The 72089-nt window shown below is 35.6% G+C and overlaps 2 protein-coding genes and 3 pseudogenes across 2 annotated transcripts; all 5 read right to left on the bottom strand.

The window, feature by feature from the left end:
- Positions 1 to 1770: 1770 nt before the first annotated feature.
- Positions 1771 to 2724, bottom strand: LOC100450875 (olfactory receptor 5B12-like). Its single transcript, XM_024255878.2, has one exon. It carries the CDS (start codon positions 2722 to 2724, stop codon positions 1771 to 1773), a length of 954 nt encoding a protein of 317 aa, XP_024111646.2.
- Positions 2725 to 34760: 32036 nt separating this feature from the next.
- Positions 34761 to 35495, bottom strand: LOC100450513 (olfactory receptor 5B3-like; annotated as a pseudogene).
- Positions 35496 to 39856: 4361 nt separating this feature from the next.
- Positions 39857 to 45461, bottom strand: LOC100449431 (olfactory receptor 5B2-like; annotated as a pseudogene).
- A 3631-nt stretch (positions 45462 to 49092) lies between these two features.
- On the bottom strand, positions 49093 to 50041 carry LOC100448344 (olfactory receptor 5B17). Its single transcript, XM_002821764.3, has one exon. It carries the CDS (start codon positions 50036 to 50038, stop codon positions 49094 to 49096), a length of 945 nt encoding a protein of 314 aa, XP_002821810.3. The 5' UTR covers positions 50039 to 50041; the 3' UTR covers position 49093.
- Positions 50042 to 60904: 10863 nt separating this feature from the next.
- Positions 60905 to 61987, bottom strand: LOC100448705 (olfactory receptor 5B3-like; annotated as a pseudogene).
- Positions 61988 to 72089: the final 10102 nt, after the last annotated feature.

Genomic DNA, 72089 nt, shown 5'->3' with positions numbered 1-72089 from the left:
ACTGATCAGATTAAACAAAGCCAGACAGGGCAATCTGTCCTTGTTGTGGTTTATCTGTAACGTCCTTGGCTTCAGAAAAATGTCTCTAGGTGGAGGTTGAATATGAGCACAGGTTAAGAATCCAAAGAAATAGAGAAAAAAGTGAGGCAGTTCTGTAATGGGAGAGGAACAGAGAGGTGGGATGGTCCAGTTCTCTATTGCTTTTGCTAAAAGTATAATACAAATATGTTGCATTTATTTATTTGCAATAAAGTGACTAAAATGTACTATCTCATTAAATATCACCCCAATCCTATGAAGTAGGTACTATTGCTATGCACATTTTACTGACACGGTAACTGAAGCACAGAAAGATTCCTATAATTTGAACATATTTGTGATCTGAGAGGTGTCTTCTCTCTGGCTACATAGAACGAGTAGCTCTTGAATCCTGTGATTAGCTATTAGGGATCCAGTTTGTTGCTGACTCTTTCTTTTCTATCTCAGTTCCACTTCCTCTCACTCACATACTCATTCGTTTATTCACCCATATTATCATCCACTCATATATTCCCTCATTCATTTATATAATTATTTAATAATTTTGATTTATTTCATTTTTTCATTGAATGGGCATTTAATGACTTCGATAGTATAAAAAACCAAGCTTGGTGAAGAATGAGAGGGCTGATATATGAGTTGATGCCAGTTCTCAAGAGTGCAAAACTCCCTCTAGTTACCAGTTCTAGAGATCATTTTTTGACTTACAGATGACTCCATCTTGGCTGGGAGTTTGACTGTGCCTGATTGAACCCCTCTTGGTGACCAATGATATTATTTCATTTCCCTGTATCCCACCTGAAAAGATGTCCCCTCACTGTTGATCTTGACTTCAGTGTCTTGTTAGATGTCAAAGTCACAGTTAATAGTTTGGGGAATAACTTGAGTTCATTTTTCTCTTCTCAGTGCTTCCATTCACAGAAATAATCCACACACAAATTTCCAGTTTTAGAAATTCATTTTTTATTTTTATTAAAAATCTACAGAAGCATATATGACAGGAAATGTTGCTGTCCAAGTGTTAGACATCACTAAACTTCTGTCTAGAATTCAGATAAAAAAGAGATACAGATATGTTTTTGGACTGATTCTTGCCCTCTGAACTCTGTTTTTGATCTTTGAAATTCAGGAACTAAATACATTTAGATTATACAGTATTCCTAATTATCTAAATTCACCACTGGAACCCTTGCAATTTTTAAACTCAGGATCCAGATAGATGTGGATAGTGAAAGATACTGCTACGGACTTCTGGATTCACCACAGATGTACTAAATGAGATTACCTTGGATTAGATCCTAGGATTCTGCCTTTTGAGAATCTCTCAGGGTGATTCACAGCTGCACTAATTTCTAAGAACGATGGCTCCTTGCTGTGTAAAAGAACCATGGATTTGTTTTGAATTCTAGGAATTGAGAATATCACTCTGGTGTTATACACCTATGGGGTTTACCTGCAAAGCACTTTACACTAATAGTATGATGTAGCGTGAAATTCTATACTATCTAGGATAATAATTTTGATAGTAAAATAGAAGTGGCATTTTATTTCTGGTAAAAGACATCCAAAATTTTCTCTAACCTAAACATATTCCCAAAATATGAATAGAACAGATCTCATGTGTGAAAGAAGTGCTCAGAGAAATTAAAGACAATAAATAATTAAAATAAAACAAATTATTGGACACTGGAGATCCAGTGAAATTTCAACATGTTTGCAACAAATTTATAATTAATAGGCTAAGCCCAATGAAGACTTTGCTTTTCCAATAAGCACCTTGAATGCACCCTTGACTTCTTTGTTCCTCAGGCTATAGACTAGAGGGTTAAGCATGGGGATGACCATGGTGTAGAATACAGATGAGATTTTGTCTGTGTCCATGGAATGACCAGAACTTGGCTGTAAGTACATAAAGGTGATAGTCCCATAAAAGATGGAAACAGTAGTGAGGTGATAGGCACAGGTAGAAAAGGCCTTCTTTTGTCCCTCAGCTGAATGCATCCTCAGGATAGCAATAAAAATAAAAACATAAGAGTTCAAGATAATCAAGAGAGTGAAAAAGATATTAAATGCTGCCAATATGAAAAGCACAATCTCATTTGCATAAATATCAGAGCAAGAAAGAGCTAAGAGTGGTGGAATGTCACAGAAAAAGTGATTAACCACATTAGAATGACAGAAGGAGAGATGGAAAGTAAAAGCAACATGAATGGAGGACTGAAAGAGTCCACAAATGTAGGAGCCAGTGACTAGCAGGACACACATAGTACTTGTCATGGTTGTGGGGTAATGCAGGGGTTTACACACTGCGGCATGACGGTCCAAAGCCATTGAGGCCAGGAGGAAACTTTCAATAGTGGCAAAGGCTGCAAAGAAGAACATCTGGGTGGCACATGCATTGTAGGATATGATCTTATTTCCCATGAGAAACTTCACTATTACCTTGGGAGTGACAGCTGAGGTGTAAACACAGTCCACCAGAGAGAGGTTGCCAAGGAAAAGGTACATGGGAATGTGGAGGCGGGAGTCCAGCAGAATCAACATGATCATCCCAAAGTTCCCAACCAGAGTGGTGAGATAAATGAGAGTAAAGATGATAAATAAAGGGATCTGAAGCTCTAGGACATCTGTTAACCCCACGAGAACAAATTCTGTCACTTCTGAAACATTATCCATCAAAGTCATTTGGGAATTATCCTGAGAGGTACCTATGAGATGAAAAAACACAAAATTATGCTAATTGCACACTATCATGGGAGCTGAAGTGTGGCCAGGTCTCTTGCTCACATGTCAGCTTCCTGTCCAGTGCAGGAGTCTGTGTGAAAGACGCTGGACCAGATTCTGGGTAGAGGTGAGTTGAGTGAGGCCATTAATGCTGAAGCGGTGTGGGTACTGGAATGTCTCTGCTGACCACGACTGGCACAGTGGTCTGTATTATATCTCTGGGGCACATTTCAGCTTTCCTAGTGTATGATATGCTCTATTACACTAAATCACACAGCACTCTTTTTCACTACTTGCTATATCTTTGAAGCCCTCTTGTTTACATAAAAATCTTACTTAACAGAAAATGAAATACAGGAAATATTTGATCATTCTTTGGTATACGATGCTGACAAGTCCTGTCACATGCAGTTCCCATCTCTCATAGACACCTTAACAATCTGTTCTTAATAGCTGAAAACATGCAAAAATTCAGGCCCCTTCTCTAGGGACACCCACACTTTTCTGCCTAATTTATCAGGGCCCTTAATTGGGTGCTTCACTGGCCACTAAAGGAAACTGCAAGATCTGTGATGCACATTCGTACTGACGTGTTGGTGTCACTCAGTAGCTAAAAAAACCAAAGGAGCAGTTTTCAAAAGGTTGAAGCAAAGCTTTAGGTGTTTTCTCTTCATCTCACAATCTTTTTTTTTTCTTATGGGCTGATGTTTTCATCTCCCACCATCACCCATGTCTTCGCATTATTTGTGGGGAGGGAGAATAGGGGAAGATTGAAAAAGTCACTTTTGTTCTCTAGGAACTCCGTGCCCTTAATCAAGTCACAGACCTCCTGCTGTATTACATAGTGTATCTGGTGATACTTACTTCCAGTGGTGGATCAGGTGACATCTTACTGTGTTGCCATGTTTATAGTACTGAGAGGCCCTTTCAATTCAAGAGACCTTCTGAATCTGCAGTCTTGAGTCACAGTTGTTTCTTTTGGTTTAATAATCTTTCATATTCAAGGCAGGTGATGATATAGCCCTTATTGAGACTAGCCAAGGTGAAAATCATTCTCCATCTGTCTCATATGCTTTTCTGCTCTTACGTGACAATGAATTTGAAGGTTCTTTGAAAATTATTAAAGATACTAACAATTTTAATTAGGCAATCTGAGCCATTACTTTTTATAGCTCATCGCATCTCTTCTTGGTTACTGCAGTATAAGCAGCCAACAATATTGAGTTTCCAAACTTTAATGTTTCTAAAGTAAATAACCTAATATTTGATATCCCCAAATAGATGTTGAAAGTGTTACAACTCCTGAAATTCAGAAAGGGAGGTAAGATCTTTGCACTGCTATGCGTATAGCACATTCTAAATAAAAGCAAATTAGGAAGTGTGGTCTCCCTTTTGAGTATAACCATCACCCCAACCATTTATACAAGTCATCAGAGGGTAATGAGTGTGGACATCTGGGTGCTGTAGAGCAGTTTAGTACAGTGGAAAGAGCAGTGGACAAGGAGTCAGAAGACAGCTAGCCAGCAGGGTGTCTATGGTAGACGCTAACTGCTCAAGGCTTTATTTTCCTTTTGTGTATTTGTTCGTAAAGAAAAATGATTAGACCTACTAGCACCCCTTGCAATTCTAACTGGCTATGATTGTGAGGTTTTTTTTTGATACTTACTTTTGTCCTAGGAACAGACAAATTGAGGATACAAAGAAGTGGGTATGGAAAACCTTCAAGTCCAGACCATTGACTGGAAATCCACATCCAGAAAAGCATCATGCTAGAGAAACTCTTTCCCCACCTGTGGAACTCTATGTTGTGGAACAGAATCTAGACTGTGCTCTTACAAATATCAAGGCAGTGACAGTGACCAGTCTCAGGAGCAACATTTAGCATCCTGCCAGTGGATATCTCAGGAGGTTCCTGATCCCAGGTTGGCCCTCCCCATCTGACGTTGACTGAAGACAGCAGAGGATAGTTTGCATTTGGGCTGGGAATTCTTATGAAGACATGGAGAAATGGAAGCTTAGAGGGAAAAGCCTCCAATCGTCAAATCAGCAGTGCCATAGCCATGTTAGACAGCAAAAATAAAAGCCTCACTAAAATCTCTAGCTAAGGTAATGTCAGGACCTCATGCAAACTTTCTCATATCTAGCTTTTTCTCAAATGTCTAGTGATCTCCCCAGGATTTTCTTTCTTTTTTGTTTTCTATTTTTTAAAAACAAAATACCTATTTGTCTTACAACTAGAGTGGTCTGGGGATCTTTTTCCTTACTTTTCAACCTAAGGAAATGAATCCATTCTTTCTTCTGCATAGTTGCCTCTGATCCCACCAACTCCAAGGCAGAATTATCTCTCTTTTATCAATGCAGTCAAATGTAGTTATTATAAATGTGAGCTGTGTGGTCATGTGGCTTAGCTTCAATCCTAGTCCTGTCACCTTTTGCAGTGTGACCTTGGCCAAATTATTTAATCTCTCCAAACTTCAGTATGTCACCTATATAAAGGAGATAATAAGATAATTCTCCTATGTATCTCATAGGAGACTCATAAAGATGAAATGAGATGATATATATACAAAGCAGATCATGATATCTGGAACATTTCAAGAGATCAATGCATTTAAGTACCACTATTTCATCATAAATTAAAAATTACTATCTCATGTGGAACAAAAATTGTGGTGCTCAAACATTACACCTGCTCCTCATATTTCCCTGTCCCTTTGCAACTAGGTAGAACCATGAACTAGCTCTATAAAATGGACTGGAGAAGAAGCGGTATGTATTATTTTGGAGTTGAAGTATAGAAAAGCCCAAGCAAAACCATCCGTTTGCCTCTCCCTCTGCTATGGTAAATGGGGAGTCTGCATCTTCCAGAGAATGTGGCTACAGAGGGCAAAACTTCCATTAGCCTGGGTGTTTGAGTAAACGTGGAGAGAGATTGCCCCTTTCCTAGACAAACTGTGATGCACATATATTAGCAGAAGTAATAAATAAATATTTGTAGTTTTAAATTATTGGACTTTTGAGTTTATTTTTTATGGCAGTGTAACTTAGTCTCCCCAGTCTATTATGTATAATAAACTATGTACATTTTGTTGTCTATGTATTTTATTTTTTTGAACAAATGACGTGCTCTTGGGAACCACTCTCGTTATCATTCATTTCTTGTTTCTTTATATAATAGGCTTATTGTGATATAATTAACTGACCATAAAATTTATCCATTTAAAATATAAAATTCAATGATTTTTTTGTATACTTTGGGTTATGCATCTATCACCACAATCAATTTTAGAACATTTTTAACACCTAAAAAAAAATCTTGTACTGATTAGCAGTCACTCCCATTTTCTTCCACCCCCCCACCCACCTCAAGCTTTAGAAAACCACTTATCTAATTTCTCTCTATATATTTGTTTAACATGAACATTTCGGCTAACTAGAATCATACAATATGTCGTCATTTGCGACTGTCTTCTTTTACTTAGAATAATGTTTTTAAGGTTTATCCATTTTGTAGCATTTATCATTACTTCATTTCTTTTTATTGCTGAATAATATTATGTTGTAAGGACATATCATATTTTATCCATCCATTCTTTAGTTGATGGACATTTGTGTTGCTTCTACTTTTGGCAATTTTGAACTATGCAATTTGTATGATTTTTTTGTGTAGACATATGCTTTCATTTCTTTAGGGTGCATACCTGAGCTAAATTTCTGGATCATGTGATAACTCTATGTTTAAACTTTTGAGGAGCTGTTTTTCAAACATGTTTTTCAGACTGTTTTTCAAACCAGCTACACTATTTTACATTTCCAACAGTGATGTGTTAGGGTTACTATTTTTCTACACCCTTTCCAACACTTACTACTATCCATCCTTTTTATTTTAGCCATTCTACTGGAAAGTGATATTCATCGTGGTTCTGATTTGTATTTCCCAATTGGCTAATGATGTTGAGCATCTTTTCTTGTGCTAATTGGACATTTGTATATGTACTTTAGAAAAATGCCTATTCATATATTTGCTCATTTATTGTTTATCTTTTTATTATTGATATAAGAATTTTTAATATATTCTAAATACAAGACCTTCATAAGATTTGAAAATATTTTCTCCTGCTCTGTGGGTAGATACTACTTTCTTGATGTTGCCCTCTAGAACAAAAAATATACTAATTTTGATGAAATCTAATGTACTTATTTTTTCTTTTGCTGTTCTGCTTTTAGTGTTGTATGTAAAAAGTCTTTTCCCAACTAAAGTTCACAAAGATTTACTTCTCTATTTTCTCCTAAGAGTATTAAAGATGTAGCTCTTAACATTTATGCCTATAGTTTAAGTTAATTTTTGCACGTGGTGTGAAGAAAGGATTCAACTTCATATGTTTTCTTTGCAATATTTTTATTGAGATATTATTCACAGTCTAAAATTCATCATTTTAAAGTGCACAATCTGTTTTGTCATGTTCATGTTTTGCATCCATCACAAATATCTTATTTCATAACATTTCTATCACCACAAAAAATAATTCCACATGTTAGTTGTTACCTCCATTCCTCTTATCCCCAAATCCCCTGTCAATGAGTAATCGAATTTCTGTTTCTATTGATTTGCCTATTCTAGATATTGAATATAAGTGGAAGTATATAATATTTGTCTTTTGGTGTCTGGATTCTTTTACTTGGCATAATATCTTTAAAGTTCTTCCATGTTGTAACACATGTCAGTACTTTGTTTTTTTTATGACTGAATAATATTACATTTTATGAATATATCACATTTAATTCATGTATTCATCGGTTGATGAATATTTAGGTTCTTTTCACCTTTTGGCAATTTTGAATATGCTACTATGAACATTCGTATGCAAATTTTGTCTAATCATATGTTTTCATTTCTCTTCGATATATACCTAGAAGCAAAATCATCAGGTCATGTATGGTAACTCTGTTTAACATTTTGCAGACTGCCAAACCATAGCTGCTGGACCACTTTACATCCTCCTCCCCCGCAAGATATTAGGGTTCCTATTTCTCCACAATAACTCAAAAATTTATTGTGTCCATTTCCTTCATTACTGCCATCCTAGGAGGTATAAAGTGGTATCTTACTGTGGATTTTTTTTGTTTTTTCTTACAGAGTCTCACTCTTTCACTCAGGCTGAAGTGCAATAGTGCAATCACTGCTCATTGTAGCCTTAAACTTTTGGGCTCAAGCACTCCTCCTACCTCAGCCTCCAGAGCAGCTGAGACTACAGACATGCACCACTACAATTGGCTAAGTTTTTGATTTTTTTGTAGAGATGAGATATCACTATGTTGCCCAGGCTTGTCTTGAGTTTCTGGTCCCAAGCGATCCTCCCACCTAGGCCTCCCAAAGTGCTGGGATTGCAAGCATGAACCACTATACCTGCCTTACTATGGATTTGATTTGCATCTTTTTCTGTGTTTATTGGACATTGGTGTGTCTTATTTGGAGCAATATACATTCAAATATATTGCCCATTCTAAAATTTGGCTACTTATCTTTCTAATGTTAAGTTGTAAGCATTCTATATGTATTCTGGATAGTAGCTCCTTATCAAAATGCTGTATTTGATTACTGATAAGAGAAGCATTTTATCTTAGATACTGTTATAAATGAAATTGCTTTCTTAATCTCATTTTCAAATTGTTCATTGCTAGTGTATAAAAACACAAGTGATTTTTTTCATGTTGCTTTTGTACCTTGCAAACTTAGTTAAATTCATCTATTAGCTTCTTGCTTCTTGGTCCTAATCTCAGGAAGAAAGCTTTCAGTTCTTCCATCACTGAGTATGAGGTTAGCCTTGAATTTTTTATAAATATCCTTGAAAGGTTGAGGAGGTTCTATTTATTCCTAGATTTTTTTTTTTTAAATTCTTAACAGGGTGTTAGATTTTGTAAAATGCAATTTTGCATCAATTGTGATGATCATGTGATTTTTTTCCTTCTTCAAATAATGCAGTGTATTACATTGATTTTCTTATGTTGAGGCACCCTTGCATTTCTGGGATAAATATTTCTTGGTTACAGTACATAATCATTTTAATATACTGTTTGATTTGGTTTGCTAATATTTTGTTAAAAATATGCATTTATATTAGTAAGGGATATTTGTTCATAATTTTCTTTTCTTGTGATGTCTTCATTTGGCTTTGATGTCAGGGCAAAACTTTCCTCAGATAATAAGTTGGAATGTGTTCCCTCCTCTGTATTTTGGAATTTTAGAAGGATTAGTATTATTTTTTAAAAAATGTGTAGTGGAATTCACTACGGAAGCCATCTGGTCCTGGATTTTTTTTTTATGGATGGTTTTTTATTACTGGTTTAATCTCTTTACTTGAGACATGTCCGTTTGATAAGATTTTGTATTTCTTCCTGAGTCATTTCAGGTAATTTTTGTGTTTCTAGGAATTTATTTTAATTATTACTTAATATATTTGTGCACAATTGTTAGTCAAATCTCTTATAATACTTTATATTTGTATAAGATCAGTAGTAATATCACCACTTTTATTTTGGATGTTAGTTATTTGTGTCTTCTTTCTTTTTTTCTTTGTCAATAAAATAAAAATTTTTCATTTTTTAAGGTTTTCAAATAACCGACGTTTGGTTTCAATGATTCTTTTACTTGTTTTTCTGTTCTCAGTTTTATTTATCTCTGTGCTAATCTTTGTTATTTCCTCCTGCTAGCTTTGGGTTTAGCTTTCTCTTCTTTTTCTAGTTTCTCATGGTGCAAAATTAGTTTAATGATTTTCAACTTATTTCTTTTTAATGTAGGCATTTACAGCTTTAAATTTCCTGCTGAGCACTGGTTTTGCTACATGCTATATGCTTTGTTATACTGTTTTTATTTTAATTAATTACTAAGTATTTTATAATTTTTCTTAAGGTCTATTTTTCAGCCATTGATTGTTTTTTAAATTTAACCTTTATTTTAAGTTCAGGAGTACATGTGCAGGCTTGTTATATACGTAAACTTGTGTCATGAGGGTTTGCTGTACAGAATATTTTGTCACCAAGGTATTAAACTTAGTACCCACTAGTTATTTTTTTCTGATTTTCTCCGTCCTCCCACACTTCACCTTTCATTAGGTCCCAGTGTGGGTTGTTTACCTCTTTGTGTCCATGTTTTCTCATCATTTAGCTCCTACTTATAAGTGAGAACTTGCGATATTTGGTTTTCTCTTCCTGTGTTAGTTTGCTGAGAATAATGACTTCCAGCTCCATCTTGTTCCTGCAAAGGGCATGATCTCATTCTTTTTCATGGCTTCATAGTATTCCATGGTATATATGTATTACATTTTCTTTATCCAGCCTATGAGTCTACCATTGAGGGGCATTTAGGTTGATTCAATGTCTTTGCTATTGTGAATAGTGCTGCAATGAACATATGAATGTATATGTCTTTATAATAGAACAGTTTATATTTCTTTGAATATATAACCAGTAATGGGATCACTGGGTTGAATGGTGTAGGGACCAGCCCCACAGGGTCGGTGGGTCTCTCCCTGTGTGCGGTGACGAGAGACTGTAGAAATAAAGACACAAGACAAAGAGATAAGAGAAAAGGCAGCTGAGCCTGGGGGACCACTACCACCAGTGCGTGGAGACCGGTAGGGGCCCTGAATGTTTGGCTGCGCTGTTATTTCTTGGATACAAGGCAAAAGGGGCAGGGTAATGAGTGTGAGTCATTGCCAATGATAGGTAAGGTCACATGGATCACATGTCCACTGTACAGAGGGCCCTTCCCTGCCTGGCAGCCGAGGCAGACAGGGAGAGGAGACAGGGAGAAAGACAGCTTAAGCTATTATTTCTGCATATTAGGGACTATTAGTACTTTCACTAATTTACTACTGCTATCTAGAAGGCAGAGCCAGGTGTACAGGATGGAACATGAAGGTGGACTAGGAGTGTGACCACTGAAGCACAGCATCACAGGGAGATGGTTAGGCCTCCGGATAACTAATGATTAATGATATTCATATATAGTCATGTCTATGATCTAGATCTACTATAACTCTTGTTGTTTTGTATATTTTATTATACTGGAACAGCTCGTGCCCTCAGTCTCTTGCATCAGCACCTGGATGGCTTGCCACCCACAAATGGTATTTCTGTTTTTAGGTCTTTGAGAAATTGCCACAGTCCCTTCCACAATGGTTACACTAATTTGCACTCCCACCAAGACTGCATAAGCATTCCTTTTTCTCCCACAACCCCACCAGCATCTATTTTTTTTGACTTTTTAATAATAGGCATTCTGACTGGTGTGAGATGGTATCTCATTGTGGTTTTCATTTGCATTTCTCTAATAAGTAATGATGAGCTTCTTTTCATATGATTGTGGGTTGCATGAATGTCTTCTTTTGAAAAGTGCCTGTTCTTTTGTTTGTTTGCTTGTTTTTGTAAATTTAAGTTCCTTATGGATGCTGGATAGTGCATAGTTTGCAAAAAATTTCTCCCATTCTGTAGGTTGTTTGTTCACTCTGTTGATAGTTGTCTTTGCTGTGTATAACCTCTTTAGTTTAATTAAATTCCATTTGTCAATTTTTGCTTTTGTTGCAATTGTTTTTGCAATCCTTATCATGAAATCTTTGTCTGTTTCTATGTCCAAATTGCTGTTGCCTAGGTTGTCTTCCAGGGTTTTTATAGTTTCAGGTTTCACATTTAAGTCTTTAATCCATCTTGAGTAAATTTTTGTATATGGTGTAAGGAAGGGATCCAGTTTCAATCTTCTGCATATGGCTGGCTAGCCAGTTATCTCAGCACCATTTATTGAATAGGCAATGCTTTCCCCATTGCTTGTTTTTGTCAGGTTTGCTGAAGATCAGATATATACAGGTGTGTGGCTTTATTTCTGGGTTCTTTCTGTTCCATTGGTCCATGTGTCTGTTTTTGTACTAGTACCATGCTGTTTTGGCTACTGTAGCCTTGTAGTATAGTTTGAAGTCAGGTAATGTGATGCCTCTGGTTTTGTTCTTTTTCCTTAGGATTGCAATTTTTTCATATGCTTGTTGGCCATGTGTATGCCTTCTTTGAAAAAGTGTCTCTTCATGTACTTTGCTTACTTTTTAATAAAGACATTTGTTTTTTGCTTGTTAATTTGGTTAAATTTCTTATAGATTCTGGATATTAGACCTTTCTTGGATGCATAGTTTGCAAGAATTTTCTTCTGTTCTGTGAGTTGTCTTCTTATTCTGTTGATAGTTTCTTTTCCTATGCAGAAGCTCTTTAGTTTAACTAGGTCTTATTTTTAAATTTTTGTTTTTATTGCAATTGCTTTTGGCATCTTCATTATGAAATATTAGTTAAGGCCTATGTCCATAATGGTATTTCCTAGGTTTTCTTTTAGGTATTACATTTACATCTTTAACTGATTTTTGTATATGGTGTAAGGAAGGGGTCCAGTTTCAATCTTCTGCATATAGTTAGTCAGTTATCCCTGAACTATTTATTGAATAGGGAGTCCTTTCCATTGCTTGTTTTTGTCAACCTGGTCAAAGATCAGATAGTTGTAGGTGTGTGGCTTTACTTCTGGGCTTTCTACTGTGTTTCATTGGTGTGTGTGTCTTTTTTTGTACCAGTACCATGCTGTCTTGATTACCACAGCCTTGTAGAATGGTTTGAAATTGGGTAATATGATGCCTCTATCTTTATTCTTTCTTCTTGGGATTGCTTTCGATATTTGGGCTTTTTTGGGGGTTCCATATGAATTGTGAACAGTTTTTCCTAATTCTGTGAAGTATTTCATTAATTGATTGATAGGAATAGCATTAAATCTATAAATTGCTTTGGGAAGTATGGCCATTTTAACAATATTGATTCTTTGTATCCATGAGCATGGAATGTTTTTTGATTTGTTTGTTATCAATAGTATCTCTTAGCAGTGTCTTGTAACTCATTGTAGAGATCTCTCCCGTCCCTGGCTAGCTGTATTCCTAGTTACTTTATTCTTTTTGTGGCTGTTGCAAATGTGATTGTATTCTTGATTTCACTCTCAGCTTGGACATTGTTGCTATGTAGTCCTAATTCCATTGATTTTGTATCCTAAAAGTTTTCTAAAATTGTTTATCAGATCTAGGAGCTTTTGGACAGATACTATGGAGTTTTCTCAGTATAGAATCATATTGTCTGCCAACAGGGAGAGTTTGACCTCCTCTCTTTCTATTTGAATGCCTTTTATTTCTTTCTCTTGCCTAGTTGCTGTGGCTAGGAATTCAGTACTATCTTGAATAGGAGTAGTGAGAGTGGACATCCTTGTCTTGCTCCAGTTCTCAAGGGAAATGCTTCCAACTTTTGCCCATACAGTATGATGTTAGTTATGGGTGTGTCATAAATGGCTCTTATTATTTTGAAGTATGTTCTCTTAACGCCTATTTTTGAGAGTTTTTAACATGAAGTGTTGAATTTTATCAAAACCGTTTTCTACAACACTTGAGAGGATTATGAGGTTTTGTTTTTAGTTCTCTATATGTGATGACTCATATTTATTGATTTGCCAACCAACCTTACATCCCAGGGGTAAAGCCTACTTTATCATTGTAGATTAGCTTTGTGATGTGCTCTTGGATTTGGTTTGCTAGTATTTTGCATCTACATTTATCAAATTTTTTGGCTTGAAGTTTTCTTTTTTATTGTTGTGTCTTTGCTAGGTTTTGATATCCAAATGATGCTGGTGTTATAAAATGAATTAAGAAGAAGTCTCTTCTCAATTTTTTAGAATAGTTTCAGTAGGAATGGTATATTCTCATCTTTATACATCTAGGATAATTCAGCCATGAATTTTTCTGGTACTGGGCTTTTTCTGGTTGGTAGGCTTTTATTAGTGATTCAATATGGGGTCTTGTTATTGGTCTGTTTAGGGTTTCAATTTCTTCCTGTTTCAGTCTTGGAAGGTTGTTTGTTTCCAGGAATTTATCTCTTTCATCTATGTTTTCTGTTTTGTATGCATAGAAGTGTTTATAATAGTGTCTGAAGATTTTTTGTATTTCTGTTGGGTTGGTGGTGATTTCCCCCTTTGTCATTACTGATTTTCTTTATTTGTATCTTCTGTTTTTTTTCATTAGTCTAGCTGTCTTTCATTTTTATTTATTCTTTCAAAAAACAGACCCTTTGTTTTGTTGATCTTTTTTATATTTCTTCATGTCTCAATTTCCTCGCTCATTTTGGTTATTATTTGCCTTCTGCTAGCTCTAGGATTTGTTTGCTCTTGTTTTTCTCACTTTTCAGGTGTGATGTTAGGTTGATAATTTGAAATATCTCTAATTTTTTATGTGGGCATTTAGTGCTATAAATTTCCCTCTTAACACTGCTTTATTTCTGTCCCAGAGATTCTGGTGTTACATCTTTGTTCTCACAGGTTTCAAATAATTTCTTGATTTCTGTCTTAATTTCATTGTTTACCTAGAAGTTATTCAGGAGCATGGGGTTTAATTTCCATGTAATTGTATGGTTTTGAGCAATCTTCTTAGTGTTGATTTCTATTTTTATTGTGTTGTGATCTGATAATGTGTTCTGTATGATTTTTTTTTAATTTTGCTGAGGATGATTTTATAGCCAATTTTGTGGTCAATTTTAGAATATGTGCCATGTGCAGATGACAAGAATGTATATTCTGTTGCTTTTGGGTGGAGAGCTCTTTAGATGTCTGTTCAGTCCATTTTGTCAAGTGTTGAGTTCAGGTTGTTTTTGTTTTGTTTTGTTTTGTTTTTTGTTTTTTGTAAGAGATGGGGTTTTGCCATTTTGCCCAGGCTTGTCTTGAACTCTTGGACTCAAGTAATCTGCCCACCTCAGCCTCCCAAAGTGCTGGGATTACAGGTGTGAACCACTGCATCCAGCCAGATCTGAGATATCTTTGTTAGTTTTCTGCTTCAGTGACCTAACACTGTCAGTGTGGTGTTGCTGTCTCCTACTATTTTTGTGTGGTTGTCTAAGTTTATTTGTAGGTCTCTAATAGCTTGGTTTGTGAATCTGTGTGCTCTTGTTTTGGGAGCATATATATTTAGGATAGTTAAGTCTTGTTGAATTAAATCTTTTACTATTGTAATGCCTTTTTTGTCTTTTATGTTGTTATTGATTTAAAGTCTGTCTTGTCTAAAATTAGAATTGCAACCCCTGCTTTTTGTTTGTTTGTTTGTTTGCTTGGTATATTTTTCTCCATCTCTTTACTTTGAGCCTATGATTGTCATTGCAAGTGAGGTGGATCTCTTGCAGACAGCATACCACTGAGTCTTGCTTCTTTATTGAACTTGCCACTCTGTGCTTTTTAACTGGGGGCATTTAGCCCATTTACATTCAAGGTTAATATTGATATGCATGGATCGGATCCTGTCATAATGTCAGCTGGTTACTAAGTAGACTTGATTTTTAGTTGCTTTATAGTGTCAATGGTCTATGTACTTAAGAGTGTCTTTGTGGTGGCTAGTAACAGTATTTTGTTTCCGTATTTAGCACTCCCTTAAGGGCTACTTATAAGGTATATCACTTGCTTGTCTGAAAAGGATCTTATGTCTCCCTCACTTATGAAGCTTAGTTTGGCTCGATATAAAATGCTTGGTTGGGGTTTCTTTTCTTTAAGAATGCATATACACTGTTAACCTGATGGGGTTTCCTGCATAGGTGCCCACTCCTTCTGTCTAGCGGCCTTTAATGTTATTTTTTTCATGTTGAACTTGGAGAAGCTGATACTTCTGTGTCTTAAGGATGGTCATCTTGTATAGTGTGGTATTTCACAGGGGTTCTCTACCCTTCCTGAGTTTGAATGTTGGCCTCATTGGTGGGGTCAGAAAAATTTTCATGGATAATATCCTCAAATATGTATTCCATGTTTCTTTCTTTCTCACCATCTCTTTTAGGGATACCAATAGTCTTAGATTTGGTCTCTTTACATAATTCCATATTTCTCAGAGGTTATATTCATTTTTTTCTTTATTTTTTTCCAACTGAGTTAATTCAGAGAACCGGTCTTCAAGCTCTGAGATTCTCTTCTCAAGCTGGTTTATTCTGGTGTAAATATTTGTGATTGTATTGTGAAATTTTTGAAGTGAATTTTTCAGCTCTATCAGATCAGTTTGGTTGTTCTTTAAAAAACATGGCAAATTTGAATTTCAGCTTCTGTGTCACTTTATCATATTATTTAGATTCCTTGAATTGGGTTTCAACTTTCTCCTGAACCTTGTTAATCTTCTTTCCTATTTGTAGTCCAACTTCTATGTTTGTCCTTTCAGACAAATTACCACAAGTAAGTATAACATTATGATGAGTAAGATGTTAGCTGGGGGTTTTCACACAGTCTGTACTGTCTTGAGGTACATTCCTTCTATACTTAGTTTCTGTAGTGTTTTTATCATGAAAGGAATGTTGAATTTTATCAAGTGCCTTTTCTGCAATGATTGAAATGATCATATAATTTTTATCCTTTATTATGTTAATGTGGTATGTTTACAGAATTGATTTTTGTATGTTGAACCATCTTTGCATTCTAGGGATAAATCTCACTTGATTATGGTGAATGATCCTATTAAGGTGCTAATGAATCTGGTTTGCTAGTATTTTGGTTTGAATAGATTTTTCATCTATGTTAATCAGGAATATTCATCTGTAATTTTCTTTTCTTGTAGTGTCCTTGTTTGGTTTTAGTATCCAGGTAATGCTGGCCTCATAAAATGAATTTAAACGCATTCTTTGTTCTTCAATATTTTGAAAGAATTTGAGAAAGATTCATATTAGTTCTTTAAATATTTGGTAGATTTCAACAGTGAAGCCAACAGTTTCTGAGCTGTCCTTTGATGGAAGAATTTTTATTATTTATTCAATATCTCTACTTGTTATTGGTCTGTTCAGATTTTCTACTTCTTCATGATTCAATCTTGGTAGACTGTATGTGTCTAGGAATTTATTCTTTCTTTTAGGTTATCCAATTGGTTGGCATATAATTGTTTACAGTAGTCACTGATGATCCTTTGCATTTCTTTGGTATTAGTTCTGACATCTCTTATCTCTAAATTTTAGTCTTCTTTATTTTTGTCTTAATTAGTCTAGATGAAGGTTTGTCAATTTTCTTAATCTCTTCAAGAAACCAACTATTATTTTAGTGATCATTTTTATCATATTTTCTAGTCTCTAAATTATTTATCATTTCTCAGTTCTTTATAATTTCCTTGCTTTTACTAATTTTGGGTTTATAGTATTCTTCTTTTTCCTAATTTCTTAAGGTGTAAAATTATGTTGTTTGCTTAAATTATTTCTTCTTTTTTGGATGGAATGAAATATTTGTTGCTATGAGCTTCCCCCTTAGAACTGCATTTGCTATATCCCATAAGATTTGGTAGATTGTTTTTCCATTTTTATTTACCTCAAAATATTTTATAATTTATCTTTTAATTTATTCTTTGACTAATTAGTTGTTGAGGAGCATGCTGTTTAATTTCCATGTATTTGTGAACTTTCTGAAGTTCTGCCCATAATTGATGTCTAGTTTCTTTTTTTATTTTTATTTTATTATTATTATTATTATACTTTAGGTATATCTCCCAATGCTATCCCTCCCCCCTGCCCCCACCCCACAACAGTCCCCAGAGTGTGATGTTCCCCTTCCTGTGTCCATGTGTTCTCATTGTTCAATTCCCACCTATGAGTGAGAATATACGGTGTTTGGTTTTTTGTTCTTGAGATAGTTTACTGAGAATGATGATTTCCAATTTCATCCATGTCCCTATAAAGGACATGAACTCATCATTTTTTATGGCTGCATAGTATTCCATGGAGTATATGTGCCACATTTTCTTAATTCAGTCTATCATTGTTGGACATTTGGGTTGGTTCCAAGTCTTTGCTCTTGTGAATAATGCCGCAATAAACATACGTGTGCATGTGTCTTTATAGCAGCATGATTTATAATCCTTTGGGTATATACCCAGTAATGGGATGGCTGGGTCAAATGGTATTTCTAGTTCTAGATCCCTGAGGAATAGCCACACTGACTTCCACAATGGGTGAACTAGTTTACAGTCCCACCAACAGTGTAAAAGTATTCCTATTTCTCCACATCCTCTCCAGCATCTGTTGTTTCCTGACTTTTTAATGATTGCCATTCTAACTGGTGTGAGATGATATCTCATTGTGGTTTTGATTTGCATTTCTCTGATGGCCAGTGATGGTGAGCATTTTTTCATGTGTTTTTTGGCTGCATAAATGTCTTCTTTTGAGAAGTGTCTGTTCATGTCCTTCGCCCACTTTTTGATGGGGTTGTGCATTTTTTTCTTGTAAATTTATTTGAGTTCATTGTAGATTCTGGATATTAGCCCTTTGTCAGATGAGTAGGTTGTGAAAATGTTCTCCCATTTTGTAGGTTGCCTGTTCACTCTGATGGTAGTTTCCTTTGCTGTGCAGAAGCTCTTTAGTTTAATTAGATCCCATTTGTCAATTTTGGCTTTTGTTGCCATTGCTTTTGGTGTTTTAGACATGAAGTCCTTGCCCATGCCTATGTCCTGAATGGTAATGCCTAGGTTTTCTTCTAGGGTTTTTATGGTTTTAGGTCTAACATTTAAGTCTTTAATCCATCTTGAATTGATTTTTGTATAAGGTGTAAGGAAGGGATCCAGTTTCAGCTTTCTACATATGGCTAGCCAGTTTTCCCAGCACCATTTATTAAATAGGGAATCCTTTCCCCATTTCTTGTTTTTCTCAGGTTTGTCAAAGATCAGATGGTTGTAGATATGTGGTGTTATTTCTGAGGGCTCTGTTCTGTTCCATTGATCTATATCTCTGTTTTGGTACCAGTACCATGCTGTTTTGGTTACTGTAAGCCTTGTAGTATAGTTTGAAGTCAGGTAGCGTGATGCCTCCAGCTTTGTTCTTTTGGCTTAGGATTGACTTGGCAATGTGGGCTCTTTTTTGGTTCCATATGAACTTTAAAGTAGTTTTTTCCAATTCTGTGAAGAAAGTCATTGGTAACTTGAGGGGGATGGCATTGAATCTGTAAATTACCTTGGGCAGTATGGCCATTTTCATGATATTGATTCTTCCTACCCATGAGCATGGAATGTTCTTCCATTTGTTTGTATCCTCTTTTATTTCATTGAGCAGTGGTTTGTAGTTCTCCTTGAAGAGGTCCTTCACATCCCTTGTAAGTTGGATTCCTAGGTATTTTATTCTCTTTGAAGCAATTGTGAATGGGAGTTCACTCATGATTTGGTTCTCTGTTTGTCTGTTGTTGGTGTATAAGAATGCTTGTGATTTTTGTACATTGATTTTGTATCCTGAGACTTTGCTGAAGTTGCTTATGAGCTTAAGGAGATTTTGGGCTGAGACAATGGGGTTTTCTAGATATACCATCATGTCATCTGCAAACAGGGACAATTTGACTTCCTCTTTTCCTAATTGAATACCCTTTATTTCCTTCTCCTGCCTAATTGCCCTGGCCAGAACTTCCAACACTATGCTGAAGAGGAGTGGTGAGAGAGGGCATCCCTGTCTTGTGCCAGTTTTCAAAGGGAATGCTTCCAGTTTTTGCCCATTCAGTATGATATTGGCTGTGGGTTTGTCATAGATAGCTCTTATTATTTTGAGATACGTCCCATCAATACCTAATTTATTGAGAGTTTTTAGCATGAAGGGTTGTTGAATTTTGTCAAAGGCCTTTTCTGCATCTATTGAGATAATCATGTGGTTTTTGTCTTTGGTTCTGTTTATATGCTGGATTACATTTATTGATTTGCGTATATTGAACCAGCCTTGCATCCCAGGGATGAAGCCCACTTGATCATGGTGGATAAGCTTTTTGATGTGCTGCTGGATATGGTTTGCCAGTATTTTATTGAGGATTTTTGCATCAATGTTCATCAAGGATATTGGTCTAAAATTCTCTTTTTTTGTTGTGTCTCTGCCCGGCTTTGGTATCAGGATGATGCTGGCCTCATAAAATGAGTTAGGGAGGATTCCCTCTTTTTCTATTGATTGGAATAGTTTCAGAAGGAATGGTACCAGTTCCTCCTTGTACCTCTGGTAGAATTCGGCTGTGAATCCATCTGGTCCTGGACTCTTTTTGGTTGGTTAGCTATTGATTATTGCCACAATTTCAGCTCCTGTTATTGGTCTGTTCAGAGATTCAACTTCTTCCTGGTTTAGTCTTGGGAGAGTGTATGTGTCAAGGAATTTATCCATTTCTTCTAGATTTTCTAGTTTATTTGTATAGAGGTGTTTGTAGTATTCTCTGATGGTAGTTTGTATTTCTGTGGGCTCAGTGGTGATATCCCTTTTATCATTTTTTATTGCATCTATTTGATTCTTCTCTCTTTTTTTCTTTATTAGTCTTGCTAACGGTCTATCAATTCTGTTGATCCTTTCAAAAAACCAGCTCCTGGATTCATTGATTTTTTGAAGGGTTTTTTGTGTCTCTATTTCCTTCAGTTCTGCTCTGATTTTAGTTATTTCTTGCCTTCTGCTAGCTTTTGAATGTGTTTGCTCTTGCTTTTCTAGTTCTTTTAATTGTGATGTTAGGGTGTCAATTGTGGATCTTTCCTGCTTTCTCTTGTGGGCATTTAGTGCTATAAATTTCCCTCTACACACTGCTTTGAATGCATCCCAGAGATTCTGGTATGTTGTGTCTTGGTTCTCGTTGGTTTCAAAGAACATCTTTATTTCTGCCTTCATTTCGTTATGTACCCAGTAGTCATTCAGGAGCAGGTTGTTCAGTTTCCATGTAGTTGAGCGGTTTTGAGTGAGATTCTTAATCCTGAGTTCTAGCTTGATTGCACTGTGATCTGAGAGATAGTTTGTTTTAATTTCTGTTCTTTTACATTTGCTGAGGAGAGCTTTACTTCCAAGTATGTGGTCAATTTTGGAATAGGTGTGGTGCTGAAAAAAATGTATATTCTGTTGATTTGGGGTGGAGAGTTCTGTAGATGTCTATTAGGTCCACTTGGTGCAGAGCTGAGTTCAATTCCTGGGTATCCTTGTTAACTTTCTGTCTCGTTGATCTGTCTAATGTTGACAGTGGGGTGTTAAGGTCTCCCATTATTATTGTGTGGGTCACTCAGGACTTGCTTTATGAATCTGGGTGCTCCTGTATTGGGTGCGTATATGTTTAGGATAGTTAGCTCTTCTTGTTGAATTAATCCCTTTACCATTATGTAATGACCTTCTTTGTCTCTTTTGATCTTTTTTGGTTTAAAGTCTGTTTTATCAGAGACTAGGATTGCAACCCCTGCCTTTTTTTGTTTTCCATTTGCTTGGTAGATCTTCCTCCATCCTTTTATTTTGAGCCTATGTGTGTCTCTGCACATGAGATGGGTTTCCCGAATACAGCACACTGATGGGTCTTGAGTCTTTATCCAATTTGCCAGTCTGTGTCTTTTAATTGGAGCATTTAGTCCATTTACATTTAAAGTTAATATTGTTATGTGTGAATGTGATCCTGTCATTATGATGTTAGCTGGTTATTTTGCTCTTTAGTTGATGCAGTCTCTTCCTAGTCTTGATGGTCTTTACATTTTGGCATGATTTTGCAGTGGCTGGTACCGGTTGTGCCTTTCCATGTTTAGCACTTCCTTCAGGAGGTCTTTTAGGGCAGGTCTGGTGGTGACAAAATCTCTCAGCATTTGCTTGTCTGTAAAGGATTTTATTTCTCCTTCACTTATGAAGCTTAGTTTGGCTGGATATGAAGTACTGGGTTGAAGATTCTTTTCTTTAAGAATGTTGAATATTGGCCCCCACTCTCTTCTGGCTTGTAGAGTTTCTGCTGAGAGATCTGCTGTTAGTCTGATGGGCTTCCCTTTGAGGGTAACTGACCGTTCTCTCTGGCTGCCCTTAATATTTTTTCCTTCATTTCAACTTTGGTGAATCTGACAATTGTGTGTCTTGGAGTTGCTCTTCTCGAGGAGTATCTTTGTGGTGTTCTCTGTATTTCCTGAATCTGAATGTTGGCCTGCCTTGCTAGACTGGGGAAGTTCTCCTGGATAATATCCTGCAGAGTGTTTTCCAACTTGTTTCCATTCTCCCCGTCACTTTCAGGTACACCAATCTGATGTAGATTTGGTCTTTTCACATAGTCCCATATTTCTTGGAGGCTTTGCTCATTTCTTTTTATTCTTTTTTCTCTAAACTTCCCTTCTCGCTTCATTTCATTCATTTCATCTTCCATCACTGATACCCTTTCTTCCATTTGATCGCATTGGCTTCTGAAGCTTCTGCATTCTTCACGTGGTCTTGAGCCTTGGCTTTCAGCTCTATCAGCTCCTTTAAGCACTTCTCTGTATTGGTTATTCTAGTTATATATTCTTCTAAATTTTTTTCAAAGTTTTTAACTTCTTTGCCTTTGGTTTGAATATCCTCCCATAGCTCGGAGTAATTTGATCGTCTGAAGCCTTCTTCTCTCAGCTCGTCAAAGTCATTCTCCGTCCAGCTTTGTTCTGTTGCTGGTGAGGAACTGCATTCCTTTGGAGGAGGAGAGGCGCTCTGCTTTTTAGAGTTTCCAGTTTTTCTGCTCTGTTTTTTCCCCATCTTTGTGGTTTTATCTACTTTTGGTCTTTGATGATAGTGATGTACAGATGGGTTTTTGCAGTGGATGTCCTTTCTGTTTGTTAGTTTTCCTTCTAACAGACAGGACCCTCAGCTGCAGGTCTGTTGGAGTACCCGGCCGTGTGAGGTGTCAGTCTGCCCCTGCTGGGGGGTGCCTCCCAGTTTGGCTGCTCAGGGGTCAGGGGTCAGTGACCCACTTGAAGAGGCAGTCTGCCCGTTCTCAGATCTCCAACTGCATGCTAGGAGAACCACTGCTCTCTTCAAAGCTGTCAGACAGGGACATTTAAGTCTGCAGAGTTTACTGCTGTCTTTTAGTTTGTCTGTGCATTGCCCCCAGAGGTGGAGCCTACAGAGCCAGGCAGGCCTCCTTGAGCTGTGGTGGGCTCCACCCTGTTCGAGCTTCCAGGCTGCTTTGTTTACCTAAGCAAGCCTGGGCAATGGGGGCGCCCCTCCCCCAGCCTCGCTGCCACCTTGCCGTTTGATCTCAGACTGCTGTGCTAGCAATCAGCGAGACTCCGTGGGCATAGGACCCTCTGAGCCAGGTGCGGGATATAATCTCCTGGTGCACCATTTTTTAAGCCCATCGGAAAAGTGCAGTATTCGGATGGGTGTGACCCGATTTTCCAGGTGCCTTCTGTCACCCCTTTCTTTGACCAGGAAAGGGAACTCCCTGACCACTTGCACTTCCCAAGTGAGGCAATGCCTTGCCCTTCTTCGGCTCGCGTGCACCCACTGACCTGCGCCCACTGTCTGGCACTCCCTAGTGAGATGAACACAGTGCCTCAGATGGAAATGCAGAAATCACCCGTCTTCTGCGTTGCTCACGCTGGGAGTTGTAGACCGGAGCTGTTACTATTTGGCCATCTTGGCTCCTCCCCTGATTTCTAGTTTCATACCATTGTGGATGGAAAGAACCCGCTATAATTTCAACATTCTTACATTTATTAATACTTTTTTATAACCTAAGATATGATCTACTCCTGGAGAATGTTCTGTATGTGCTTGAGAATAATGTGTATTCTGCTACTGTTGGATGAAAGGTTGTTTGTATTTGTTAGCTCCATTTGGTTGAAAATGTAGTTCAAGTCCAATGTTTTGCTTTACTGATTTTTTGTCTGAATGATTTGTTTATTGTTGAAAGAGGGGTAATGAAGCCCCCCACTGTAGACTATCTCTTTCTTCATATCTATTAATATTTGCTTTATATATTTAGGTACTCCAATGTAGGGTGTTTGTATATGTATATTTACATATGTTTTATCCTCTTGATGGACTTTTTGTCATTATATAATGACATTTTTGTCTCTTTTTATAGTTTTTTAACTTAAAATTTATTTTATATGATATATATACACATATATATGTGTGTGTATATATATATGTTTGTGTGTATATATATATATATACATATATAGCTATTCCTGCTTTCTTTTCGTTTCCATTTCTGTAGAAAATCTTTTTCCATCTCTTTACTTTCAATCTATGTGTGTCCTTAAAGGCAAAGTGATTCTCTTGAGTCTCTTGTCAGCAGAATTTAACAGTATCTCTTAAAAAATCCTTCCAGGTACTCTATGTCTTTTGACTGGAGAATTTAGTCCATTTACATTCAAGGTAATTAATAGGTAAGAACTTTTACTGACACTTTAATAATTTTTTTGGTTGTTTTGTAAATCCTTTCTTTCTTCTCTCTTGCTATTTTCCTTTGGGATTAGATGATTTTCTATAGCAGTATGCTTCAATTTCTGATTTTCTATCTTTTGTTTATATTCCACTGTTGTCTTTCTTTGGTTATTATGAGGCTTACATACAACATCATATAACAGTCTGTTTTAAACTGATAATAGCTTCCATCACATAGAACTCTAGATTTTTATTTTTGTCTACCCTCCATATTTGATGTCACAATTCATATATTGTGTATCCATTAACATATTAATATTCTTTAATTCTAGTTATTCTTAATACTTTTGTGTTTTAACTTTTATACTAGAATTAAAATTGATTAACACACTGCCACTACAGTATTACAGTATTCTGTATTTATCTATGGACTTACCTTTATTTTATACTTTCATATGCTTTCATGTTGCTTTTAGTATCTTTCTTTTCTTTTCTTTTTTTTTTTTCCTTTGAGATGCAGTCTCCCTCTCTCACACCCAGGCTGGAGTGCAATGGCATGATCTCAGCTCCCTGCAACCTCCGCTTCCCAGGTTCAAGCGATTCTCCTGCCTCAGCCTCCTGAGTAGCTGGGATTACAGTTGCCTCCCACCACACCCAGCTAATTTTTTTGTATTTTTAGTACAGACAGGGTTTCACCATGTTGGCCAGGCTGGTGTTGAATTCCCGACCTAGATGATCCACCTGCCTTGGCCTCCCAAATCACTGGGATTACAGGGGTGAGCCACCACGCCCCGCCATGTCTTTTCATTTTAATTTGAAGTACCTCCCTTAGCATTTCTTGTAAGGCTGGGCTTGTGATGATGAGCTCTCTCAGCTTTTGCATTCTGGAAAGGTCTTTAGCTTTTCTTCATTTTTGAAAGACAGTTTTTCAAGTATCATATTCTTAATTGGTAGTTTCTATTTCTTTTAGCACTTTGGAGATGTTATCTCCTTCCTCTGACCTGCAACATTTCTTTTGAAAAATCCATTGGTAGTCTAATGGAGGCTCACTTATACTTCACTAATTACTTCTGTCTTGCTGCTTTCAAAATTCTCTCTTTGTCCTTGGCTTTTGACAATTTGATTATAATGTGTCTTTGGATAATCCTATTTGTGGTCCTTTGGGCTTCATAAATGTGGATATTCATTTTCTTCCCCAGATTTGGGAATTCGGGGTCATAATATATTTAAATAAGTCTTTTGCTCTTTTCTCTATCTGTTGACTCCTTCAAACTCCTATAACATGTATATCGTTTCAATTGATTTTGCATCCTAAGTCCCTTAGGCTTCCTTCACTTTTTTACTTCTTGTTTTTTTCTCTGACTGTATAATTTCAAGTGAGTTGTCTATAGGTTTACTGATTCTTTCTTCTGCTTGATGAAGTCTTCTGTTTAACCCCTCTAATAAGTTTTTCAGTTCAGTTATTTTTTTTTCTTCAGGTTCAGAATTTCTTTTTATCATTACTTTTTGTTATATTCTTATTTTGTTTCTGTATCATTTCACTGATTTTCTTTTATCATCTATGTTCTCTTATAATTCACTTAGCTCCTCTAAGATCATTATTTTTAATTCTTTGACAAGAAAGATATAGATCTCCATTACATTAGGGTCAGTATTGTGTGAACAGGGCTAAGCACCCTTGTTGGGGTCCTTCAAGGATCACTTCTACACAGATCAAAAGCACTCAGAGAGACATAAAAACTTAAAATTTTATTATACTCACAGGTCTTAAAGAAGAGGCACAGTATTATCAGAGGGTCGCATTATTCACCAAAAGCTGTGGGATGAGCTTGGTTGTGAGGAAAACAGACAGAGGAGATGACTCATGGGTGAGCATTTTTACTGCGGGTAGTCATAGGTGGTGCAGCCATAGCATGAAGGAAATATTTTTGTTGGTTAATTTAAATGTAACTAGGTCAAAACAGGGAAAGGAAGGCATAAAATGGAAAGGTCATCATATGACTTATTGCCTGGTCACATATGTCGAGAGGTGAGTGCTTGGTAGTGGACAATGACTAGGTAAAAGTTTAAAACAATCAGAGAGAATGCAGCTACTTTAGAGCCACTGAGGCAACAAAGAATAGCCTTATATGACATTTCATGACTGGACATGTATTTCTTTCCTTTGATCGTGTCATGGTTTCCTGATTCTTTGTGTTTCTTGTAGCTTTGCCTTGGTGTCTGCGTTTGAATAAAAAGCCCCCTTTCCCAGTCTTTACAAACTGGCTTTGGCAGCATGCTGAAAGACTAGAAGATTGAATATATGCCCCACTTTCTTCTCCCTCCAAGAGAAAATTTTAGACTGAGGCAATCTCTCAGTTGGTGCTGAGCTGTGACGACTTGAGAAAAGAGCTGATACGGTAAAGTGAAATTGCTCTTTTTACACGTTTCAGTGTGACTGTTCTTGGTTTTGTACTTGTCTTGGGGTACTGCGACTATTTAACTAGATTCTGCACTTCCCATAAAGTTATTTTGATACACACATCATTGCTAAATTGGTGTTTCTGTGGAAGACAAAGTTGGGCCTTTCTACTCTGCCATCTTGCTGGCATCTCTACATCCTGACTTAAATTCTTTTTTGTATTTTCTATCTCTTTGCTCTCTGAACTGTATTTTGATTATTTTAAAATTCTTCTATATTTCTCAATTTAACTTTGTCTAGTTTAATATTTATCCCCTCAATCAAAAATTGTATAAAATTGTTGTGAATGCATATTTTTTGTGTTATCTTATTGGTTTTCTTTTCATATTTCACATTGCTATTTTTGTTCCATTTGTTTCCAACTCTTAAATGAGATTAGAATCCATCTAAAGTGCACAATCTTAACCATCTTTCCAAAATTCTGTGTCACATTAATTAACTTTTCTGTGTATTACTTTCCTCATCTGTACAATTGAAAAAATAATATTTTTCTCCATTTATAATAGATGAATAAAATCAAATAGATTATATAGAATACTTAGTGTAATGTTTGCTTCAGACTACTCATTCTCCTCCTAGATAGCTTTGCACATATGCAAAGCTTTAGAACTTGTGATCACTTTATAATAAATATGTTCTACCATGTGCTCAGAATTAAAATATAAAGTTTTCCCAGCTCTAACACAGAAGGCATAGCTTGAATCTCTTTGACCTAATTCACTTAATGAGAACTGAATTCTGACTTTATAACAGTTTCTGTATTAATCACTGTTATTAAAAAGTGAATAACATGATTACTTATTATGGGGATAGAGCCAATAAGCTCTGTAAATAAGCACCCAAATAATAATAAGTGATATAATTAATATCTCTATAATGTGTTATGAAATCACCATGAAAATGTTCAGAATGTGCCAGAGCACCCTACATCAATTTTCTTTCTTCTGTGAGTTGCCACACTGCGATAAAACATATAAAATGTTCATCTAATTAAGGTTATTTTTGAAAAATAATTAATTTCTGTATTCCACTAAAATACCAAGAAGCCAATGCACTCCCCACTCTCTTATATACACTTCTAGGTATAAAGCAGCAAGAAATGACTCTTTTTTATCTAGAAATTCAGATATGCAGGCATGTGGATAAAATTGTACCACAAAACACAAGATCAATTATAATCCTAGCTCTGTTCATAAAGAGGTGGGTATAGATTTGCCATGGCCATATCTTCTTAATTCACAAAATGAGATACCTTCTACCCCTCCTCATAAGCTATGCTCCTACTCTCATGTGTCAATAAAAATGACAGTAGTTTGATAGCATAAAAGATATTAATATTAATATTTTTAAATCAGGCAATCTGAGCCATTACTTTTCATGGTATACTTAATCTCTTATTGGTTACTGTTCCACAATTTCTATTATGGTAATATTTTATAATTACTCTCCCTTTATTAATTTTTAGAAACTTTTTGACACATTGTTTTCTTGGTTTCATTTAGTTCTTTGTTCAAGACTTCCTTTAGCTCTATGAACATATTTAAGATATTTGTCTTAAAAATTGCAAAAAGTACAAAACACCAGTTAAAAATAAAACATCTAAATGAGCATAAAGATATATTATATTCATGGATTAACACACTTCAAGATGACTATTTTCCAGACTTTATATGATCTCATCTGAAACTCAAGTGAGCTTTTTTTTGGGTAAATACTGACAAACTGGTTATAACTTTTTGCATAACAGCAAACCTAGCTGAATAGACAAAATAATTATAAAAGAGCAAAGCTGCAGCATGTACATGACTTGGTCTCATGTCTTACCTTTATAATAGAAGTCAATACCATATGGTATTGAGCAAAAGATAGACACATAAATCAATGGAATTGATTACAGGATACAGAAATTGATCCATAGGTAGATAATAAATTTTATGAAAGATGGAAAGACAGGCCAATGGAGAAAATATGCTGTGTTTTGAGCATTTGTTCCTCCAGAACCCAGGTTGAAATTTAATTGCCATTGTGATGGTATTGGAAGTTGGTATCTTTCAGAGATATTTAAGTCATGAAGGCTGTACCCTATCAATAGACTAATGTTATTATCACTGGAATGGGTTCATTATTGCAGGGGTAAGCTTCCCCCCTCTTGCTCTCTCTTGCTCTCTCTTTGCTTTCCCATCATGAAATGATGCAGCAAGAAACCCCTCGTCAAATGCCAGCCCCTTGGATCTTGGAGTTCCTAGCCTCTAGAACAGTGAACCAATAAATTTCTGTTCATTATAATTAATTATCCAGTCTGTGCTATTTGATTATAGCAGCCAGCACAAATGAACAAAGACAAAATATATTTTCTCAACAAACTGTGCCACAATTGTTTGTCCATATGCCAAAAAGGAACTAAATGTAAAGTGTAAACTGAAACTGTATGTTCCCATAAACCTTTTTAAAGGTGTTTGTAAAAATCTTTATTGAGAATAATAATTGCTTAACCTTTAAGCAGATGATGATGAAGTAATTAAATTGTATTACATAATTTCAATTGTATTACATAATTGTATTACATAAATTGTATGACATAATTTCATCGAAGGTAGATTAGAAAAAAAAACGTTGATCTAAGTAACATTGGAAAACAGTGTGTTGACCGAAAACTTTGTCTAAAAGTAAAAGGAATTATACATAAATATGGTTCTGTTGTTGCTAAAGTTGCTTCTCATTATGATGAACAATTATGGAACTGCCTTACTTGTGTATTGGAGTCAAAAAATAAGTCTATAAATAGGGGTTGTGGAGAGCTAAGTTTCTAACTGTCAGAAAGGGAAGTCATAGATAAGAAAGGGGGAAGATTAAATGAACTGGATTGGAGTCAGAAATATTGATAGGAAGCCATGTTTAGCTTAATAGCAATAGGATATAGATATAAACACACATATACTTTCTAGATATAAAAATAAGTGTAGTTGTGTGCATATATTAATATGTATTTATTCTATATATACTAGCTGTATCTCTAAGAGGGCCTAGAAGAAGTTAAACTCCAAGAGCTGCAGACACACCCTGCAGTGTGTTGTTGATTGAGCCAATAAACAAATGAATGGAAGAGATAAATTTTGCTACAAAAGAACTAGATGCAGCTTAGTTTCACAACACCTGGAGTGTGAGCTGGACTTAGTGACTTCTTTCTAAAGAATATAGTATAGAAAAGTTTTGAAAACTAATCTACAACAGAGAAAGTAAATTTTTTCTAGCATGTATGATCATGTTAACATTAGTGATTAACTCATTGATAGAATATACTCTTGATGTGATGGCATGAGAATACCATTTTATCTCAGCGGTATTTCTCCCCAAAACCCATTACCCCCAGGCAAATCATTAAAAAAAAATCTTCAGAAAATTTCAAATGGTAAACATTTTGTGAAATTCCTGGCTAGAAATCCTTAAAATTGTCATGATTATCAAAAACAGAGAAAGAACGAGAACTTGTCACAGAGAATTAGAGATTAAAGAGACATAACAAGTAAATGTAAGAAGAGCAAAAGCGTATTAGTGGAAAACTAATGAAATCTGAATAAAGCCTGAAATTTAAAATATAACATTGTAGTAATCTTGGTTTCTTAGTTTTGACAAATACCGTAATATGAGATTATAACGTAGGGGAAAACAGAGGAGGGTTTATATTCAATTCTCATGATGGCTGTGACGAATTATCACAAATTTAGAAACTTAAAATAACATATTTATTTCACAGCTCTGAACTTCAGAAGTTCAAAAGCAGTTTCACTAGACCAAATTAATTGTTGGCAGTGATATGTTCACACAGGATGGTCTAAGGGACAATCCATTTATTGCCTCTTCCATAAGACAGAAATAAATATCTGTGTCGTACTACACTGCCCCACAAACACCAGCATCTTAGCACATACAAGTGCAATCTTACAAACACTGAGATGTTCAAGCATCTAATTTTACAGAGACAAAAAAGAAGATACAGGTGCACACTCCTGGGAGTAGTTTTTATATAGTATAGAGCTCCCTGAGGATCAAAAGGAAAAGCATAAAAAATCGTGCATTATATTAGCATACTGAATTTATGTTATCTTTTTCACTGATAGAAATTTTCATGTTTATATTTTATCTGTACTTTTAAAAACATTTCAGTTAATTGTGTGATGTGCATGTATAAAGTAATTTTGCAAATATAATCATACATTATACTTTTATATAATCAGATTGAATTTCTTTTTGTCATTTACTAAATAACATTTATTTGATGTGTGACTTGCCACTTAATGACATATTATTTCAAACTAAAAATTATGAGATGATTCATTTAGTGATGAGATTCCCAGGAAATCATTGGGTCCAAAAGTGGGGCATGCAAGCACTGAGAATGTAGATTTAAAAATTTCAGCAAAGCAGAAAATAAGCTGTACTTGTTGAAATATGCTACATGCCTCTGAAGAAAGTTTATATTATGGCTCAAATATTCAATATATTGATACAATTGGGCTCAGCTTAATTATTTTAATCATTCACTTAACAAATAATTAGAGAGAATCTACAATGAAACAGATATCTATTTAGGTACTGAGCAGGATCATGCAAACAAAACAAAAGCCACTGCTCATAAGAAGTTTAAGTTCTAATTGGGGATGATAAATGAAAAGTGATCAAATAAACATATAGTAGGGAGTGTTAAGGACTATGAAGAATAATGCAGGGTGACAGGATAGTACACATGGTGAGGGGAGAGGGACTTACATAAAGGGAAGGCTTCCATGATTTGTTAACATTTATTTGAGCAAAGGCCTGAGTGGAGGAAGAAAAATTTCGATACAGAGGGAACAGCAAGTGCAAATGTCCTGAGGCAGGAGCATGTTTGGAGATGTGAAGAAATATCAAGGAGAGTAATGTGAACGGATAGAGACAAAACACTGGAGAAGTGACAAGAGATGATGTATCTCAACTAGATTAAAAATTAATGAGTAACATTAACTATTTCAAAGCCCTTGCAGACAGAAAATATGTAGAAAATTATTATCTCAGGCCATAAATAGAGTGAATGTTGGTAGTCATGTATGGAAAATTTAAAATGCCTATATTTTCCCTTAATTTTTATTATCCTCTGGCTATTTTATCCTTTTGAAAAGTGTAACATATCATCTATGATTTCTTTGAGCAGTGCTTTGTAGTTCTCCCTGTAGAGATCTTTCACTTCCTTGGTTAGATATATTACTAGGTATCTTTTGTTTTTGTTATTGTAAATGGGATGTATTCTTGATTTGGCTCTCAGCTTGAACATTATTAGTGTATAGAAATACTACTGATTTTTGTAGATTGATTTTTCTATCCAGAAACTTTACTGAAGTCATTAATCAGTTGCAGGACCTTTTGGTGGAATCTTTAGAGTTTCATAGCTATAGAATCATATCAACTTGGAAAAAAGACAGTTTACTGACTTCTTGTTCTATTTGGATGTCTTTTATTTCTTTCTCTTGCCTGATTGCTCTGGCTAGAACTTCCAATACTATGTTGAGTAAGAGTGGTAACAGTGGGCATCTTTTCCTTGTTCTAGTTATCAAGGGGAATGCTTCATGTTTTTGCTTGTTCAGTATAATGTTGACTCTGGGTATGTCATAGATGGCTTTCATTATTTTCAGGTATATTCATTCAATGCCTAGTTTGTTCAGAATTTTTATCATGAAGGGATGTTGGATTTTATAAAAATCTTTTTTGCTATCTATTAAATTAATCATATGGTTTCTGTTTTTAATTCTGCTTTTGTGGTGAATCACATTTATTGACTTGCATATATTGAAACAACCTTGCATTCCAGGAGTAAAGCCTACTTGATTATGGTGAATTGGTTTTTTGATGAACTGTTGGATTCAGTTTGATAGTATTTTGTTGAGGATTTTTGTGTCCATGTTCATCAGGGAAACAAGTGGAAAAAAAAATCCATGCTCATGGATTACAAGAATCAATATTGTCAAAATGGCCATATTGCCCAAAGCAATCTGCAGATTCAATGCTATTCCTATCAAACTACCAACATCATTTTTCACAGAACTAGAAAAAACTATTCTTAAATTCATTGAAGCCAAAAAAGAGCTTGAATAGTGAAAGCAATCCAAAACAAAAACAACAAAGCCAGAGATATCATATTTCCCAACTTTAAACTATACTATAAGGCTACAATAACCAAAACAGCATGGTACAGAAACAGACACATAGTCCAGTGGAACACAATAGGAAATCCAGAAAGAAAGCTACTCACCTACAGCCATCTTATCTTCAACAAAATCAACAAAAATAAGCAATGAAGAAAGGACTCCATATTCAATAAATGGTGCTGGGATACCTGGCTAGCCATATGCAGAAGAATGAAACTGGAAGAATGAAATTGGACCCCTAATTTTACTGTATGCAAAATTTAACTAAAAATGGATTAAAGACTTAAATGTAAGACCTCAAACTATAAGAATCCTGGAAGAAAACATCATTCTGGGCATTGGCCTTGGAAAAGAATTTATGAATAAGGCCTCAAAAACAATTGCAACAAAACCAAAATTTGGCAAGTGAGACCTAATTAAACCAAGGAACCTTTGTACAGCAAAAGAGACTATCAAACTAAAGAGATTTTACAGAGCAAAAGAAACTATCAATAGAGTAAACAGATAATCTACAGAATAGAGGGAAATATTTGCTACTTATGCATCTGACAGAGGTTGAATATCCAGAATGTATAAGCAACTCAAACAATTAAACAAGTAAAACATAAATAATCCCATTTAAAAATGAGGAAAAGACACTTTTCAAAAGAAGACATACAAACTACCAACAAATATGAAAAAATGCTTAACATCACTAATCATCAGAGAAATGCAGATCAAAACCACAATGAGATACTTTCTCACATCAGGCAGAATGGCTATTAATAAGAAATCAAAAAAGAACAGATGTTGGTGAGGTTGTGGAGCAAAGGCGACACTTATACATTGTTGGTGAGAATGTAAACTAGTGCAGCCACCATGGAAAGCAGTTTGGAAATTTTTCAAACAACTTAAAACAGAGCTATCATTCAACCCAGCAGTCCCATTACTGGGTATATATCCAAAAGAAAGCAAATTGTTCTACCAATAAGACACATATACTCATATGTTCATTACAGCACTATTCACAATAACAAAGAGATGGAATCAACCAAGGTGCCCATCAATGGTGACTGGATGAAGAAAATGTGGTACATAAACACCATAAAATACTACACAGCCATAACAAATAGTGAAATTGTACCCTTTGCAGCAACATGGATGCAGCTGGAGGCCACTATCTTAAGCACATTAATTCAGGAATATACAACCAAATAGCACACATTCTCACTTACAAGTGGGAGCTGAACGATGGGTACTCATGGACATAAAGATGACAACAATAGACACTGAAGACTACTAGAGGAAGGGACACAAGGGCTGACAAACTAACTATTGGGTACTATGCTCAGTATCTGAGTGACAGGATCTTCTGTACTCCAAACCTCAACATCACAAAATATACCCATTTAAGAAACTTGCACATGTACTCCCTGAATCTTAAATAAAAGTTAAAAAAAAAGAAAAAATACAACTTTTTGTCTTTTATATAAAGAAAATGTAATATAAAAATGTATGTTCTACAAAATGATTTAAAGATAGAAATATTAATCATTTAAAGTGCTTTAGCTATGTATCTCTCAATAAAATATGCTAACAATATGAGCCAATAGTTTCATTTAAAGCCATAGCACTTTTTTTCTCAAACAATAATGCTTAGAATATTCAACTTAAGAAAAAAGTAACAGTAGTCAAAAATTTATATTTGAATACCCCAATTAACTAAATTATTTTTCTTAAAACCCTAGCCACATTCCCTTTACCTCTGGCTAATTTTTCACTCCCATGTGCATGTGCTCATAGGAGTCACATGTATGCGTTTCTGTTCATGGGCTTGTTTGTCACCAGTTTTTACATGTATGTTACTTGTGTCATATGATAGAGAAAATGCACATAAAGAGTGAATAAATTAAGTCTTCCTAATGCATTTTTTGAATTACACCACTTTATGATTTCCTTACGCCATTTTTATTCAGGTATTACATTTCTAATCATTATATTTCCCTTTTCTAGACAACAGACTTTTGAAGAGGTAAGGATATAATTTCTAGAAATTAACTGGAGTGTGGGCCTTAAAATGTCATGAGGTGCCTGGAGAATTTCAGAAAGGAATGAAACTAGGTATTCTGCATCCTGAAATGTTAAACTCACAATCCTAGAGACAATTTTACATTGTCAACAATTTTCTTGAATGTACTCTTCACCTTGTTCTTCAGTCTTTAGACCACATGGTTCACCATGGGGAAGACAATAGTATAAAACACAGCTGCAATTTTGTCTGTGTCAATGGAATGACTGGAGCTGGGCTGTATATGCATGAAGATAATAGTCCCATAGAAGATGGCAACCACAGCGAGGTGGGAGGCACAAGTGGCCAAAGCCTTCTGGTATCCTGCAGTTGAGTGCATCTTTAGGATGGTGATAAATATCAATAAGTAGGATATCAAGATAACTAGAAGGGCAAAGAGGATATTGAAGCTGGTTCATAAACAAGAACCACTCCATTCACATGCCTATCAGAGCAAGACAGAGCCATGACTGCTGGAACCTCACAGAAAAAGTGATGGACTTCATTGGACATAGAGAAAGAGACTGAATGTTTCCCCAGTGTGAATGCAGGCATTCAGGAAACCACCGACGTATCAATGTATGGCCAGGCATGTGCACACACTTGTCATCTTGGTGGTGGTGTAATGCAGGGGTTTGCACACTGCTGCATAGTGGTCAGAGGCCATTAAGGCCAACAGTAAATTTACCACACTGGCAAAGGAATCAGAAAAGAATGTCTGAGTAGCCCACACAGTATAGGAAATGATTTTGTCTTCTCTAAAGAGCCCAATCATGACCTTTGGAGTGACAACTGAAAAGTAAAAAAAGTCTACCAGAGACAGATTACTGAAGAAGAAGTACATTGGATTGTGTAGTCGAGAGTACCAGAGAATTGAAATGATCATCCCCAAGTTTCCAACTACATTGATGAGATAGATGAGAACAAACATGATAAAGAAGGGGACCTGCAGTTCTGGGACATTGCTTAGTCCTAGGAAGATGAACTGTGAAACCTCTGTACTGTTCTACATCAGTGTTATTTGGAATCAGGAGACACCCTATATGAATGAGAAATAAAGGAACAGAACATTAAAGGCAGTAGAGATAGCAGTGAAAATAAAATGTTTATGTACATTATGTACTATTTCATTATAGCAATAATATGTGTTTCATGATTTTCCATAATGAAAGCATGAACTTAACAACAAGATTTAGTGGATTAATTATCAATAGAGCCCTAGACTGTTGACTGAAGGATCCACACAGGTCAGTCTCCAGTTTTTAATTTTTATATATTTACAAACGGAGATTTGGAAAAATTTGTGAATTATCCAACATGATAATTCTGGAATTAATAAATCAGCCAGTTCAACTTTTCCTAGTCTAATAAATTCATAGACTTCTACATTGCCAATGTGCCCACAGCTAGATACTTTTACATCTATATTCCTTGATTCCTCTCAGAAAATTTATAAAATTGAGTAGTTGTTACTTTCATTTAGATTGTGAGGCACCAGAGGTTAAGTATTTTATTCATGTTTACAGAATTATTCATTGGCAGGCAAAGCTTTGACTCCAGACAGAATTGTTACCAAATTTGATTGACTAAATTACATTTAAATAAAACTGAATTTAACTCAATTTAGAATTATTCATTTTCACTATTATTTCAAACTCAGTGTTTGCGATTTCACAGTGAATTAACTGAAAGATACATGCATAGTAGATGTGGTGAGATAACTGGGGCAGTAGAAGAATGTGTAAACCACAGAGGTGATGCTGAGGGACTGGAGGGCATAGCAGTATGTATGGAGCTTGGGCTGTGGGAAGAGGTGCGTGTCATTTCTACATGTATAACCTAGGAATCACTGGTCCTAACCTAACTACCTGAACAAGAATTTCTTCATCTACATAAAGAAGGTGGTAATGAGGCCTACCCCAAGGTATTATTTGAAGAATTAAATGAGAGAGTGCATTAAAAAAAGTCAATGAGTAAAATGCTGATTGTTTAGCACAGCCTGATGAGTGCTAGTTGTGCTTCTATTATTGGAATGAAATGATGGCCTTTATGTGGTTTGAGAAGATAGGTGGCAACATATAGAGCTTCAAGTATGGATAATGCTTGAAGTCTTAACTATCCCACTTTATTTTGCTTTTTTTTCCCCACACACCAGGTTCATGAGATTTTATGTGACCCCCCAGTGATTTACACTTAGTTCATGCTCTGCCCATATGATTGGCTGCTCTGTTCATTCCATGTGAGCCATTCTATTGTTTAATATTTTTTTCTTGGAATCCACAATTTTCTTGAGTTGGAAATTTCTTTTTCTCATTACTGTCATCCTTATAGTTGAATCACATATATTGATGGCTGAAAGTTCATAGTTTGTGGATTACCTTTAGCCTGCAGTTGTGTTTTGGTGGAAAGTTTATGTTTAAAATGTTTTTATTTGAATCTGTTCTAGTGTATGAACAGTACTTTAAGTCTTTTTTATTTTAATTTAAAGCTTTTGGAAGCATTTCCATCCTTTGCTAAATTCTATTCCCTATTATTGTCCTCTTATTCCTTTACAACTTCAATGTACAACCCTAGCCCAGGAGGGTTTTATGTTTGTCCATCTTAACACGCAATCCACTTTTAGCGTATACTATGTTCCAAAATATAGGATAAGAGCGTTATACATAGCTGTGTGTGTGATTGTGTTTGTGTTTGAAAGCCTGTTCTTAGTTATCAACAAGGCAATTGATAATTTGTGAAGTTATGTGCTATTGTACAATTCTACAGCTAGTGTAAGGAAGATTTTAAGATTCAAGATTTAAACCCAGTTTTATCATAATCAAAAGCCTGTTCTTTCAGCCACATCACTCTCAGCATACTTAGATACGCTAATAGTAATAAGGATGAGATTATGGGATTATAGGAAAAATGTTAAAAAGAAGTTCAGATATTGCTAATTCACTTAGGTTCTTTTGTAGTTCAAAGTAGGATCATTTCATTCTGTATTATTTATTTAATCTCCAATGAGAAGCCAATGGATAGTGAACAAATTGAAATTACTATCTATTCAATCAGAACATCACCTATATGATTTTTTGTTAATATTTTTAGAAAGCAGCCTTAGGATGTTTTATAAGTATCACCAAACTCTCTATTGATGGAATTTTAATATTTATACCCTAGCTTCACCTCAGTGTTTTAGAAAAATGTTCAAAATCTATATTTCTGTGCTCAAATAACTCATAGTATGTTATATCTGCCCCACTATTTTTGCAGGAATTAAATTTTTTACTAAAAGTATACATTGAATATAGAAGCTTATCTCGTTCCTTGAAAACAAGGAACAGTCACTCCTGAATAGTGTGTTTGAAATCAGAAATTCTTCCATGAAATAACATAAATATTGTTTGAGAAAGTCTCTTGCAGGTAGGTTCTTCAAGAGGTTCTAAGGACTCTTAGACTTAGAACCTCCTCTTCAAGAGGTTCTAAGGACTCTAAGAACCTCCTCTTCAAGAGGTTTTAAGGACTCTAAGGCAGGGAAAGATGGAGGAAAGGCACTAATACACATTCAGGTCATGATTCTACCATTCCTTCTTTCTATGTCCTTAAGGAGTTATTTACATCCTACTTATTTGTAAAATAAAGATTATAAAATTACATCTTCCATACAATACACATAATTATGTTTGTAAATAGCTAATAAAAGAAGTTCTCCAAAACAACATGCTAAGTGGTTATTATTTTTGTTGCTTAATGTAATTTTAATTTTGGGGCATGTGTGTGTTTTTTTTCCTAACTATGGTAGTAACCTCATAATAAATCTTCATGGCAGAAGAAGACCTGTTTGTACTAACACATATTAAGATTCAGACAAATAAATGATGACCAAGGAGGCCCATCACACAGCCTGGTCTCTGTAAAATAAAGTTACCTGGAGTCATGCTGACTTTCAGAGGCTAATGCTAATGAACCAGCAGGGAATTATGGAGACATGGAACTCTCTGGTGATGTCCCTCATGAGGGCATCTATAGCTCCTCATCCACTTTCCCAGGGAAGAAGCAATTTAACTACCTGTGGGAATTAAGCAGGATGTTTTGACTGTTCATGCATATGTTTGTATTAGTTTCTTTTCCATTTTTAATTAATGTATATTTTACAAACATTAACATGTGTATATTTAAAGTACAGTTCTAAAAATTTGCTCATAACATGAATGGTTATATATTCATGTAACCATTAACATGATCACGCATAATAAATAACCTCAAGCTTCTTGGTTGTCAAACCATTCTCCCACCCACTGCACGCGGCAAACACAATCTTTTTTGTGTACATGATTTTATTTTTGCAAGAATATACCTAACTAGAATCCTAGAATATGTCATCTTTGGTTCTGGCATCTTTCATTTAGCGTAACAAACATATTGGAGGTCTATCCATACTGTTACCTATAACAGTAGTAGTATATTTTTGTTAATTGACAAATTATAGATGCAAATTATAGAAGCAAATAACTTCTTCACATGTCAGCAGGAAAGAGAGAGCGAAGGGGTAAGAGCCCCTTATAAAATCATCAGGCCTCATGGGAACTCACTTACTATCATGAGAACATCATGGGGGAAACCACCTCCTGATCCAATCACTTCCCACCAGGTTTCTCCCTTGACACACAGGGATTATGGGGATTACAATTCGAGATGAGATTTGGGTGGGGACACAAAGCCAAACCATATCAAGTATATATATTTTTTTCTTCAATTTAAGTTCCTAGAACAGTGATTTGACTAAAGAAATAAATAATATTAGATAAATTTGTTCTAATATTCTAATACCTCAATTAATTATTTTAAATACTTTTTATTAAAAACTAGTCAGATCCCATTCACCTCTGACAAATTTCTCACATACATTTGCTTCTGTTCATGAGCTTGTTTGTGCCCCTGTTAGGCACATATGTTTTCATTGATGGGTGATAGAAAAAATGCAGTGGGACAAGGAAACAAATCAACTGCCATTAGAAAGGTTTTGACAAAAAGGACCCAAATGTTCTGATGCTTTTCCAGCACTATTTTCATTCATGTAATACATTCTGGACGTATTTTCTTTTTACTAGGCAGGTAAAAAGAAAGGTAAGGCTATCACCTTTTGAAGAAGTAAGGCTATCACAACAGGAATTTAAATGCATTGTGAAAATGCAATGTGATTAATCTCATGGGGAAGTTCTGAGAAGAATGAAACTGGGTTATTGTGTACCCTACCACATTAAATCACAGTTCTAGGAACAATTTTGCCTTCTCAACCACCTTTTTGAATGCATTCTTGACTTCTTTGCTCCTCAGGCTATAGAACACAAGGTTCAGCATGGGGATGAACACAGCATAGAACAAGGATGCCATTTCATCTGTGTCCATGGAATGGCTGGAGCTAGGCTGTAAGTGCATGAAGATAGTAGTCCCATAGAAGATGGAGACTGCAATGAGGTGAGAGGCACAGGTGGACAAAGCTTTTAAGTGTCCCTGAGCTAAGTGCATCTTCAAGATGGTGATGAATATGAACAGGTAGGTGGTCAAGATAACTAGAAGAGCCAAAAAGACATTGAAGCTTGACATAAATACCAGAATCTTCTTGCTAATGTGTTTACCAGAGCAAGACACAGCCATGACTGGTGGAACATCACAGAAAAGGTGATGGACGAGATTGGACTTACAGAAAGAGAGACTGAATATGTCTTCAATGCGGAGGGAGGCATTTAGAAAGCCACAGACATAGGAGCCTATGACCAGGTGAGCACATACACTGGCTATCATGGTGGTGGTGTAGTGTAGGGGTTTGCACACTGCTGTATAGTGGTCATAGGCCATTGATGTCAACAGTGATATTTTCCACCGTGGCCAAGGCTACAAAAAAGAACATCTGAGCAGCACAAGCATTGTAGGAGGAACTTAGCCTCCTACCCGCTAAGGAACCTAGCCATGACCCTGGGAGTGACAGTTGGTAAGTATCCAAGCAGAGACAGGTAACTGAGGAAAAAGGACATGGGAGTTGGAGACAAGAGTCCAGCAGGATCAACAGTATGATCTCCAGGTTCCTAATCAGAATGAGGAGGTTTATGAGGATGAACAAGACAAAGAGGGGTATCTGCAGTTCTGTGGCATTGGTTAGACCTACCAAGATGAAATCAGTAACCTTTGAGTTATTTTATATGTGAATTAAAAAATTCTCTATTGTAATAAGAAAAAAAGGAAGAGTTGGTAAACATAAAAGACATTGCACTTATAATGTAAAGAGTTTGTGTTCATGAGGATGCACACACACATACACATATATTCTGTTATTTCATCATTTCATTAAGGCCATAATTTTTTCTTCATGATTTTTTATTCTAAAGCATTAATTTGAGCAAAACAAAACATTTGGCGGATATATTATGTATATGGTCACAGACTGTTGAAATGAAGTATCCTCACATCACATGCACAAGTTTCTACTTTTGTAAATGAACAAACAGAGGTGTAGTGGTGCAGAAAAAGGCTATGATTTCTTGAAGGTCACATATTTGCAACAAATGCATCTCCCAAATCACATCACCTGAGTGTATAAATAGTTAACATTTATAGCACTCATTCCAAGCATACACACACACACACACGCACACACATCACATTCTTAGTATGTTCAATCCTGTTAATACGCTGGTTAAAAGATTGAGTATTTTGTGCAAATTTACATGAGTATCAACTGAGAGAGCAAGGTTTGAATCTGGGCAGAGTGATTCTCAAGACCTATGCTCTTATCTGGAATTAAATTGAATTTATTTGAACTCAATTCACATTTACTTATTGTGTCTATTAGCCCATGCTTAGGGTGCCTAGTGAAGTAATATATGTAAATTAGGTGTGGTGGGATAATAGCGCAACAGTAGTAGAGACATATGCAACCAACAAAAGCAATTCTAATGAGAAGGTATGGCATTGAGTGTTAGAGTTTGGGCTCTCAAAAGAGGGGTATACATATTGAAGTAACAGTCCTACTATTTACTACTGGAAGACATTGACACTAACATACCTTCTTTGAACCTCATTTTATCTATCTGTAAGATGAAGCCGGTGGTGGGATCTAACAAAATAAATTATTATAAGAGTTAAATGAAATAATGCATAAAAACCAGTGAGCACGATGTGGGTGTTTTGAAGCTTCAATCTTCACTCACACAATCTTTTGAGTGCTTGCTATGATAATATCATTAGGATGTAATGATGATCTTCATTTTGGTTTGGGAAAGCTGGGTGTGATATGCAGGACTTTCAGGTGTGGGTGAGTAGGAAGCCTGGGGGTCCCACTGTTGTATTTACTTTTCCTCACACGGTAGGTTCATTCAGTCTTCTCTGCGTTTCTCATTGTCCGTCAGCCATGCCACCTAGGAGCCCAGGTATCTTCCACCTGTTTTTGCTTAACTTTCATTCCATTCCATATTTTGAAGTGTGTGCTTTCCCAAAACACATTTCTACTCTTTCTACTCGCATTCCTTAGATAAACTATAGTTTTGAGGGGTTGAAAATTTATAGACTGGTGATTTTATTCTAGCTGGCAGATAAGTGCTCATGGTAAACTCCATGTTTTTTGTTTTTTTAAATTTGAATTTGGATTCTTCAACAGGACATCCATTCTCTATAATTAGTCTCCTCTGCCATCTTCATCCTAGCCACTGTGCAACTTCATTTGACATTCCTGGTCCCTGAAAGGATTTGTGTTTGCCAATTTCCAAATAGTATAGTATAACCTATAACTTTTTATAACACATGTACTATTCTATGAACACTTATAAGAGAATTATAGATTTAGGCCAGGCGTGGTGACTCACGCCTGTAATCCCAGCACTTTGGGAGGCCGAGGTGGGCAGATCACGAGGTCAGGGGATTGATACCATCCTGGCTAACACGGTGAAACCTCGTCTATACTAAAAACACAAAAAATTAGCCAGGAGTGGTGGCGGGTGCCTGTAGTCCCAGCTACTCGGGAGGCTGAGGAAGGAGAATGGCACGAACCCAGGAGGCAGAGCTTACAGTGAGCCGAGATTGCGCCACTGCCCTCCAGCCTGGGCAACAGAGTGAGACTCCATTTCAAAAAAAAAAAAAAAAAAAAAGAGTATTATAGATTTAGATATTGATATATTTCACTTAATCTTCATAACAACATTATATATCAGTACTATTATGTATATTTTATAGATTAGGAAACAATTTGAGGAATTATACTACTTCCTAAAATTACATATGTACTGTGAAGTAGATTCAAGATTCAAATGTAGGTATGACGGATTTCTCAACCTGCACTTGGAACCGCCACATTGTTAGCTTTTCTAGACATAAAGAAAAGGGTGAGATTATGGTGTAAAGAAAACTAAAATGCAGTATAAATTTAAGGAATTTTGTGAGGACTCACTGGGAGTCTAAAGAATGGTTAATTCAAACTTCTGTTTTGATTTTCCTACAATGACAGATCGACAGCTAATAACTAGGTTGGAATGACCATTACTCAATCACAGCACCATCTATCTAATGTTTTTGCTCATTCTTTCAGACACATGGTGTGGTGTTTCATGAATATCTGTGTACTTTCTACTGAAATAAGTATTTTTGTCATTGAGACTCTAGTCCAACTATTTCAGAAAAATATTCATGACATCTTATTTTCAGCTGAAATAGATCATGGTAGATGCATCGTCCCTACTGTTTTACATGTAGTTCACATCTCACTAAAAATGTGTATGGAATATAGAAGCTTACCTTGCTCCTTGAGAAAAGGTGCTGGAAACCTTGAATTTTGATTAATTGACCTGAAACTGCCAGGGGAGATTGTACAAATTCTGTTAGAGATGCTTTCTCTTGAATACATCAAAGAGTGTTCTTGGAATTGTCACCCTGTGTCAGCCTCAGTTTCCTCATTTGTGAAATAGACGTATGATGATTATTATGATTATTATTAAGACTTATGCATGTCTCACAGAATTATGCAGAATTGTGCATTGGCTGTGAAAAGCAAATGAGGGAAGGTCTAAAAAACAACTCAGTAAAGGGTTTTCATATTAACTGAATTCAATATAATTTGTATCCTGGGATGTTTTCCCTGTCAATGGTTGCAGACTCAGAAAAATCTTTCCTTTGCAGGAAGACAAACATGTGTACTAACAACTATTCACATTCAGATAAGCAAATAAGTGATGAAGAGATCACTGCAAACAGCCTGTTCCTTTCAAAATGAGGTCAAACAATATCATATTGGCATTTTAGGAGCCAATGAATAGGGCCCAGGGGAGGGTTTTAGACACATGAGAATCTCAGGGGAACAGCTTTCCTTATGGAAGCAACAGGTCCTTATTCCACTTATTCATAGAAGAAGCAATTAAATTACCCATGAATACCTATCTTGTTTTTCTGAGCCAGAACATAGATGTATTTGCATTATTTGTTATATTTTTTTAAAAAATTAAGGTATAATTTATATGCAGAAAATATAGTATACTTTTTTTTGCGATCTGGGGCAAAAAAACATGATCACATAACCACTACCACAATCCAGATTGAAACAAAAAAACAGCAGTTGTATCATACTCCCAAATTCCTTTCTGATCTTTTATAGTCAAATCCTCTTGCCACTCCCAACTCCTGGCAACCATTGATTTTTGTCCTTGTAAACTGCCTTTTTAAAGAAATGCCACATAAATGGAATCTTATAGTATCTAGCCTTTGAGTTGGACTTTCACTTAGCAAAATACATAGATGAGATACATCCATTTTGTTGCATTATCAGTACTTTTTTTCCTTTTTCATTCTTGAGCAGCATTCCATTGTATGGACCTAACACAGATAGTAATGTATCTAGTTTTCATTGATTACAATAAAATCTGTTATAAACATCTGCATACAGGTTTTTCTGTGAACATAGTTTTGCATTTTGAGTGAGTATATGACTTATACATGGGGGCAGGTGTGAGGAGAGGGGCTGGTCAGGGTTCTATGCTTTTGGCTGTGTGCATGATGTGGGCTTCCTGGACCCCAGAATGGTGTTGAGACCAAGTCAGGAAAGGACCAAGAAGGTGGACCCCATCTCAAAATGCCTATTGGAGTTGACTTGAAGGGCAGTGAATCACATTTCAGTCATGGGGATGGCTTCCAGAACTTGTGCACTGACCTCAGATGGTGTATTGTCCAGTCCAGCCTCTCCTGTGCCCTGTAGCTGCTGCTGGAGGGGCTGTGTGTGCTGGTGGTAGAGGTGCACTACCATCCTCACTTGGGGGACAGTTCAGTGCCTTTACCAAATGTCACTTCACCTGTCTTTGGTGAGGGCAGGGATGAAGTGGGGTGGGGGGATCTGAGCCAGACTCGTTTTAGAACATGGTCATCAAACTGAGAACCAGAGAGGCTGAAGATAAATTCAGAAAGGTCCCTTATGCCTTCATGTCAATAATAGGCTGAGTAGGGATGTCTGGGAATGGCCTTCCCATTTCTTTTTTCCCAGGATGCACAACAGCTACATGCCCCAGGTAGGGAGTATAGTCACTCCCTTAATGTTTGAGGTGTTCTTTCTGTGGTTCAGCTGAGAAAGACCACAGGAGACAGTTTGTCCAGTGCCCTCAGTGCACATGAAGATGCCATTCTCATACACAGCACCCCCAGGGTTGATGGTCAGCAGAGGCATGCGGTAGTAGCACATGTTCTCATTGAGATTGAAATTTCCTCCCTGCACCAAGGTGCTGGCTGAGATGGTCTTTCTGCCTTCAGGGTCCCACACCACCACATCAGTATTGGCTCCAGAGATGATGAGGCCCTTGTGGGAATACAGACTGAGAACAAAACAGTTCTCATCCATCATCCTCCAACTGGGTTTGGAGCATAATCCTGAAATACATAGTCTTGAATGCCATAATGCCCAATGTGTAAAGCCCCAAAGATCAAAATCTCTAAACTGAAAGTGGGAAAACTGAATAGGAAATACTCATGTCAGTATATAGTGAATCATAGAAGAATTTCAGAAAGACCAGGGCCAAGTAGAGAATGAATGTGAACATATGCTCTGAGGAGAACTATGTCCCAAAAGAAAAAGAAAAGCAGCTATTCATTGTGATACAAGACTTCAAAATACAGCTAATGAAGATAAAAATTGGCTAGCTCTTACACACTGTCTTCCATGCAATTGTCCGTAATCTATCCCTGTGATACACTTTTTCATGTCAAATTTTCTTCTTAGTTTTTTCTTTTGTTCTTTTTAGTTATTTTTCCACTATTTTAACTTGTCAGCATTATTTTTACGATTTGAAGTGCTATGAGCTTCATCTTCACATCATTTCCAATACTGGAGGTATAAATCTTGTATGGACTTTTCGAGAGTTCTTATTCATTTTATGCATTTTTTTTTTTTTTTGCGAATGTGACCCCATGAGAGTGCATTATCACAGTTTTGACTTTGTGTGTAAACATTGTGTGTGTACATAAAAATGTCAAAATTTTCTCAATAAATAAAGAGACTTCCTTTTCATACATCAGCATTTGTGAAAGATAAGATTTCTTGAGATGTTGGCTTTTTGAGTCATTGCAGCCTATGCAGTGGTGACCCATTGTGTTTTTGATTTATCTCATCAGAAGACTTAGGTTGTTCCACATGATATTTCAGATGACTGCATTTATAAAGCTGGGTGCACACAAGTACCAATCAAAGTAATATGTATTTTTACATTTCCATCTTTGGTCTATTTTTATAAATGTGAATCTGTTATGTTAGACCCATGCAATTGTCGTTAGTATACCTGAGTCACAAAAATGTGTGGCTATTGCCTGCTTTTTTGTGTGTAAAGTGGCCTATGAAATGTTGTCACTTTGTAAGGTTTCTTGAATAACCTTCTCTTTAAAAAATGTAAATAAACATCTTTTTAAAAGTTGTAAAATTATTTTTCCAGAATTATTTTTCTGGGATTTTGATCTTTTGGGATTTCAACATTTGGGATTATGGCATTGAGATTGTGTCTTTTGGAATTATGATCAGCTCCCCCCGCCCCAATCCCTCTTCTCTCGGTGCTCTACACATTTAGAGAAATTTATCCAGTAACCAACTGTAGAAATGATCCCTGAAGGTATAGTCATATTTTTTTTCTCAAGTGAGCTATGATATTTTGTTTCTTTAAAAATCTGCTTATTTTACTCGTCACATTTTAAAGCACAGATTTAACCACATAATTTTCCTCTTCTTTTAATATCTGTAGTAGTGTCCCCCTCTTGATTTCTGATATTGGTCATTTTTTGCTATGGATTTATAAATTTATTACTTTCCACTCCCCACCACCAGAGAGATTTTTGTTTCATTTGTTTTGTTTTGTTTAAAATTATTGATTTCTGCTATATCTTTGTCAGTTCCTTTTTTTCTGGTTGATCTGTTCAGTGTTTGCTCTTAATTTACTTCTCTTTTTCCAGTTACTTAATGATGATAGCTTATATCAGTGGTTTGAGACTTTCTTCTTTGCCGCCATAAGCATTTAGTGCGATGAATTTCCCCCTCAGAGTTGCAGAAGGCTTCTAAAGACAAACATGTTTCAGCAAGCTGTGGCCAGCTGATTCCCATTCTTCTCGTAATATTAACCCTACCCCCTGCCAAGTGATGTGGGTTAGGAGAGAGTTTGGAGGAGGGTTGTGATGAGATTTTTGAAACTCAGACATCTCTTCCAAAAATTGGACTGCTTTAAATTGACTCTAGGATCCCTGTTGCTTCTCTCTCATGTGGGTGGCTGTTGGTTTTGCTTTTGTTTTTTCAAAAGAATAATGAAAACTTTTAAATCACAAAAAAAAATACATACATACATACATAAATTTTTGTCCCCCTCAGCAACTCATAAATTTGATTACACTTTATTTTTCTTCATTAAAAATATTACCTAATGTACCTTGCTATTTCCATTAGCTCTTTTGTTTTCTTCAAAGAGTGATATAATTTTAGCTCTTACATTTAGGTTTGTAGTCATTATGAGTTAATTTTGTGTATGATGTGAGACAGGGGTCCAACTTCATTCTTTTGTGTGTAGGCATTCAATTATCCCAAGACTATTTGTTGAAAAGGCTACATGCCCTCATTGAGTCCTTTGGGCCCTGTTACAGGATATCAACTGACCACAAATGTAAGGGTTTATTTCTGGGTTCACAATTCTATTCCATTAGTCTATATGTCTATTCTTATGCCATTACCATACTATCTTGATTACTACAGCTTTTGTTGTAACTTTTGAAATTGTGGCGTGAGAGTACTCCAACTCTGTTCTCTTTTTAAAATATTATTCTGGGCTTTTAAATTTCCTTATGAATTTTAGGATAAGTTTACCAATTTCTGCAAATAAGCCAGCTGGGATTTGACAGGAAGTGTATTTAATCTGAATATCAATTAGGGAATGTGGCCAGCTGTACAATGTTGGTTCATAATCAAGTAATGTTTTCCTTTATTTAGATTTTATTTAACATCTTTCAACTAGGTTTTATAGTTTTAAGAATATAAGCATTGCAGTTCTTTCTGTAATCGTTTTTACTGTGCATCTTATTTTTAATGGTTCTGTAAATGGAATTTTCTTCATTTTATTTTTAGATTACCTATTGCTAGTATATAGAAATACCACTTATTCTGGTATGTTGTTATTGTATCCCTGACACTTTACTGAATTGATTTATTAGTTCTAATAATTTTTAGGGGATTACTTATGATCTTTTGTTTTTTGAGATGGAGTCTCGCTCTGTCGCCCAGGCTGGACTCCAATGGCACGATCTCAGCTCACTGCAACCTCCCCCTCCTGGGTTCAAGCGATTCTCCTGCCTCAGCCTCCCAAGTAGCTGGGACTACAGACATCCGCCACCATGTCTGGCTAATTTTTTTGTATTTTTTGTTGAGACAGGGTTTCATCATGTTGTCTCAGCTGGTTTTGAACTCCTGACCTCAAGTGATCCACCTGCCTTGGCCTCTCAAAGTGCTGGGAATACAGGCATGAGCCACTGTGCCAGGTCATGATTTTATATTTTAAATAGCAAACAGAGATTCTTTTATTTCTTTCTCTCAGTTCAAGATATCTTTGATAGTCATAGGCTAAGGTTAAAAAAAAAAGAACTATCTCTGCCTTTTAATTCTAATATGTTATTATTCTAATATAGTTATTTACCATTTATAAATTGTCATATGAACAAGCTGTACCAAACCTAAAATTATTAATGCCTGAAATATTAGTTTATTAAGAAACAGTAATGACTTATAGTTGGCTAAAATATGACAAGAGACAACACATATTTCATTAAACTCCATGAGAAATTATCATCGTATTTTTCTAACTTGTGGATACTTAGAACTGTTTCTCAACTAAAGACAGAAATAATATTAGATGAAATTTTACATTCTATATACCATATAGCATTTTAACATTTGAGTTATTGTATAAAGTAGATCTAAGAGAGATAAAATAAGGTTGTGATGATTTTGCATCATTAAAAGACTGAATCTAGAGAACATTTTGCCTTCTCAACAACCTTCATGAATGCATTCTTCACGTCTTTGTTCCTCAGGGTATAGACTATAGGATTCAGCATGGGGATGATCATAGTGTATAACACAGATGCAATTTTGTCTGTGTCCATGGAATGACTGGAACTTGGTCGTACGTACATGATGATGACAGTTATATAAAATAAGAAAATGGCAATAAGGTGAGAACCACAGGTAGATAAAGGCTTCTGGTATCCCTTACCTGTGTGCATCTTAAGAATGGTGATCAATATGAGCAGATAGGAAATCAAGATAACAAGAAGTGCAAAAAAGACATTAAAACTTGATATAAGAACAAGAATCAACTCACTAATGTATTTCTCAGAGCAGGTCAGAGTAATGACTGCTGGTTTGTCACAGAAAAAGTGATGAATCACATTGGACATGCAGAAAGAGAGGCGAAATGTATCTCCAATTTGGATAGAAGCATTCAGAAAACCAATGACATAACAGCCTATAGCCAGACAAGCACACACACGTGTTGTCATGGTGGTGGTATAATGTAGGGGTTTACACACTGCTGCGTAGCGGTCATAGGCCATTGAGGACAAGAGGTAATTTTCCACAGTGGCAAAGACTGCAAAAAAGAACATCTGAGCAGCACAGGCACTGTAGGAGATGGCTTTGTCTTCTATAAGCAACCCAGTTAAAACCTTTGGAGTGACAGCTGAAGAGTAACCAATGTCCACCAGAGACAGGTTACTGAGAAAAAAGTACATGGGAGTGTGGAGATGAGAGTCCAGCAGGATTAATATGATCATCCCCAGGTTCCCAGTCAGAGTGATGAGGTAGATGAGGGTAAACATGATAAAGAGGGGAACCTGTAGTTCTGGGGCATTGGTTAGACCAAGCAGGATGAATTCACTCGCCTCTGTATTATTCTCCATGGATGTTATTTTAGAACCACAAGATACTCTGTAGCAAGGAGAGATAAAAAAGAAAAACCCTGTGATGAACAAAACAGAGTTGCACAAAACTGAAATGTATGTGTTACTTTATTATAGTAATGATTTGTTTTCTATATTTCCTAGATCAAAATTATGGATATGAAAACACAATTTAGTGGATAACTTATCTATACAGTAATAGACTTTTGAAGAAAAAGGGTCTTCGTGGATCATCTTTCCAGCTTCTTAATTTTGTGTCTGAGTAAATGGAGTCATAGGAAAGGGATAATGAGTTGTCCAACGTCACAAGCCTGAAATGAAGTCTATCTCCCAAATAATATGTTTTTTGAATCTAACATCTTAAACACACTTATAGTTGTCCCGTGCCAGATGCTTTATATGTACATCCTCATAGAATTCTCTCATTAATCCCATTATTTAATTAGTTATTATTACCAATTTGTACATGAAGTATCTTGGTAGAAAAAAAGAGTTTGAATAATTTATTCAAGATTACACAAGCACTAGCAGATAGAACCAAGCTTTAGACACAATCAGGGTGGTTCCTGACCTAAATTGAAACAATTAAAATTCTTTTAATGAATTTGAATTATTTTAAATGTTAATCAATTTATATTTACTCATTCTGTCTATTATACCAAGCATAACATATGAAGTTGCATAGTAGAGCAATGCACAAATAAATGCATACTAGATGAAGTGAAATAAATGCAGCATTAATGTCATGTGCAACCAACAAAGCCAATTCTGCAGAGAAGATATAGCATTGGGTATAAAATCTAGGGCTCTAAGAAGAGGTAGATTTGTATTAACTCATAAGCCCTAACATTTACTACTTGGGAGACACTGGTCTTAATCTAACTTCCTTGAATCTCATTTTATCCATTAGTAAAATGAAGATGATATTAGGACTTATGTCAAGAGATTATTTTGAGAGTAAAATGAGATAATGCTCAGCTGTTGGCATAATGTGGGCACTCAGCACAGTCCTGATGAGTGCTAGCTATAATATTATTATTAGGATGGAATGGTGGTGCCTATGTTGGTGTAGGAAATGTAGAGGTGACACACAAGGCTCAAGGTGTGGGTGGGTTTTGAAGTTGGCAGCTTTACTCTGTCTGATCTGTGTTTTCTTACACACTATGTCCAGTCTTTTCTTTCCTTCAGCATTTCTCACTCTATCCATTCTTTGCCAGATGAATGACTGTGTCAGCCATCTCGCATGAGAACTCAGGGATCTTCAAGTCCTGTTGTGTTTAATTTCTCCCTTTCAAACTACATTTTACCTTGTGTTGAAACAATCCCCTTTTATCTTAGACACATTCTTCCTGTCATTACTCTCAACACTTAGCAGGATATCAGATATTGAGGGTTGGAGGTTCATAGTCTTGAGGGCTGACTGTAGGCTGCAGATGTGTTTATGCACAAATCTTTTTATTTGAATTTGAATCTGTCGGAAGGACATTCATTTCCTGATAACCACTGTTGATTGTCTATCATTTTTCTCCTGCCCCCAGTATACATCAGTTGACACTTCTAGAATTCAAATTATTTGTTTGCCAAAAAACTACCCACAAAATTATATGAGCTATAATTTTTATTGTTTTTCTTTAAAAATTTACTATGTTCTATGACGACTGAAAGGTTCTCACTGTACCTACCTGGATAATCTAGGATAATCCTACCATCTCAACACGTTAATTTAATCACCGTGCAGTTTGTAAAAAAATCACATAAGGCCACATGTTTATGGGTTTCAGGAGTTAAGATATGACCACCTTTGGGGAACATTATTAAGGCTGCCATAATGAGTATGAATATTATATATCATAGGTAAATTATCTCTAGAATCAGAAATGGTTGAGACGTCTTCACAGATCACATAGCCAACTTCCTAATTGCATATATGAATCACCAGAGGAGCAGAGAAAGTATTAAATTCTCAAGTTCACATATCTGGAATACATTCATTTTATAAATCAGATCTTCTAAAGTTACTATCAGCTTAACCTTTGTACTTATGAACCAGTTTGTTTCATGAATGATAGAGAGATGATAGATTGACAGACATAGACATCAGAGCATGGAGAGAGAGAGAGAGAGAGAGTACTTATACACACAGATATATCACCCCATTTGCTGTTAAATATTGGGAGATTAGAGGAGTTTTGTACCTTCCTCATATTCTACACTTAGTAAGATAAATTCAAGATTCAAACCCATGTCTAACCTATTCCAATTTCTGTGCCTTTAATCACTGCAATGTCAGATTTTCTAGATTAGCAAGTAATGAAAAAGTGAGACTGTGAGGAAATGATAGTAAAAAGCAATAGGGATCTTGGTAGTGTCATAATAATCTTTCTGAAGTCTATTGAAGAGTTGTTGCACCCTGTTTGGGGGAGCTATTCCTTCAGTGACAAATCAACACATAATAAACCAGATAAATTTACCACCTACTCAGTCAGAGCATCATCCAGCCTAGGATTTTGCTACCATCTTAGGGGGAGCAGCACGGCATTTCCTAAATATCACTGTGTTGTCTGCTGGTTAAGTTTTCTTTTTTTTTTTTTTTTTTTTTAACAATGAATGCTAGACCCACTTCCATGTTTAAGAAAAAATGTTCAAACAAGTAGATCTGAGCTCAAAAACTCATACAAGACTTAGCTACCACACTGCTTTTGCATCAATTACATATTTCACCAAAAGTATATATTGAATATAGAAGCTTACCTTGCTCTTTGAAAAGAAGAAAAAGGCAGTTCTCAATTGCAAGTGTGAAATCAGAAATTCATTCTTGGAGAAAGCCTAAATAACACTGGAGAAATTCTCTATCATGTACTTTTCAGAAATGTTCAAGTTTTTTGAGGCATAAAGAGGTGGAGAAAGAATTATTAACATGGAGTGCTAACTCAAACATTTGTCATTTTTTCTATGTTGTATCATTTTGTTGTGTTGTGAAAGTCTGGGTTCAGGTTTTGCATGTACCATGGGTTTTTCTGTGAACTTGAAAAACTTATTTATCTTCTGCTGAGCTCAGTTTCCTCATTTGTGAAATAGAAATGAGAAAATGTTTTCTCCCAGAACTTCACACAATTGTATCTATACAGAGAAAATGACAGTGGACCTATACAGAACTTAGTAAGTTGTTATCCCTTCAGTATGAACCAATACAATTTTTATCTTGGGAAGTTTTTTTTTGCCTTTGGTTGCAGAATCACTGCAATATTCTCAGTTTCAGGAAAGACCATATTGTGCACTAAAAGTATTAGCATTCATTTGGATGAATGAGGATTAAAGTGGCTCTGGTTAGAGTCTTATTCATTTTAAATAATGTCATGTGGAGCCATACTATGATTTCAGAGCCTAATGACTGGCAGCCAGGAGAAAAGTGTACATGTATGGAACTCTCTGTGGAACACAGTCCCTATGAGGGCAATCGCTTTCCTTTATCTCACTTATCTAGGGATGAAGCAATTAAACAGCATCCAGTGATAGACTTTGTTATGTTGAGTCACATACATGTTTATTTGTGGTAATTGCTGTCATGCCTTTTTTCTCCCCCAATTTTATTAAGTTGTTATTACATACATGAGCAGTGTGTTAATCTATTTATATTTACTGTATTATTGATGTGTTATATATGTCAAATATTTATTTTGTTTTCTTTTTATTTCATTTTTCTACTTTCCATTTTATAACGTTATATCTGATAGGCAACTGAATTTGTAGATTGATAAACATAATCCCTGTTTTACTTTCTTGTGTTTACAATCAACTGATAAATATAACATAGATGTCAGAGAAATGAAGATTAGAATATTCCTTAATATTTATATTTAATTCAAAAATTTGATTCAGATAAATAGGTGGATGGGCTTCTTTTCTATCTCAAATTACTATTTCTTAGCAAACATTGTTAGTGTTCTATCCATCCCCTCTTCACCTGAGTTGTCCACGTGCAGGCCATTGCTTATTGTGAAATAAAGAACGTGGAATTTGCGTTTTGTAGACTTAGGGCTTAGAATTTGCTGTAAAAGTAGGTTCAGCCCATGTATGGAACATTTAATTTCTCTGGTGTCAGCAATCAGTACATGACAGATAGAAGTAGAGTGATAAGAACCCAATTCCTAATTTTTCAGGCGGTATAACTTTGAGACATATTTGATAGTTTTCCAGGGGTTCCCAGTAGAGGAAGGCCCAGTTTTCTTCAGGCGTAATCTGCTCACTAAAGAAACCCTTTATTTGCCTCCTTTCCTTCTGGGACTCACTTTCCTATCACCTCATCAGTGCTTTCTGCTGTTAAGTTGCAAATAAACTGCATGAATTAAAATCAATTTCTTTAGGCTTGCTTCTGGGGAACCTAATCTAATAAGCATCCCAAGATTATAGGTTTTTCCTTTGTACATACAAATCCTCTGCCATTATCCTTATCACATAAATAAAGCTGGACCACAGGACAGAAGGCACCTCTGCTGCAGAGAAGCAGGGCCAAAAGAGAAAGAAGAGAGCAAAACATGCTGGATTCCTTCTTCCAAATCTCAATCAGATAAATTGTATCCTCTCCCTCTGCTGAAACACTTTCAGTGTACGTCCGAATATTAAACTAGTGTTCAATTTTTGTATAGTTGATGTTGTCTTGATCTTGCAAGAAACTTGATTGACAGTTTATCTGGGTATAGAAATCTCTGTTGATTATTTTCTCTCAGTCTTTTTAAGATAAATGTTCACCATCTGCTGACTTATTTTTTCTTTCTGATCAAAGGATGAGTGTCAGGCTGATTTTTACTACTTCATATATTTATGTCCCTGGCATCTAAAAAGTATGTTCTTGGCCTTGCTTTTTCACTTCCCCAAAAAAGTGATCCAATATTAGAAATTTTAAAATGTATTCTACCCCAGATTGGTGGAGTTCTTCAATTCAAGGATTTAATTTTCTTCAGTTTGGCAAAATTTTATCAATTTTCTGTTTGAACATTTATTTTTTTTCTTGTTCTCACTATTCTTTCCATACGGAGTTTACACAATCATTTGAATTTCTCAATGTATCCTGCCTGTTTTGTCTTCCATGATTTCCATTTCTTTGTTCTCTAAGCTGTATTTTGAATATTTCAAAATTCTAACATACATATTCATTCTAAACTCAATTTTGTCTAGTCTGGTATTTATGCTATCCCTCAGAGGATTTTATAAAACTGTTTTTATAAAACAGGATTTTAAAAAATAATATATATTTCATTTTTGTGATTTTGTTGGCTTTCTTTTTATATCTTATCTTTCACGTTGCTGACTAGTAACCATTTTTTATTAATAGTTTATGTTAATGGTTTGTTTTATTGTAATGTTTGTTGTAATATTTGTTTCATTGTAATATGTTTTGTTTTAGTGCTGCATAATGATTGCATTTCTGGGGTGCATGTGTTATTTTGATACATGCATCCAATGTGTAAGGATAAAATCAGGGTAATTAAGATATCTATTACCTCATAAATTTATTATTTTTTAAATTGTTTTTAATTTTTATGGATACATAATAGCTGTACATATTTACAGGGTACATATGATATTTTGACATAAACATACAATGTGTATAATTTGGGCTGAGATGATGGGGTTTTAGGGGAAAACCCAGGATTCTGGAGAATCCTGGGGCCTGTTGGGGTGTGGGGTTATGGGAGGGAGAGCATTAGAAAAGGTTGCTAATGCATGCTGGACTTAATACCTAGATGATCGGTTGACAGGTGCAGCAAACCACCATGGCACACGTTTACCTATGTAACAACCGTGCACGTCCTGCACATGTACCCCAGAACTTAAAATAAAAATAAAAATTAAAAAAAAAACATACAAAGTGTAATGATCAAATCTGGGCAATTGGGATATCACTTACCTGAAACATTTATCATTTTTTTGTGTGCGGTGATTGTTCCAAATCTTCTCTCTAGCCATTTTGAAATATACAACTCATTACTGTTAACTATAGTCACCCTATTGTGCTGTTGAACACTAAAACTTATTCTTTTCTATTTAACTTTACTTTTGTATTCTTTAACCAACCTCTTTTTATCTTTCTCTCCCCACTACTCTTAGCCTCTGAAAACCACCAGGTAGAGATGTTGTCTACCTCAAAGAGATATTTTTTAGCTTCTACAGATGAGTGAAAACATGTGATATTTGTATTTCTGTGCCTGGCATATTTCAGTTGACATAATGTCCTCTGGTTCCACTCATGTTGCTGCCAATGACAGAATTTTATTATTGTTATTGTTTTATTATTATTATTTTTTGAGATGGAGTCTTGCTTCATTGCCCAGGCTGGAGTGCAGTGGCACGATCTTAGCTCACTGAAACCTCCATCCCCTAGGTTCAAATGATTCTTCTGACTCAGCCTCCCAAGTAGCTGGGACAACAGGTGCCCACCACCACACCCGGCTAATTTTTGTATTTTTAGTAGAGATGGGTTTTGCCTGTTGGCCAGGTTGGTCCCGAACTCCTGACCTCAGGTAATCCACCTACCTTGGTCTCCCAAAGTGCTAGGATTATAGGTGTGAGCCACTGTGCCCAGCCTAGAATTTAATTATTTTCTGACTGAATAATATTCCATGTGTATGTGTACCATTTTAAAAATTCATTTATTTGTCAGTGGACACAGGTTTATTTCATGTCTTGGCTACTGTGAATAGTGCTCCAGTAAACATTGGAGTGCAGATATCTCTTCGATATATTGATTTCCTTTCTTTTGAATACATACCCAACAGTGGAATTGCTAGATCATGTTATAGTTCTTTTTTCAGTTTTTTGAGGAACCTCCATAGTTTTCAGACATTACATATGAGCATGTATGTGAAGTTGTTTCCAGAAGGAATCAGCCTTCAAATTGGTAGATTGAGTGAAGATCACCCTCAGCAATGCAGGTGAGCATCATCCAATCTGTTGGGGGCCTGAATATAACCAAAAGGCAGAGTAAGGATGAATTTGAGTTTGTTTTCCCTGTTTCAGCTGGGTCACTCATCTTCTGCCTTGGGTTATCTGCACAACTAATCCTCAGACCTTCGGAGTTGGACTTGGACTTACACCATTGGTGCCTTTGGGTTCTCAGGCCTTTGGGTTTGAAATGAGAGTACACTACCAGCATTCCTAGGCCTCCAGCATGCAGAGGGCAGATCTTGGGACTTCTCAGCCTCCATAATCACATGAGCCAATCCCTCATAATAAATCTCTTTCTATATTCTGTATTTATTCCATTTGTTCAGTTTTTCTCTGGAGAATCCTAATTTACTATTCGTTCAAAAGTTTTGGGTGAAGTTAAGTTTATATATCACATTCATCATTTGTGTAACTGGAGTGCTAACACTTCATTTAAAGTAATTGAATGGACTAAATACTGTCATGAAGAATACTTAATTCAATCTATGTATCAAAATAGATACTCATTAATGTTTGCTACTACTATTATTACTATTGCTACTACTACTACTATAATTCTTGCTGCTATTATTACAGTAGACAGAGGCAACACAGATAATCCCCAATGTATGATGGTTCACTTTGTGATTTTTGACTTTATGATGGGTTTATCAGGATGTACACCCATCATTCACTAAGGAGCATCTGTATACTGGTAAAAGCATAAACAGAAAAGTATTATAATATTGTGATAGTAATTGATAAAATATATGACATAATCAAAAATTTATTTAAGGATTGAACATGGAAATGGGAAAGAGAGAGGAGATAGGAGAGAGAGATAGAGAGAGAGAGAGAAAAAGAGAGAGAGAGAGGAAGAAAGAAGAAATTCAACCTAAAAGAAAAATTAATGAAAAATGTGTCATAATATAGATATGATGTGAGTATTTAGGAGAAGACTCCTAGAGGATCATTAACATCAAGTATATTGCAAGGATATGTTTTTCCAGTAACTTACCTGGATTTTACAGAGAAGTGTATTTGATTAGCAACTGAATGCCAATCAAGGGTGGCTTTGATTACATTAAATGTAATTGGGTGGCTTTAAATGTGGCTTTGAGAACATTATTGCTATTCCTTGAATCCCAGTTTCATGTTCTGTGAAAATTTAGTTTATATAATGCCAGTGTACTAATTTTACAGAGCTGTAATGTATTAGATTACATCGAATGCTACAAAGAATCCTACCAACTTGATGCCTGACACAGGGAATGTATTCAGCATTAGTTTCTTTCCTATTCTTTCCATTCTCCTCCTAGCTGGCTTTGCACATATAGCGAGTTAGAACAAATAATCGCTTTCTAATAAATATGTTCTATCACATGTGCCCAGAATTGAAAATAAAGTTAGCATAACTCTTACAAGGTATAACTTGAATCGCCTTGATCAAAGTCACTCCCTTAACCAAAGCATATTGAGTGTCAACTATTTACCAGGCCCTGTCTTTGTTACAGTCATTATTAAGTAAATAATGTTTCCTTTCTTATTATGGGGGTAGACACAGCGAGATCTACAAATCATCATTCAAAAACTAATAAATGGTATAATAAAAATAAAGTATTAAAAATCATCATGAAAGTGCTCAGAATGTGCCACAGCATCTAAGTAAGTATGAAATTTCTTCCTCTAAGTTGCCAAATTGGGCCCAAACATATGTACCTATGTGTGCGATTGCAGTTATTTTTTTAAATAGTTAATTTCTACATTCTGCTGATACTTCAAGAGCGACCAATATATTTTCAAAATTTGTTCATTTACACTCACTTATAAAGTGACCCAAAATATTCTTTTTGATCCAGGAATTCAGAGATGTAGGGATGTGAATAACATTTTAACGTAAGACCAATTATAATGCTGGCTTTGTTAATAGCCAGATGGTTATAAACCTGCCATGGTCTGATCTTGATTCACAAGCAGAAAAAAACCTTTAATCTACCTCACAGGCTGTTATTCTTCTGTGATTCAACAATGAATATAAGTTTTTTTAATTGTAAAAAATACTAATACTTAAAAGTCAAGAAATCTGAACCATTACTTTCCATAGTCTATCTTTTTTTTGATTAATTACAATTTTTATTTTGAGATTATTTGAGATAAGCATATAGTTGTAAGAAATAATACAGAGAGATCAGTCTTCCCTTAAGCCAGTCTTCCTCAATGGTAACATTTTGAAGAACTGTAATATTGTATTACAACTAGGATATTAACATTAATATATTCAAGATATATAACATTTCCATCACCACAAGGATCCCTCATGCTGACCTTTTATAGCCACGACCCCATTCCTTCTTAAATACTGGAAAAAAATCTGTCCTCCATTTAAAAATTTTGTCATTTCACAAATGTTCTATATATGTGGAATTATGCCTTGGTTTTTTTGCGACTGTTTGAGACTGGCTGTTTTTACTCAGCATATTCTTCCCAATATTCATCCAGGTTTTTGAATGTATCAATAGTTTATTCATTATTATTGAGAGTAGTATTCAATGTGATGGATGTACCACAAGTTGTTAACCTTTCACCCAAGGAAGGATATCTGAATGGTTTCCAGCATGGTTTCCAGTTTTTGACTATTATAAATAAAGGTGCTATAAACATTTACATACAGTTATTTTTGTGGACATAAATAATCATGTTTCTGGGAAAATGCCCAGGAATTCATTTGCTGGATCTTATGGCAGTTATGTATAAAAAACAAACAAACAAACAAAAACAAAAAAACACTAAACTATTTTCCATAGTCTATCTTATCTATTTTTGGTTTCTGTTCCAGAATTTCTAACTAATTACTTTATATAATTTCTATTTCTTTATTAATAGTTCACTATTTCTTGAAATATCTTTTTCCTAGCTTCCTTTAGTTTCTTGTTCAAGATTTCATTTAGCTCTTTGAGCTTATTTAAGATACGTGTCTTAGAAGTGCTGAAAAATATAGAATCCTGATGAATGAAGTTTTAATAATCGAAATTAGTGTAGAGAAATATTATATTCATGAATTGAGAGACTTTATGTTGACTGCTCTGAAGATTTCTTGCAATCACAATTAAAATCCAAGCAGCCTTTTTAAAAAAATAAATATGAATACACTGATTATAAATTCATATGGAATGGCAAAGCTAATAAAGATAATAAAGTTGAAGCATGCACATTACCTGATTTCATGACCTTCTATAACTTATAATAATCCACGTAAGTGTGGTATTGGGAAAAAGAGACACATAAATCAATGGAACAGATGATTGAATCTAGATACTGATGCATAGTATATAATCATATTTTCATATAACCCATGCAAATCCTCACATATACTTTAAATCATCTCTAGATTACTTGTAATACCTAACACAATGTAAATGCTATGTAAAGAGTTATTATGATACCGAATTTTAAAATTTGTATTACTTTTTATTGTTGTATTGTTATTATTTTTACAAATATTTATTTATCCATGGTTGGTTAAATCTACAGATGCATAGCAGAGACTCAGAGAGATGATCGTACTTTTATTTAAAAGTAAATCACATTTATTCTCAAATTAGGACTCTAAAACATTTATTCAACTAAATAAATGAACAGTATTATACATAAACTGAAATTCAAATAACTCAATTAATTACTTAAATTATTTTTGTAAAAGTTAGCCATATTCGATTTAAATCTGGCAAATTTCCCACTCTTGTGTATATGTGCCCACATGAATAAATATGTTCATGGGCCCATTTATGTACCTGTTTTACACGTATGCTTTTCCTAGTATTTGGTAGTGGACATGTATGAAGAATTAGTGAATGAATCAAATATGTTCTATAAAATTTTTGACAAGTAAAACCCAAGATATCTTATTATTCACCTTAGCTTTCTCTTTTAGGTATTATATTTTTGGACATAATATTTCTTTTTTCCTAGAGAAGAGACTTCTGAAGAAGTAATGGTATTATTTCAGAAACTTCCATGTGGGCCTTAAAATGCAATTCAGAACAAAGGAATGAAACTAGGTATCATGCATCCTGCAGTGTTAAACTCACAATAATAGAGACAATTTTGCCTTCCCAATAACTTTCTTGAATGCGCTTTTCACTTCGTTGTTCCTCAGGCTATAGACCAGGGGGTTCAGCAGGGGGATGACCGTAGTATAGAACACAGATGCCAGTTTGTCTGTGTCCATGGAGTGACCAGAGCTGGGCTGTAAGTACATGAAGATAATAGTCCCATAGAAGATGATGACTGCAGTGAGGTGGGAGGCACAGGTGGACAAAGCCTTCTGGTATCCTGAAGCTGAGTGCATCTTTAGGATGGTGATAAATATGAATAGGTAGGAGATCAAGATAACTAGGATAGCAGAAAAGATATTGAAACTGACTACATAAATGAGAACTAGCTCATTCACATGTCTATCAGAGCAAGACAGAGCCATGACTGGTGGAACATCACAGAAAAAGTGATGGACTTCATTGGACATACAGAAAGAGGGACTGAATGTTTCCCCAATGTGTATGGAGGCATTCAAAAAACCACAGACATAACAGATTATAGCCAGACATGCACACACACACTTGCTGTCATGGTAGTGGTGTAATGTAGGAGTTTGCACACTGCAGCAAAGCAGTCATAGGCCATTGAGGCCAAGAGGAAATTTTCCACAGTGGCAAAGGCTGCAAAAAAGAACATTTGAGCAGCACATTCATTGTAAGAGATGACCTTGTCTCCTATAAGGAGTCCAGCTATGACTGTGGGAGTGACAGCTGAAGAGTAACAAAAGTCCACTAGAGACAGGTGTCTGAGGAAAAAATACATGGGAGTGTGGAGATGAAAGTCCCAAAGAATTAAAACAATCATCCCCAGGTTTCCAACCACATTGACAAGGTATATGAGAGTGAACATGATAAGGAGGGGGACTTGTAGTTCTGGAGCATTGGTTAGTCCCAGGAGGATGAACTCTGTCACTTCTGTACAGTTCTTCATCAATGTTATTAGAAAATCAGAGGATGCCTGTAGCAATGAGAAATAAAGGAAAAGAATGCTAATACATGTTGTGGAATAGATATTGCAATGAAATGGAAATGTCTATATACCAGTGCATTATTTCATTATTGTAGTAATACACATTTTAAGATTCTACATATCTAAACATAAATTTAACCACAAAGTATAGTGCCTTAAATAGCTATAGAATTATAAACTGCTGAATTGAAAAGATCTGCATGGATTATCTCTCACCAGTTTTCACCTTTCTATCATTGTAAACCAATATTTGAAAAATTATATAAAATTTCCAACATGTCTGAATAATATGTATGGCAGGTGTGTGTGTATATGTATACACACACACACACACACACACACACACACACACACCAATTAATTTTTTTTATTCTAGTAAAGACTTTTGCTTGTATATTGCCCATCTGACAGAATTGCTGTAGATACTTTGTAAGTATATTCATTGATTTTCTCAACAAGTTTGATTAGTTGTTACTTTCTTTTAGAGTGAGAGGCACAAGAGGTTGAGTAATTTATTCACATTTACATAAAAATTAATGGCAAGCCAAGCTTTGGACGCAAGCAGAGTGGTTTGAAAGCACAACATTCATAATTGCCTCTACATCAAATTGTTTAACTCAATCAAACAGTTACTTATCGCCTCCATTGGTACAAACTCAGTGTTTGAGATTTCACAGTGAACAAGAGATATTTGCACAGCAGATGTATTGTGATGACTGGGACAGTAGAGGCATGTATAATCAGTAAAGGTAATTCTGATAGGAAGACACAGAAATGGATATAGAGCTTGGCCTCTGGTAAGAGCTGCATATCAGCTCAGCCCTACCATTTGCTACCTAGGAATCATTGATCCTTACCTATCTCCTCTGAACCTTATTTTCTCTATCTGCAAAATGAAGATAGTAATTATATCTACCTGAAGGTACTGATGTGAGATTTAAATGTGAAATGTGTAAAACAATGCATAAATGTGGTATGGTTAGCCAACTTTGTGAGTGCCAGCTACATTATTATTAGAATGAAAAAGTGAGTGATAACATTCAGATCTTTAGGTGTGGATAAGTTTTGAAGTCTTGTAACCTCCTTCATCATTTTGCTTATTCTCATACAGTAGAGCCACTGAGATTTTCTGTACCTTTCAATAACTCTTCATTGTTGCATCCATACAATTGGCTGTGCTAGCCATCCCACGTAGCTGTTTTTTTGCTTGATATCTTTTTTGAAATCCATAGTTTAACTTGCACTCAGTCTCTTTTTCTTATACTCATTCTTTCTCTCAGTAGTGGCATCCCATATTTGAATCACAGAAATCAAGGCTTGAAAGCTCATAGTTTTTGTCTTGCTTTAGCCTGCAGATCTGTCTTTGTGACAAACTCCATGTAGTAAAATATTTTATTTTAATCTGTTCTTATGTAGGAACCATTTTAATTATTTTAATTTTAATATTAAGTCTTCGGAAGGATATCCATTCAATGCTACTAGTCCCTTCCATCTTCCTCCTTCGCCTTTAGCAACTTCACTCCTCAAGCCAACCCCTTGAAGGCTTTCTGTTTATCTACTTTAACACACACGACCACTTTTCTCATATACCATGTTCTACGACCAATAAGTGGGTATATTTGTGTTATGCATGTGTGTGCAGTATAAAGTAGGTAGTAGTGTTATTTTTATTTTACCATTAATGCAAATGAGAATTTATGAAGTTTTGGGATGCTGTACAATTACACAGCTAGTATGAGGAAGATTCAAAATTTAAACCTAGTTAGGACCTAATCAGCAGCCAGTGCTTTCAGCGATACCATTGTCAGTGTGTATAGTTGTACTAGAAGTAATAAGAATAAAATTATGGGGAAAATGTTAACAAGTAGTTTGAAACTTATTTCCCTTTGGTACTTTAGTATTTTTTGTTTTTTGAGACAGAGTCTTGCTCTGTCACCCAGGCTGGAGTGCAGTGGCACAATGTCTGCTCACTGCAACCTCCACCACCTGGGTTCAAGAGATTCTTGTGCCTCAGTCTCCCAAGTAGCTGGGAGTGCAGGTGTGCACCACCACGCCTGGCTAATTTTTGTATTTTAGTAGAGACAGAGTTTTACCATGTTGTCCAGGCTGGTGTCTTAACTCCTGACCTCAGGTGATCTTCCCGGCTCGGCCTCCCAAAGTGCAGGGATTACAGGCATGAGCCACCATGCCTGGTCAGTACCTTTAGTATTTTAACAAGGGTCATTGTACTCTTCTGTTTTTTTTTCTTTACCTCCAAGAAGATGTTAACATATGGTGATAAAATTAGTGTACAAGATGAAATTACCACCAAATCAGTCAGAATATCACCTGTACTATTTTTTCTATAGTTTTTAGGAGAGCAGCATAATGATATTTCGTTAAGTATCAGCTAACTTACAACTAAAGATTTGAGGTTTATAACCCAGCTTCACCTCAGTTTTTTATAAAAATGTTGAGAACATTTATTTCTGTGCTCAAAACATCATAGTAAGTACAGCTATCCTACTGCCTTTGTATAAATTACAGTTTTCACTAAAGGTGTACATTGAATAGAAGCTTACCTTGCTCCTTAAAAACAGTGAAAGTCAATCTTGAATAGTGAGTTCAATATCAGAAATCTTTCCATGCACAAATTCTGTTAGAGAAGCTCTTCCTCAGGTAGTGGTCAATGGTTTCAAGGTCTCTAAGGCAGAGAAAGATGGGGGGAAAACACTAATTCATGTTCAGATCATGAATCTATCATGTATTTTTTTCTGTCCTTCAATAACACACTTACCTCCTCAATTGTAAAATAAACATAACAAAATTACCTCTCTCCTACAATTCACGGAATTGTGCTTGTCAATAGCAAATAACAGAATGCCTGTATAATAACTCACTAAAGGATTCTTATTTCAAGTCATTTGATATAATTTTTATCTCAGGGTGCTCCCTTGGCTATGGCTTCAGGCTCATAGGAAACCTTAAAATCAGGAGAAGGCCTATGTGAATGAACAACTATTAACATTCAGATGAATAAATGATGATCAAAGGGACTAGGATCAAAGTATGTCCCTCTAAAATAAAGTCACCTGGAGTCACGATAGATTTCAGAAGCTAATGAATAGGAACCAGAAGTGAATTATAAAGACATGGTCCTCTCAAGGGATGTCCCCCATAAGACTATCTACAGCTCCTCTTCTCACTTTCCTAGAGAAGAAACAACAAAATTGCCTGTGGGTACCAAATTGGATATTTTGAGTGTGCACATGTGTTTTTGTATTACTTATTATTTTGTATTTCTTGTTTCTTTTAAATTAATATATAAGTGGGAAACCATAATATGCCCACATTGTAGTGTATATTTCTAAGACTTTTGTTAAATATATAGTCATGTAACCACTATCATAATCACCTAATTTCCCAAGCTTATTTTCGATCAATGCCTTCTCCCATCACTGCTTTTGACAACCACTAAACTGCTTTTGTCCATAAAAGTTTGCCTTTGCAAGAATATCTTTTACTAGAATCCTAGAATATGTAGTCTTTTTATGTCATCTGGCACTTAGCGTAGTTCAGTTGAGATCCATCCCTTTGTTACCTGAGTCTGTTGTGAATTTTTTTAATTGCCAAATAGTATTTCATAAAGTGAACTTTACATTTTTTTTAAAATTCTGAATTGAAGACCATTTGTGTCATTTCTAGTGCTTGCTGACCATGAATCAAGCTGATCTAAGTATTGGCTAACATTTCTGTGTGGACATAGGCTTTTATTTCATTTTGATAAATACCTGGAAGTTAGGTGTTTGCTCACATGGTAAATATCCTTAATTGAATACAAAACTCTCAAACTGTTTAAGGAGGTGACTTTATCATTTTTTATTCCCAAGAGCATTTCATTTTTTTCATATCTGTGTCATCACTTGGTATTTTAAGGATTTTTTACATTCAATTTCAATTTAATTTAGTTGTCATTTTTGTTTTTTCTCAAAGATGTTTCAAGAGTCTTCTAAGCAAAATATTTTTTTAAAAAACATACCCATTTTCCTTATTGCCACATTTATTGCCTGGGAACATCTTTTTATCCCCTAAAGAAAATAGATCCATTCTTCCCTCTACTCAGACTATTCTGAGTCCTCATTCTATAGCAGACTTGTAATACTTTTCTTATCACAGACAAGTATAGTGATTACAAGTGTGTTCTGTGTACTAAGGTGGTTTTGCTTCAAATTGAGTAAACAATTTAATGTCACTAAACTGTAATTTCTCATCTGTAAGAAAGGAGATAATGTCATCTCATCTTTTTAAAATTGCCAAGATTATCATATCACATATTACAAAGCAAAGAACAATTTCTAGCACATATCAAATGTTCTGTAGATTATTAATATTAATATTTTATTATTTATAAATATTGATACAGCATGGATCACAAAAATAGTGGTCTTCAAACATTCTATCTACTCTCTTACATATGCCTGCCCTATTACAGCTAGACCAAGATATGTATTAGTTGCAGGCAATTGACTGTAAAAGACTAAATATGTGTCATTTCTGGTGGACTGAAGCACATATGTGACTGTCCAGTTGTTTCTCTCCTGCCATGGTGATTGAGGAGGCTTCATGTTCCAGCAGGTGCATTAAAGATGGTAAGGCTGTCATCAGACTATGTTTTGAGTGACCTCAAAGACAGAGCCTTCTGTTTGACCAGGTAACTTGTGTGATAGACATAAATTATTAGTAGCATAAGTGATAAACAAATGTAAGGGATGAATAATGGTCCCTAAACATGTCAGGTCCAAATCCTTGGAACTTATAAATAGGACCATATATGACAATGGCTTTGCAGTTGTGATTACATTAAAGGCATTGAGATGGGGGATTTATCTTGATTATTTGGTGGGCCCTAAATGTCATAACCAATGTATTTACAAGAGAGAGGCAGAAAAAATGGCAAATTAGGATATTCCAACAGTCTACCCCTCCATAAAAACACTGTGGCAATTCTTCAAGGATCAATAACCAGAAATACCATTTGACCCAGCAATCCCATTACTGGGTATATACCCAAAGGATTATAAATCATTCTACTATAAAGACACATGCACACTTATGTTTATTGCAGCATTGTTCACAATAGCAAAGTCTTGGAACCAACCCAAATGCCTATCAGTGATAGACTGGATAAAGAAAACGTGGCACATATACACCATGGAATACTATGCAGCCATAAAAAAGGATGAGTTCATGCCCTTTGCAGAGACATAGATGAAGCTGGAAACCATCATTCTCTGCAAACTAACACAAGAACAGAAAACCAAACACCACATGTTCTCACTAATAGGTGGGAGTTTAACAATGAGAACACACTGATGCAGGGAGGGGAACATCACTCACTGGGGCCTGTTGGGGAATGGGGGACTAGAGGAGGGATAGCATTAGGAGAAATACCTAATGTAGATGAGGGGTTGATAGGTGCAGCAAACCACCATGGTACATGTATACCTATGTAACAAACCTGTATGTTCTGCATATGTTTCCCAGAACTTAACATATAAGAATAAAAGAAAACACTGAAAAAGAAAAAAAAAAGAAAAAGAAAGAATGAAAGGAAAGAAGGAAAGACCAAAAAGACAGAAAGGTAACTATATGAGATGATACATATGTTAATTTGTTTGACAGTAGCAATCATTTTACAAAAATTATGTTGTGATTTAAATATATGATATATTTGCATATATCATATAGATTTAAATATTTATGATAAAATAAACAAATAAATAAAGTGGTACCCCTACCTCACACCAAACACAAAACCAATTCAAAACAATCAGTGACCTAGATATGAGAGCTGAAAACATAAAACCACTAGAAAATAAGGTAAATACTCTAGACTTTAGATTTGGCAATGGTTTCTTCTGTATGACATCAAAAATACAAGAAATAAAACAAAAAATAAATTGGTATATCAGCATGATGACTGATTAAGGGTGTCTTCTGGCTTTTGCTCTCCTGCAAAAAAGGAACAATACAATAAGTAAACAACTAAAATTTGATTACAGCATCTGAGGGTAGTATGAAGTACCGCAAGGGACTGGCAACATTCCTGGTGAGCGGAGAAGCCCAGGATAGCAACATAGAGAAGTAAGTGAAGGACTTCGTCTCTGCTACCCCATCAGGATCAGCTCAAAGGCAAAAATGACTTCCCATTGCAGGGGAGAGATAAGCAGACAGACCGCATCAGTTTCCATTGCCAGTGCAGACAGCTGTAGTTTATACTACAGAAGAATCCCACAGTCCTCATGAGCTCTAAGCTCAGTTTGGGTAGCTGCTTGGAATGTACATGGCTCCATTACTCCACAATACGAGCAAACATTATCCACTCTTCACTCTCCCTCCTCACTTGTGACCCATTCTGCTGTGGCATGGCACAGTTTTTCAACCAGACTCACTGCTGTAGTAAGCCTTGCTCAGGAGGTCAGTAGCACTGTACCTCTCCAGCCTTGGGGCTCCACTCTCCACGTGATCTTAGTCAAAAAGCTGAGAAGCAATAGGGGCTCCACTCTCATTTCACCAAGACCATACTAGGGGCTGCAAAGCTATGATCCTAGATACTCAGAACCTGAATCCAAGAATAGGTGTGACACCCATCCTGCACAGCAAAGAAGCCAACCCCAGGCTGACCACACCAAACAGCCCAGTGAATCTGTCCCCACCAAGATCCCCCCAGTGTCCCTGGCTGGAGAAAGAATTTAGTGACCTTTCCATGGTTGATTAATCCCTGAGTCAGTTGAAAAGCTGTACACTTATATCTTTGGCCAAAGAAACAGCCAGTGGCCATATGTCCCTGGAAAGTCAGTCCCTGACCTGGCTGGCCCTCCATGTGCATGCACATGTCCCTGAACACAAAACCAGTTCAGCAAACCCACCCTTGGGAAAGCCATGCCACCACTGCCTCAAACTTCTGCAGCTTAGGCCACTGAGACAGTAACAAATATTGTTAATGCAAATTACAGCTGAATGAACTGCATGGAGACTATACTACTGTGTCCACCCAGAACCAAACCAATGCACTTTACCCAATTGACATCCTAGGACTGATCTGCAGGACTATTTCCCTATGAAAGGTACTCCATAAAAGTGAAAGAGGTGACTATTATGTGAGATATACAAATATCCAAGTAGAAACACAAGAAACATTTAAAAACAAAGGAACATGACACCTGCAAAGAAGCACAATAATTATTTAGTAATAGACCCCAAACAAAAGAAAATTACAAAATGCCAGAAAAAATAAGTACAATGATCTTAAGGAAACTTGGTGAAATATTAGAGATTACAGCTAGAAAATTCAACAAAATCAGAAAATCCATAATCTAAATTAGAAATTCAACAAAAAGCTAGATATGATAAGAAACAAGTAAAAAAAATCTAGGAGCTGAAAAAATCAGTGAATAGAATAAAAAATACAATTAAGAGCTTCAAGAACAGACTATATAAAGCAGAAGAAGTAATTTCTGAACACGTGGACAGGACTTTTCAAATAACCCAGCTAGAAAAAAATTTAAAAAGAATGACTAGAGCCTACAAGAATAATGGGACATCATATAGTGAATAAATGTTTGCTTTATGGTAAATGCAGAAAGATAAGAGATAGGAAGAGCTGCAGAACATTTATTTTAAAAAACAATAGCTGAAAATTTCCCAAATCTTGGGAGAGATATGGACATCCGGATCTAGGAAGCTCCAAGACCCCACATAGACACAACCAAAAAAGGTCTTGTCCAAGAGATATTATAGCCAAATCATCAAAAGTCAAAGAAAGATAATTCTAAAAACAGAAAGGGAAAATTGCCAACTCACATATAAGTCTCCACTAGACTAAGGACAGATTTCTTGGCAGAAACCTTACAGTCTAGGAGAGAATGGTATGATATTTTCAAAGTGCTGAAACAACAACAAAAAAAACTGTCAACCAAAAATATTGTACCTAGCAAAGTTATCCTTCAGAAATGAAGGAGAAATAAAGTCTCAGGCAAACAAAATTTGAGAGAATTCATTGCCACTAGACTGATCTTAGAAATTAAGAAAGTCCTACATTTGAAAGCCAAAGGATGATAACTACTATCACGAAAACACATACACCACTATAAAACTCACTGGTAGAGCTGATACACAAAGGAGAAAGAGAAAGAAATAAAAACTTATCACTATAGAATGCCACCAAATCATGAACATAAACCATAAGAGAGGAAGAAAGGAATAAAGGATATATAAAACAACCAGAAAACAACAAAATGACAGACATAAATTCTCACCTGTCAATACTAACTTTGAACATAAATAAATTGAATATCCCAATTAAATACATAGACTGGATTAATGAATTTTAAAAATACCAACTATATACTGTCTAAAAAAAAAACCCCTTCTTCATTAAAGACACAAAAAGACTGAGACTGAAGGAATGGGAAAAATTTTTTAATGCAAATGAAAGCCAAAAGTAAGTAGGAGGAGCTATAATTATATTTAATAAAACAGATGTTAAGTCAAAAATGTAAAAAGAGGCAAATAAGATCATTATATAAGCATAAAAAGATAAATTCAACAAAATGATTTAAATTATAAATGTATATGCACTCAACACCAGAGTACTAGATGTATAAAGCAAATATTATTAGATTTAAGGGGAGAGATAGACTCCAATACAATAATATTTTGGGATTTCAACACCCACTCTAGGCATAGGACAGATCATATAGGAAGAAAATCAACAAATAAATATAAGATTTAAACTGCACTATAGACCAAGAAGACTTATCAGACAAACATTTCATCCAGTGGCTGAAGAATAAACATTTATCAGTTCATGGAACATTCTCCAGGATTGGTCATATGTTAGGCCACAAAACAAGTTTCAACAAATATTTTAAAATTAAAATTATAGCAAATAGCTTTTCTCACCACAATAGAATAAAACTAGAAATGAATAATACTAGGAACTTTCAGAAAATGTACAAATGCGTGTGAATTAAACAACGTGCTCCCGAATGACCATAGGTCAATAAATAAATTAAGAAGAAAAATTTAAAATTTCTTTAAAAACATACCAAAATTATGGGATACAGAAAAATCAATATTAACAGGAAAGTTTATAACAATAACAATAAACACCTACATTTAAAAAGTAGAATTTTTTTCATATAAATAATCTAACAACATATCTTAAGGAAATAGAAGAGTAAGAACAAATTAAATGCCAGATTAGCAGAAGAAAAGAGATCATAAACATCTGAGCAGAAATAAAATTGAGACCAAAAAATAATTAAAAAGATCAATAAAACAAAAAGTTGGCTTTAAAAATTTGAACAAAATTGACAAACCTTTAGCTAGACTAACCAAGAAAAAAAAGAGAGAGAAGACCCAAATAAATAAAATTAGAAACTGAAAGGAGACATTACAACGTATACCTAATGAACAACTATAGGCCAAGAAATTGGAAAATGTAGAATAAGTGGATCAATTCCTGGACACACACAATCTACCAAGATTGAGCCACCAAGAAATAGGAAAACTGGACAGACCAATAGTGAGTAAAAAGATTCAATCTGTAATTAAAAGTTTTCTAGAGAAAAGAAAGTCTCCAAAGGAAAGCCCAGGACTAGATGGCTTCACTGCAAATATGCTCATTGCTGTGCTATTTACAATAGCAAAGACATGGAATCAACCCAGATGACAATCAATAGTAGACTGACTGAATAAAGAAAATGTGGTAAATATATACTGTGGAATGCTACACAGCCATAAAAAAGAATAAAATCATGTCCTTTGCAATGACATGGATGGAGCTGGAGGACATAATCTGAAGCAAATTAATGCAGGAACAGAAAACCAAATACCACATGTTCTCACTTATAAGGGGGAGCTAAGCATTGATCACATATGGACATAAATATAAAAACAATAGACATTGTGGACTACTAGAGGGTGGGGGATAGATTAAAAAACTACCTATTGGGTACTATGTTCACTACCAGGGTGACAGGGATCCACACTCCAGACCTCAGCATCATGCAATGTTCCC

The sequence above is a fragment of the Pongo abelii genome, chromosome 9 (assembly GCF_028885655.2).
Source record: "Pongo abelii isolate AG06213 chromosome 9, NHGRI_mPonAbe1-v2.0_pri, whole genome shotgun sequence".
Lineage (NCBI taxonomy): Eukaryota > Metazoa > Chordata > Mammalia > Primates > Hominidae > Pongo > Pongo abelii.
This window is presented reverse-complemented; position numbering and strand designations above follow the sequence as displayed.

Coding starts and splice junctions, on each gene's coding strand:
- LOC100450875 (XM_024255878.2), bottom strand. CDS start 2,724: ATGACTTTGATGGATAATGTTTCAGAAGTGACAGAATTTGTTCTCGTG.
- LOC100448344 (XM_002821764.3), bottom strand. CDS start 50,038: ATGGAGAATAATACAGAGGCGAGTGAATTCATCCTGCTTGGTCTAACC.